A 71,411-nucleotide genomic window follows, 5' to 3' on the forward strand; every position below is an offset into this window, starting at 1 on the left:
GTCCATGGGGAGTGAATAGGTATAGAAAAACCAAGAGAGATAGGATGGCACCAAAGAAGAAGACTGTCAGGTGACAGCCGAGGCGGCCGATTCCCGAGCCACGATCGTGCAGAGGTCCACGCGACCACCGCACCCAAACTCACGCTTCACCGACACCAGCCTCTCCACGAACCAAAACAAGAACCCTGAGGCCAGTGGTGGCCTGAATGCGACCTTGGCCATGATTGACACACGGGACCCCGCCAGTCTAGAGGCCCTATGATGGCAACAAGGTGCGGACCTTGGGGCATTCCGAGGGGCTGCGGCTGAGGCAACGGCCACACAGGCCGCCGCACCCGACCAGCAGGCACACATAGAAGCTCCCATGGCCTAACTGGAGGAGCTACAAGTGGCCCTATGGGTGGCCAAACCACCTATCCGCACGGCCGTTGTGGCACCCATAGTAGTCAACGCTGCGCAAGCCCAGGCTCCAGGGGCCAACGAAGGCCTTGTTGTCATGACGCATCATCATCACACGTCGTCCATGGTCGACCAGCATGCAGTGGGGCTTCCGGCCTGTCGATGCGAGGCCCCACTCGTCTACTCCGACTCTCCCTTTCAAGGAGACCTACAGGCCATACCCTTCTCAGACGAGTTCTGGACCCCAAGCTGCCTAAATCCAAGCGTGATTTGGACCCAGAGGAGTTCACTGACGCATACGCCCTCGCCATGGAGGCCAACGGAGGCGGGCACACCACCACAGCCAAGTGTTTTCCTCTCTCTTTGGAGGGGGTAGCCCTTCAGTGGTTCTAGGCGCTTCAACCCAGGTCCATCTATACATGGGCCCAACTCAGAGACTCCTATTGCAACAACTTCTAGGGTACCTTCGTCGAGCCAGTGACCTCGGGGAGCCTATATGCGATCAAGCAACAACACGGCGAGACCCTCTGGCAATACTTCCAGAGGTTCGCCCAAACCAAGGCCCAGGTAAAGGGCATTTCAGAATCGTGAGTCATCGATACAGCAATCCAAGGTCTAGCCTTCAGACCTCTCTTCGATCGGCTACATCGACGCCCGGTGCCCTCGATGAGCACCCTAATGTGCAAATTTGAGGAATACACAAGAGTGGCTCTGTCGGGAGGTCGTGCTTCTCGCCATGGCCCCTAGCGTCGAGCACTAAAAGCCGGCCTCACAAGCAGGCTCTCGCATGTCCCGCCACCTTCATCGGCAAAAAGGGTCTCCGAGGAAGCCGAAGGCTTTGGGGTGCAAGGGCCCCGGCAATGGCAATGACGTGGCGTTCACAACGTAGCTCAAACCAAGGGGCTCTGAACCCATCCCGTTCTAGGGAGCAAGGTCGGGGACGCTCTAGAGCCTTCCCAAAGAAACAGCGTGCACCAGGTCGATAGTCAAACGAGGAATACTAGTGCACTCTACACAAGGTAGGACATTCCCACAATACTGAAGACTGTCGGACCCTTATCACCTTCCGAGAAGAATACCTCGAGAGATAGGCAACACGAGAGGTGGGAGACAAGGCTAGTGACGAGCAACACAGAGGTCATAGGCTGGAAGCAGGTCGCCAGATTGACCACCTGGCCTTGCCATACCATCCCCCACTGGATCTACCTCTGCCACCGCTGCTGCCCATAATGCCCACAATGCAGCACGTTAACGAGGAGGGTCATGCTAGACAAGTAGTTCTCGCCATAACGGGAGGAGGACCTTCCGTTGGATCCTCAAAGCGGTTGTGGTGAGATTATGCGCGAGGGGTCAACCACGTCAGGGCTACCGGCATCCACCGCCAAATCCCCGGATGGGCCGAGGCCCCGGTGACTTTCACCCATAATGATGTTATGGTGGTAAACTTCCCCCATACCGACGCGTTGGTCATCACCACTAACATCACCGAGGTCAAAGTCTGGAGGGTGCTGGTTAATGGGGAAAGCTTCGTGGATATCCTCTTCGCACATGCCTTTGACCAGCTCGGTATTCCATGAAGCTGACTCTCCCCGGCCCGAAGGCCTCTCTAAGGATTCAAAGGGGCTCCCCTCGATGACCTGGGTCAAATAGAACTACCAGTCCCAATCGGCGAAGGCTCCACCATACGGACCGAGATGATCACCTTCGACGTCGTAGACATGCTTTACACCTACAATGTCATCCTAATTTGGGGCACCCTTAACAAATTTGGAGAAATCCCCCATCGCAACTACCTCTACGTCAAGATGTCGGGGCCTCAGGGATTGATCACCATCCATGGTGATCAACACCTAGCTAGGCACATCGAATACAGGCACCCGGCCCCACTCGATAGCCACCATGCTAACAACATGGCCGAAGGCCCCCTCGAAGACCCCCCTCCAGCGTGCCCCGAGCACCAGGCCCATTTGAAACCCCGACCGGAGGGGATGTGAAGCACGTCCCATTGGGTATGAGGAACCCTAATCGAATGTTCCAAATCGGGCAAACCTCACTCTGGAGCCAGAAGCCCAGCCTCTAGCCCTTCTAAAGGACAAATCTGATGTATTCGCATGGTCCCCATAGGACCTCCCCGGGGTAGATCACCGCATCATTGATCATACCCTCCGGGTCGACCCGCAGGCCAGGCGGGTACAACAGGGGCTTTGCAACCTGTCAACCAAGTGAGTAGAAGTCATAAAGGAGGAGGTCTAGAAGCTGCTGAAGGTCGACATCATCTGTGAGGTCATCCACTCAGAGTGGCTCTCAAATCTCATCCTGGTCAAGAAGCCTAATGGGAAATGGCGCATGTCCATCGACTTCACAGCACTGAACAAAGCATGCCCTCGAGACCCATACCCGCTTCCTCGCATAAACCAGCTAGTGGACTCCACCACTAGCAGCGAGTTACTAAGTTTCCTGGATGCATACTCCGGGTACCGCCAGGTGTGGATGGTCGCTGAAGATGAGGGCAAGACCAGCTTCATCACCCCCTTTGGGGTGTATTGTTATGTTCGGATGCCTTTCGATCTCCAGAATACCGGAGCCACCTTCTCCCGCCTAGTACGGAAAATCCTAGAGCCACAATCGGGCCACAACGTGGAGGCCTACGTCGACGATATAGTCATGAGGAGCAAACTTAAAGCAGGCCACAATGCGGACCTTCAATAAACCTTCAATAGGCTCCGAGCCACTGGCGTACTGCTCAACCCGGAGAAATGCGTCTTCGGCGCCAAAGCCGGAAGGTTATTGGGGTACCTCGTTTCTAGGTGCAACATCGAGGCTAACCCCAGCAAAATTCATACCATTACTAAAATGGCACCCCCCCCCCCACCAATCTGAAGGACATCCAGTGCCTAGCTGGTCGCTGGCGGCCCTCAGCTGTTTCCTCTCCAAATCCGCCAAGCACAACCTTCTGTTCTTTAAAACATTGAGGGGCTCTGGGCCATTCACATGGATGGTGGAGTTCCAGGAGGCCTTCAAGGCCTCAAAGCTCACCTCTCTAACCTCCAAACGCTCACCATACCCCTTGTGGGCAAGGGGCTCCTCTTGTATGGATCTGCCTCTATCTCCGCTATGAGCGGCGTACTCATACGAGAGGAGGAGATGGAAGGCTGCTCTATTCAGAGGGTGGTTTACTATATTTCAGAGGCCCTAGCCGATGCTAAAACATGCTACACACAGCTCGATAAAGTGGCACATGCCCTCCTAATGACCTCACTCAAGCTCCGGCACTACTTCCTCGCCCACGACATCACCGTACCAACTTCATACCCCCTGGGCGACATGTTCTGGAATCCAGAGGCAACGGGACGCATAGAAAAATGGGTTGTAGAATTGGCACCCATCGCGATGAGGTTCGTGGCCCGCACAGCTATTAAGTCACGAATCCTAGCATACTTCGTCGTCGAGTGGACTCCTCTAGCCACAGGACCACCGGAGGCCCCTCCTGACGACATATGGACAATATATGCTGACAGAGCCTATGAATCTGATGGCGCAGGGGCCGGAGCCATCCTCATCTCCCCGACAGGTCATCATGTGGCATTCGCAGCCCGCTTGGAGTTCAAGGCCACCAACAACATCGCTGAGTACAAGGTCATCCTCAACGGACTCCGCAAGGCTCACGCCTTAGGGGCCGCCTGGGTCATTGGCCGGGCATGTTGATAAAATCTTCTAGGTCCGACATCTAGAGCTGGTAAGGTATCTTGATGCCATCCGTAAGACCGAAAGATTCTTCCAGGGCATCTTAGTGCGAAGCATACCCCGTGCTGACAACCATCAAGTAGACGCCTTGGCAAAGGCCACATCCAGAGGCAGCGTCCTCCCTTCGGAGGCGTTCTTTGAAGTGCTCAATAAGACAATAGCATGTGGCTCCTACGAATCCACCGTCGCCGTCCTACCCATTGGGCCTTTGGACTAGAGAGCCTCACTCTTGTCTTTCCTAAAAGGAACCAAAGAACTTGACAACCCAGTTGAACTTCGGTGTATCCAATAGTGCTAGGGGCTACCTCTTGGTAGAAGGAGCCCTTTACAAAGCTAGAGTTTGCAACCCCCTCCTCCGATGTGTCACTAGGAGAAAGGGGCCAACCTCCTAAGGGAAATCCGTGAAGGGCTCTACGGCAGCCACCTCACATACCGTGCCCTCACAGGCAAAGCACTCTACTAGGGGCTATATTGGCCCACTATCATGGCTGACGTAGAGGAACTCATCCACATTTGCCAAGGGTGCCAGTGGATGGGATGCCGGAGCCACCATCCTCCAACCATACTATAGCCAATCACTCCTGTCTGGCCCCTGGCGTGTTAGGGGTGGACTTAATTGGGACATTCCCTTGAGCCAAGGGAAACCTCTAGTACGCGGTCGTGGCCTTGGAGTACTTCTCCAAATGGATCGAGGTTGAGCCCCTTATAGCAATCACATCCAAGAATGTCCATAATTTCTTCTAAAAATGTCATATGCCGCTTCGGTGTCCCATGACACATGACTATCGACAATAGGACGCAGTTTGACTCTAGCCCATTCTAGGAATTCTGCACTGACCTTGGCATTGAGATGTGCTTCGTAGTGGTTCATCACCCGTAGTCCAATGGGGCGGTCGAGCGTGCCAACGGAAACATCCTCGCCGAACTAAACCGACATCTTGTCGACCTCACTAAAGGCCTATGGGTCAAAGAGCTCCCAAAGGTGTTGTGGTCCCTCCACACTATGGTCGCCTATCCACCAGGTTTACCACTTTCGTCTCCTATTCGATGACGAAGCCATGACACCAGTAGAAATCAAGAGATGCTCCCTTCGGGTCCACTTACCGGAAACCACCGAAGAAAGGGAGGTATCTCTGGACCTTATAGAGGGCACGAGGCTTCATGCCGTTCGAAACCTCGAGCGCTATATTATCAAAACCAAGGCTTGGTAAAGTCCTAAGGTCGCGTCACGAGCCTTCAAGCCCAGAGATCTAGTCCTACGGTGGGCACTAGCTCCAGGGAAGCTACGTAACAAATGGGAAGGGCCCTACCTCATCCTCACATCTAACAGACTAGGCTCCTATCACTTAGCGGATACGAAGCCCCCCCCCCCTCAAGCACACCTGGAACGCGGAGGCACTCCGGAGGTACTACGTGTTAAAATAGGGAGCTAGCGGAGCACCTCCAAGAGCACATGTATATGCTAATAAAAAATTAAAGATGTTTCAGACATCTCCAAGAGCACATCTTCAAGCTAGTCAAATCAACAAGTCATACATCCAATGGAGGATGCCAACGAAGATCATCCCTCCAGGCTCAAAAAAAAAGAGTACCACAATCTGAGGCCCTAAGGTCGGCGCAGGTGTTTTAGACATGGAGCCTCGCCTTGAAGACTGATGCAGAAGTGCCCACCGTCAGAAGACGATGATGAGCTAGAGGACGCCTCCTCGGCCTTCTCTCTATCTTCCTCCTCGTCCTTCTCCTCCTCGTTGATCTCCTTCTCCAGGAGATCCCAATCAACCTCCTCTTCATCATCAGAGATGTTGATAACCTCGGTCGGGGCAACCGTACGGGATGGAGGTTGGCCCTGGGAAACCGAGTGTGACCCCCTCAGCAGGGAAGGTAGGACAATGGTGGCTGGTGACAATCAAGTGAGTAGGGCCTGGAGATCACCCGCCCTCAGCTATAGTATAGCCGGGGGGATCAGCGCCGATGTCGACGATAGGTCACCCCAGCCATTTGCACCCGCACTAAGAGGCGATGCCATAAGAGTTGCAAAGAAGAAATCTCGTCTTACTCATGTCCAGGAGGGTCCCAAGGACGTACCTGACTTATAAGGCCTCTCCCGATGAGTCCAGTTCAAGATCTTAAAAACCGATCACATAAATTCCCTGGTTTTTCGCGCACGTGTCCCATCACAGTTATTACCCAATCTACTTTTGGCGCGTGCAACTGGTAGCCGGCATAAAACCCCAGTAGTCAAACGAAGCAATTTCCCTACGACAGCCTTACCCTATGCTAGGGTTTCTGAGATACAGAACCCACAGTGATTTAACTGACAACTCAGACCAATTCTGCTGAAGTCAGGCAAGCTACCTTCATCATGCCCATCAATTACTTACTACAAGTCGAGACATATCGCTACCTCAGCACCTCAAAGGCATCAACCTCAGTCGCATCGAGGTCCAAACCCTCCGCCACTCGCGTCAAGGTCCAAACCCTACGCCACCAAGAAGGCATCAGCCTTAGTCGTGTCGAGGTCCAAACCCTATGCCACCTCAAAGGCATCACTCTCGGTCGCATCGAGGTCCAAACCCTCCGCCACTCGCGTCGAGGTCCAAACCCTCCACCACCTTGAAGGGGTCAACCTCAGTAGCATCGAGGTCCACTCTCTCCATCACTCGCGTCGAGGTCCAACCCTCCTGCCACTTCGAAGGCATCAGTCTTGGTTGCATCGAGGTCCAAAACCTCTGTCACTCGCACCAAGGTCCAAACCCTCCTGCCACTTCGAAGGCATCAGTCTTGGTTGCATCGAGGTCCAAACCCTCCGCCACTCGTACCAAGGTCCAAATCCTCCACCACCTTGAAGGCATCAACCTCAGTCGCATCGAGGTCCCAACCCTCTACACCTCAAAGACATCAGCCTCGATCATGTCGAGGTTCAAACCCTCTGCCACTCTTGTCGAGGTCCAAACCCTCCACATCTCGAAGGCATCAGCCTCGGTCGCATCGAGGTCCAAACCCTCCACACCTTGAAGGCATCAGTATTGGTCGCATCGAGGTCTAAACCATCCGCCACTCGCGTCGAGGTACAAACCCTCCACCACCTCGAAGTCATCAGCCTCAGTCGCATCGAGGTCCTAACCCTCCGCACCTCAAAGACATCAGCCTTGGTCGCGTCGAGTTTCAAACCCTCCTCCACTCGTGTCAAGATCAAACTCAGGTTTACACCCTCCGCACCGCGAATGCCTACTCTATCCTTGTGCACCCAACACACCCATAAGTACTCCTACTATCGCACCCTCTGGTAGCCAGCGACCGTAGAGTGCGAGGGGGCCAAGGGAAGGGAGAACTCCCCGAGTACATGTGTGAGCAAAATGTGATGAGCAAAAAAAAACAAAACACATTACTTTATTATTCAGGTATCATGTATACAAAAGTTGAATTTGGCAATATGCCACAATCAATCTAGGCCTAACAAGCATGCCAAACCATCGTGCCTCCCCAAAGTACGACGGGACGAAGATGGCCGGCCTTGGCCTTCGGAACCACTGGCTCTGTTGGAAGACCTGTAATAGTGCATGATGTGATGATGCAGGTACCCTAGACGCGAAGAGCTGTCAAAAATAGAATCTCCCTGAACCCTAGGAGCCGAGGGTTCCGCCTGAAGGGGTATGAGTCAAAGGCTATGAAATCCAGCTCCTCTGATGCCTCCGCAGCTTCCTTAGCATCCTCCTCCTTAACTCGGGCTATTACATTCGTGAGGATGTCCAGTGGCACCAGTTCATCAGAACCACAAGGTAGAACAAAATGTCAGGAGTCCCGCGGGCTAGCAGCCTCTAAGGCCATCCACCACTCGTCCACCCCTACAAAGCACAAGCCGGCCTCCGAAGACGAAGCGGAGGGATCCCCCAGCGCCGCATTCACCGAAACATCAGCATCCACCCCTGGGTCAACCCGTCCTCTGGAATCGTGAGGAAGGACGAAGCGCTCCCGTCACAAGACCGGGGTATATACCCGAAGGGTTCGGTGCTCGATACCCCTCCTCAGAGGCAACAATCCAAGTACCTGGGATGCTTCCATCTGTCTCAGATCGCCCATCCTGCACGCATAAGCCCTACTCAAAGATTAGCATTATGACATACACACCTTGGCATATCAGCAGAATAAATAGATAAGATGAAAGGGAGGCGTAGCCCCACAAAGAGATTAGTTGACAAAGAGTTAGAGTACATCAAAGCAAAAGTGCCGAGCCAACATGATACGCCCATGAACCCCCCAGGAATATACGAAAAGAAAAACATAACACACGCAAACCCTGCTCGGAGTTACACCTCTGGCGGTAGGTCCCGTGGGGTGTCACCCGTGTGCGGGGACGGCTGTTACGAAGTGGCGTCCAGCTATGGAGGTAACCCTAAGATGTCTTGCAGAGGCGTCGGTTCGCTTGAAGAGACGTCGGGACACGAAGCCTGAGCCCCTGCTAGAAAATCTGGGCGAGGGACTCCGCGGGCGCTTGACCGTAGGGGATCTTCTATGAACTGTCGTGGGCCAGCCATGCTTCGTCCATACCCCACGGCAAAAGCCGACCATCGCTGCACGGATCTATGCTAGGGGCACCTCGAACAAGATGGCCTCCACCGCGGAGTTAGAGGTTGGCTGCTCTAGCCCCCAAGATTGTTGCACCCCGTGCAGTGCAGCAGCACCAGGAACGCCATCGAGGCCACGTAGACGCTGGAGCTAGAAAAGGCCTCAGCGGCACTATTTGCCACCCCTACGGCAGACTGGAGTCAGCAAAGCATCGGGTGCAGGTTGTTCACCCCAAGGGAAAAGGCAGGGCCTGGGCCACAAGGCTCTCCACTGCCTTCCCGAGGACCTGGGCTACCTCCGTCGCACGCCTGGCCAGCCCTTGGCATTTAGAAAGCAGTGCGTCCTCCGCGGCCCGAGCAGCTCCCTCACGCTGAGCCTCGGCCACAGCAATCCAAAGATCCCGGGCCTCACCTTCTGCGGAAACACGAGCCGCGTTGGCTATGCCAACAGCTTCCTCCACAACATAGCGGACCTCAGCAGTCGCCCGGGCCACCTCCTCCGCTTGCTCCCAACGTGTCACCTCCTCCTGCAGGCGGCCCTCTGCAGTCACCACTTGCTTCTCGGCCTCCACCAATGCGTGAAGGAGTTTTTCTACGTCAGCACAGGCCGAGTCGCAAATCGCTGCCACGACCTAGCAATGCGAGTGTTCCAGCGCCTCCACCATGACCAATTGTTGCCAATTGCAGCGAAGGAGCATAAGGGCACTGGCCCATAAATTATGGCCATAAAAGGGTCCTTTACAAATGAAAATACCTACCAAGCCGACGATTGAAAGCACACCACCACCTCGTCTAGAGGTCTCTGAGCTAGATAACGCCTTACCTCCCTGCTTGTAAAGAGAGATGAGGTAGAGGCAAAGATGCTCATCGCCTCCGGACGAAGTACGAAGTCAGATGGGGTTAGGGCTTCCAGGGTCAAACTTTGCTGCAAAGGAGCGGGGGCGAACACCCCAGAAGGTCTAGAGCCCTCCGCCCCAATTGCGACCTCCACAACCTAGTCCGCAAACATGGCTTGTGGCGGTGATGCCCTGACTTCCAGGGCACCACCTCCGGCCCCCCTAGGGGAATCACCGGGACTCCAACTGAAGTCAATACCTCTGGAGTGGGACCCCAGAAGGGTTTGTACCAACGGCCCCTGCAAACAAGAAGGCAAAAGTCAAGACCGCTGCCGTGGGCGCATCCCACAAAGAAAAAGAGAGAAGGGAGAGAAAGAATTGTGGACTCACCCATGCCAACGGTTGTGGCGCCTTCAGACCCATCACATCCTCATCATCGATGGGGGGAGGATCCCCAGGGTCCAAGGTCATCAAGGGAGACCTCGCACCCTTTTACGCCCGGGCTGAGGGCGGTCAAGTTCAGACAGGCTAAGGCCCCCACCTATGGACCGAGCCTCGTCTTCGGACATGCTGTACCTGGCCCCGGAGTCAACGCCGAGCCTCCGGTGCTTTGCCCCTTCCAACTCCGTCTCGGATGACCCAGCTGCCAAACTAGTACACGAGCCCACCGGGGTGATGGGAGTTTGGGCCAGGAGCAGGCCCATCATGGCCGCGGAGCCCATACATCGACGGTAGAACGTCCATGCTTTTTAGCTCCCTGAGGCTCCGCCAGATTGTGCCAAGCCGGGCCGCCAAACCAAGGTGCGAGCTGATCCGGTTGTGGTGCTCCAAGATCCCTACCAGTTTCATGCGTTGCTCCCACTCAGCCAAGGAAGGCGAACCGAGGAATTTGTCCACGGCTTCAGTGGCTTCGTCCAGCGTCTGACATCGTTCTGAAAGAAAATGGTGTCTCACGTCTGCTAGTTTGAAGTTGAATAGTGAGGAGGACTCACGGAGTCAATGGCGGGTCCGGAGTATGTGTTCGGCTCACCATCGACATCCTCACCTGACTCGAAGACGCCGTCCTAACCTACTTGGAGGGGTTTGATGCGTAGCATTGTGAATTCCTCCACGAGGTCGTGTATGCTCATCCGCTGTGCCACCCGTTGGAGGAGCTCCACCCTTGAGGTCATCCGGACCTTAGGCATCTCCACTACCGAGGTCCGGATATACCTGATCTCCTAATTGGTAGAGCAAAGAGGGGACCTGGAACCCAAATCACATTAGAACCACCACTTCAACCACCCAGTGTACCACCGCTTGTTGATGGCCTTCGCCGAGAACACTCCATGGTACTCCGGCCTGAGCTAGAAGTTCACACTGGTGAAGCTGAGGGCTTTCTTCACTCCACCCTCCATCTGAAGCTTCGGCTAGTAGTGTCCCTCGTTGAGGGCGGCAAAGAACTCTGCGTGTCCCTCATAGCCCTCCGCTCGCATAGTCCGCTCAAAGATGGCCAAGCGGGCAATGGCATTCACCGAGAGCTAAGGGAGCTCCACAAAATAATGCCAAAGCACCCCCTCGAGGAGTGATGCCACTGGGAACCCGAGCCCAGCGTCGATGAAGGCTTCGAAGACCACGGTTTTGTGGCCTCGTGGTGCGGGGGTAATCTCCCCTTGCGGAACACATGCGACCGATCCAGAGGGGTCTTCCCCTCTGCGACTAGCCGATCGAGCTCGGCCTCAGTGACGGTCGACGCACCTAGCCTGCCGGTATGAAGAGGGTATTTCCTACTAGCGCAGCGTAGCTCTACCCTAGCGGCGGGCTGGGCATCGATGGAAGGTTTTCCACCGCCCGGGATTGTACTGACCTTCAGGCATCGGCAGTTCCACCTGTACCACCACCATCAGCGGCTGCAGTCGACGTGGTAGCTCGGTCTGTCGATGACGCGCGGCCCCTTGGCGGTGAGCCCGCTCCACTACAGGTGCCGAAGCGAGTCAAGGCCTCTTGAAGAAGCGGTGCGGAGAGCTTATCTACCAAGAGTCTGCAAAGGTTGGGGCTGGTGGATGCATGCGCAAGAACTCGAGCCACAAAAATTGAGGTGTCGGATGAAAATGACACTCATCCACAACCTCCACCTTATAGATTGGGGAATGGGTCGTTACCTCCTCGTGGCGAGTGCGCACATCCAGTCTCCTCTCCCCACAATCATGGGGAGGCAAAACAGCTCGCCACAACGCTCCAATACCAAGGCGTTACTCGCCTCTAATACCGACTGGACAGGCACAATTACATCATCCACCGCATGCAACATTTAATGATGTCCCTCATAGGTAACGTTGGGTATTCAGCCTGCACCCCTGACCGGCATTCCAGCGTTCAGCATCATTGGAGGACTGAGGGCCCGTAACCGCGGGGCCAAGGATCGCCAGAGACCCTGCTTTGAATACCGCGGGGATAGCCGCACCGCTAGTCATCCTCGCAAGGGGGTTCTGTTGGGAGAATCACTATTAAGGACCCCCGACATCCCTTGGCCTCGGAAGTTTGGGCCCAAAGACTGCTAGGCCCTGGCCCCCTCTGGGGCCTAGGGCTCCGAGGCGGTCCTGGAGGCCGTGCCTCCGGAGACCTGAAGCCTTCCAACCCTTTCAAAAGATCAACCAGGAGGGGGCCCGTAAGCTGCCCCCATGTGTAGTGAGGAGACCAACATTTAATACTAGTGTAGTGATGGTCGTCTGACATCATGGCACAAGTAGTGGCCGTCTGACACGCTGGTACAGTGCAGCACCGAAATAGACAACCCATCGCTAGAATAACCGACTTACCAACCGTATGGATAATTACTGGGCTAGCTCGCTCTCTGGTTATATAGTATAAGATATATATCTCTGCCTACCTCCTTGGGGCACGTTTGTATACACACTCTGAATATCAGTATAAATATAGATCCTTGGCCATCAAGTCAAAGGGGAAAAAAGATTATCCAGACAACTTTGTTGTCTCCTTATTCTTCGTCTCTCCTTCAAACTTGAGTTATTTGTATGACTTAGCTCTAGCCGTATTTTATTTGTAGAAGATAGTTTCTTTCATCGATGCACACCCATGCCCCATGCATGCTACCGCTGTAGCAAGTAGCATCATCTATTCTATACGTGTGTGGTACCACTACTATACAGCTATACTGCCGCTCTACCTTCGCACCACCATCGCCACCACCAGCAGTAGCAAGTCTGTGTGGAACAAGCAAAGCCTGATTGTCTCTTGGCACTAGCATATCAAAAATAACCCCTTGATCGACCGATCAATCTAGGTCCTAGCAGCAATTCTTTTTAGGGAGGTCTGAAGAGGTCACTCTCACTCCTAGCTAGGCTGTGTGGTGCACCGTACACATCCGGCTCATCAGTATACAATCTTGCCACTGTCCCTTTAGAAAATAATCAAGTGTCGATCGACGGCATCAGAATCGACGGCTAACCATCTAGGCAATTGAATTCCCCGAGACGGTTCAAATGAGTAGTTGTAAACGTGATAAGGTTTGTTGGGTTGGGTGTGCGTCTGGTCGTCCCTAACGACGGCCGCGGCGACAACTGTGATCAAGCTGCATCACTGCACACACAATTTTTTCTCTCCTTCTCTTTCCCTTGGAAGGATCGATCACATGTTCAACCGTTATAGCTAGCTAGTCCAATGACAATCACTCGAGATTGTATGTTTCAGAGAGGATATATAACACTGATCGACAATGTAACCAGGCAGCACAAAGGTCGAGCCAGTTTTGTCGGTTGTCATCACTTGCTCTGCGTAGATAGAACAACACACCTCTGTACAGCGACACCCTAGCTAAAATATATGCGTGCCTTTCATTGATCCCCTCTTGGATCCGATCCGATCGGTCCGTGTAGGAAGGATTTGCTTCTTTATTCTTTTTTAGAGGAATTGTTCTATCACATATAGTTTTGCATGAGAGGATCGGATCATTTGCTTGTACAATTAATCGATTCTGATTTGTTGAAATGTCATCGTTTTTTGTCACCTTTATTTCGCGTGCACCTATCGATGTTCCAGGTGATAATGATTGCGTACTTCGGGTAATGCGTGTCCAATTAAATCGTCATCGCGACACCGCACAGGCCTGATTATTTCGGCATCGAGAGGGTGCAGAGAAAGGGTCCAAAATGTAGCACTGATTAATTCAGGATTTCTTGCACACCTGTCAAGATTATTTTCCAATTTTTTGCCCCTTCAACCAACACTGGCTGGAAATTTTTTTTTAAAAAAAAATGTATGTGTTTCGATCCGTACAGTAGAGGGCTTCGTCTCCTATCAATTTCTTAACGCCTATGACTGTTATGTGTTGTTCATTTGGAAGGGATGTCTCCTCAACGACACCTATTAATCTTGTATATATTTGTAACATCACATTGCAATGAGAATAGCTAATTCATTCGATTCTCAAATTTAATTTCTCTCGATCCCTTTCTACTCTAACAGCGAGCATGCAGGCATAGAGGAAATAACAAAAAAGAAAAAAGGATCCATCGCAAGTTTCTTACGTCCAAACAAAGTAGATGGCAGCACATTGGTAGCACCTGAACGCATCACGCAACAATTCTGATGGCAAGCGCACAGAGCAGATCGTGTAATATCTCCCAGCTAATCAACTGAGCTGATTGCGATCGCATATTATTATAACACTGATGATGGTCTTCCTGTCTTTGCAGGACCGGCCGCGGCCGGGACAGACAAAATCTCGCCGATCCGGCGGCGCCGGCGCGGATGGATGGACGGATCCCACCCGGTTCGCAGGCCCAAATCACGTGGTGGCAGCATGCGCGCGCGCGCAGCGGAAGGCGGAGCCCGTGCGGTCCAGTACGGTCGAGCTGGCCCATGTGCACCGTTCACCTCACCTGATCTCATGGGGCCAGACGTGTGCTGGCTACGGTGTGGAATTTTTAGAATTTGATCCTTTCAAAAAAACTCAACACATGGACCCCTAGCGAAAGAATGTCGAAAAATGGACCCTTTTCAAATAGCACGGCGGCGCTGTCACGTATGATTGCGAGTCTAATGCAGAAGATGGTAAGTGGTAGCTAGCACGGTGTGAAATGTCACGGGCGCCGTGCAAAACACAAATTATTTGCTTAGGGGTTTATTTATGAAAAATATTTTCAGAAGGGTCAAAATATAAAAATTTCTCTGCCGGCCAGAGCCACCGTGCATCAGCTTTGACCGCCCTCTGGTCGGATGCATGCATGATGCAGTGCGCGCACACACGTTTGTTCGTGCGATGAAAAATGAGGGCAGCCGTGGGTTCCGTACGCGCCGGTGCCTAAACTATGGCAGCTTTGAACTCTGGGCGGGGTAAGTAGAGGCTCGAGTGTTCCCGTTGCGGCTCTAGTGTCTAGATCGGTCCATTTCTAATTAGTGAGTCGGGCGAGGAAACCGTACTAAAATATACTCAAATAAATTATATTTAAATTAAAATAAGAACTGACTTATGTTTGGAGGGAACTGTCAGCTAACATTTGTAACAGTGGAGTTACCCGATAGGGATGAAAATGGAAACGATATATATCGATATTTCGGGGCTCGTTTTCAAAAAGTTTTGATCATAGCAGCCGGAAATGATATACCGAAGAAATGGAAATGGAAATGGTATTATCTCCCGGAAATGGAAGTGGAAATGATTTTGGGCTCTTCCGATCGTTTCCGGGTTTTTCGGTATTCAGCCGATAATTATCGTATTTTAAGCCTGGTAATTACCGTTTTCCACCCTCATATTTGAAAACCCACGTCCACAAGCATCCCAACCCATATAAATCTATGTTAAATCTAAACTATTAGGTATCTATGTTAAGTTTGAACTAAAAACTATATGTAATATGTCTATCTCGTTGGATGTTAGTATGTTGCGATGTTCTGGTGTCTGGTTGTATACTTCAGTACTTATGTGTTTGTTTGGCTTATCATAAGTCGAACATGTATGGTATTATTATTTAAGTTAAACATATGATATTATCCTCATAGTGTGTCTATGTGTAATCATCGATCAATTGACTTGATCCTATACATAATACATGGGTGTGATTACGAGTAGCGTTACGCCGGTGTTTATCGTTCTATAATTTCGATTCCCGATCGATACCGGCTTGTTTCCGTTCCGACAATATCGTTATCGATGTTCCTGTAATATCGACGCTGTATTCGTTTCCGGCACTATCATTTTCGATTTCGCTTTCGAGAAAAAATATGAAAGTGAAAATAGTGAAAGCTTCTTCCGATCGTTTTCGATTGTTTTCATCTCTATTGCCCGATCTGAAGGGGCTCATAATAGTCAGCACGACTGACAAGTCACGAACCCTTCTAGAATCGTTTTTACATAGCTTGGAAGCAGAAACAAAACAAAAGGACCTTTCATAATAAAAAAAAAGCAGAAACAAAATAAAAGGACCTTTGGCAATAAAAAGGAAAATATCCATATTTGGTCCCTCAACTCTTCTCCTTTTAGTTTTCACCTTAACTATTGTTCAGATCCATTTACGTCTCTCATCTCCTAATACCATCCGAATGTCATCTCTTGAGCAGTTTTCTACCCCATGTGGTACGGACATGGCATTGACTTAATCGGTTTTCTCTCCTCTCAACAGCAATTAACACCAAGTAGGCAATGGGACATATCCAGTCATCCTTACACTGTTTGTCCACACCTCTCTGACCTCTCTAGGTCCAGCGTCGTCGCTCCCATTGGTTTAGCACCATCGTGCCACCGAGGGGACTCACGGTCGCAAGAGTCGCTAATAGCTGCCTCATTGTGGGAGGGACGACGACGGCTGAGGAGACATCGCAACGCACTCCAAATCGGGTAACTTGCCAACAAAATCGGTTCTGCTACTGCACGCAACAAGGTTTCAAACCTCATGGTTGCCCATGGAGCCAAGCAATGAGCTCTTTCATTATTATTATTATTCACTCTTGCAAATAAGCTCTTTGGGGTGAGCTTGTAGATGGAATGGCTCTTGAAAGTACATGTTCGGTTTGGAGGTGCCGTAGCTGACCTCCTAGAAGCAACAGCCAGCCTAAAGGAGGAAGTGGAAGCCACGAAGAAGAATATGCTATGTTGTTTTGTGCTTTTGGTGTCAGTAGTTTTTGTAGTAGGATGAAATTATTTTTGTTGTAAGCTGAGAACTTTGAGTTTCTCAGCGCACACTGGAATGTAATGTGCCAATTAATAAAAGCTTTTACCACTCAAGTTGCCAAGTTATGCATCAAACCGGAGTGCTCTATATTTTACTTGTTGAACTATATACTTACATATATCCGTACACATTCAATATAGCAAATCTGCACACATCCATGGTGGCGCCACTGATGTTACCTTTGTTTTGCTACAATAGCTTCGTTGAGGAACTCTGACACTAAGGTGGTGTACCTTGAACCGACCAGCATCGATGGAAGGGGATAGAGAACGGGAAGTGGCGGCATGGGACAGGCATAGGGTGGAGCGGGTTGGAGCTAGCTGCTTGCAAGGGTGGCATAAATTGGAGATTAGGGCAAGCCAGAAAGAAACCACGTAGAAAACAACTCTACTTCTTGCCCTGCCATCACCTGTTATTCACGTCAGCACCATGTCGGATAGAAAATCAGGTAGGGGGTATATTTGGATAGTTTAGAAGATAAAGGACGTAAATGGATTCGATCAAAAGTTAAGGGTGAAAATTAAATCGTGGTAAGAGTTGAATAACTTTTTCCTCTAAAAAAAACTGATCGGAGCTTCGCGCAAGCAGCCCCAGCACATGCTCGAGTGCAGAGTGGGTGAGCGCGCGTGTTTTGGAAACCAGAAAGAGAGCGCAAAAAGCGCACACGTGGCCACTGAAGCAGTCAAGTGAGCCAACTACATGTACGCGGCTTCGTGGTGTTCCAGTAATGATGAACGGTGGCTACTGACGTGCTGTAGATTAAGTCTCCAATAATGGGCTGCGCTGGGTGCTTTTCGGTCAAAATCCACTGGAGGCTTCGGAGGGCTAAGAACTTTCTGGATTCTGGTCCTTGGGCTCATGATTTGAGGAGCAGTGGTACAGCAATGATTTTTTGAATCGAAGTCGCGGCATGAGCGCTGCAAAACAAACGCGAAGATGAAATGGAGGCGTTGTTTGGGCTCCGGCTGCCGAAATCGATGCGAGATTGGGCCGACAGACGCGTGGATTTCGGTGAACCGCCCCACTCTCTAATCGCTGATTCGCAGGGAAGGGACTCAGGCTAGAGATGGCAATGGCCCGTTTTCTGTTTCCCCTATTAGGGGCTGGGTACGGGGGCATTCTTCCACTCATGGGCCTGTAACGGTTAATTTCTCCACCTATCGGGTACAACAGAGTCAATAGGCATATCGTGGCGTTGAACATGGGCTCACTTGGGGTGCTGAGGGTTAACAACAACGGCTGCGCGGTGCGGTCCACGGGCCTGGCTGGCATATATTTTAGCTGGCTCGGCCACGAAGGCTCATTGGACCCTACTGCCCTGGCCTCCCCCTGCCCGAACTGTGCGCGTCTCTTCTGCAATTGCGCCGGCTGTCTCGGCCCTTGGGCTCGTGGCGCGGATGGCTTAGCAGCGGGCCGTGAGTGCCAATCCGATGAAGACCATGTGGGTCAGACGGATTGGCCGAACCAAAAACAAACTGAAGGGGGCGAAAAAAGAAACAGAAAAAACAGGAGAAGAAAAAAAGCGTCGACAGCAGGATTCGAACCTGCGCAGGCAAAGCCCAACAGATTTCGAGTCTGTCTCCTTAACCACTCGGACATATCGACAACTTGGTCGTTTGGACAACTTGTACGCTTATAAACTGTCTCATCTCTGGAAGAACAAGGTTTTCTGGCTCTTCAGAAATCAGGTACCGAGAGGCTGTCGCGATCGAAATTACGCACACAGCAGCCAGCACCGGCTTACACAGGAAAATTGTTCCGTGCATGCACGCACGCACGTTGCTGTCCAATACCCGACCCCCTCTTTTCTCTCCCATTTATGTTCTTTTTGTCCCATCCTTCTTTTCTCCAAGGTGGGTGCAGTGGCCTGGTGGGGACGGAAGGGGACATGCGAGGCCCGCCATGCATGTGCCGTCGTCGACTCCGGCTGCAATTCCGAGAAAAAGAGAACTAGCGAAGCCGCCGTTCAATTTATCGATGGTAATCGGCGGTTACTGATCTTATCACTTTGTTCGGTTTCAGAAACTAAATAATAACTAAATTTAAATTAAAAAATAAAAAAATTCAAAAAAATCTTAAAAAAACTAGACACAATTTTCCTGTGTAAGCCATCTTTTGTTAAAAAAAATTCAAAAATAATATCTTTTGCATCATATTCTGTAGGGAGAACGTTTGAAAAAAATGAAAAAAGTTAAAGCGTGCGGTTCAGTTATTAACTCATGTTAAGAAAAACTTAACATGTAATAACATATTTTTCTTGCGTAGGACGTATCATAAGATGATCTTTAAAATTAATTTTACTTCATTTAGAGTTTTATTAATTTCTCTATAATGTTTACAAAGTTCACAAGCATAAAGTGAATATGTTAAGAAACAGCACTACAATTAATTTTTTCATGTCTACTATTATTTTTCCTACATAAAGTATAGTATAAATAAACTAATAAAGTGGTTTCACTAATTTTAGAGGTGTGATGGGTCAGTTATGAATTAATTTAGTCACAACACATTTACATAATCATTCATGTTACAATAACTAATTCATGAGTTTATGTATTTTTAGAAGACATAGGATCTTGTAAGAAGACTAACAAAATTAGTTTTATGATTTTTGGATTAGCAAATAGTAAACTATACATTTAACTTAGAAACCAACAAAATTTGTTTCACTTGATTTGAAGCTCAAATGAATTAGTTATTAAATTTACAAGATTGAGCCAATTTTTAGGTTTTTTTTTTGTTGAACTTCACTGAAAATCAAGAAAACCGCTCGATAAATTGAGAAAACCGAGTGGTTACCAACAATATGGAAAATTTGAGAAAATCGCTTGATTCGACCAGTTACTGAGAGGTGATTCTGACAAATTTTTGACTAAATTTTAAATTTTAGCAAATGAATTTTGTCTGAATTTCAGCCAAATTTCGAGTGGTTATCGCGATAATCGTGAATTTTTGGTAACCGCCTGAGCTCGGTAACCGACGGATGGTCGATAAGTTAAACCCCGAGACCCCTCCTCCCTCCTTCCAACATTGGGAGCATATCAGCTAGAATTGGCTCAAAAACTAAAAGTTATACACATTTGATACTAGAAACCTTACATAGAAGTTTTAAAAAAGCACGCAAATTTCCACAGCTATAGGAAAGGTTACGATCTACATCGACTTTAACATCTTAGATCATTGTACTACTGTACTAGTGGATGAGTATAATTGTTGGGGTCATCATTAAGGACCCCGACGCCTCTTGGCTCTACCACACTATGTCTGAAGATCACGGATCTCTGAAGGCCATTCAGGTCTCCAAGCTTCTAGCCGTCTCGGAGGCCCTCCAGCAGTAGCACAGCGAGGCCTCCACTGCGTCCCCAAGGGCTGCAGCTGACATAATCACTGCAAGAGCAACCGGACCCAGGCTGAGGCTGGCGCCAAGGGGCCAGCCGGCCTGATGGCCCTTTGACAACGGCGTAGCGAGACCCCACTATGTCCCTAGGGGCCGCAACCGTAGCCATCACCACAAACGTCGCCATGGCCAACCAGCAGTCGCATGTGGTGGCCCTTCAAGCTCAGCTGGAGGAGTTGCATGTAGCCCTATAGGCCGCACAGCGACCCACGGGCTTGACCATGGCTGCTCCCGTAACGACCAGCGTTATGCTGGCTGGGGCTCTAGGGGCCGGTGGGAGCTTCGACATCCCAGCCCCTCGTCACCACCAGCAGCTAGTACGCAGGATCCAGAGCCTCGGGCCCATCGACGCGAGGCTCCGTTACTAGACCACAATTCTCCTCTACAAGCAGACCTGCATGTCGTACCATTCTCGGAGGGATTCCGAACCCCTAAGTTAGCCAAGTCTAGGGGAGATTCGGATCTAGAGGAGTTTGTTCGCTCATACGCCCTCACCATAGAGGCCAGCAGAGGCGGGCAGGCCACCATGGCCAAATGCTTCCACCAGCAACAAAAAGAGGCCCCGAGGAGGCTGAGGGCTCTGGGGTGCGCAAGGTTCGTGGCAACACGCCACATCCACAACATCAATTAAGGCTGATGGACTAAATACCCGCCCTATCTCAGGGGTCACGATCGAGGGTGCTCTAGAGCCTTTCTTGAGAGGCATCGCGTCCCAGGACGACACCATGTGGAGGGACACTAGTGCAGCCTGCATGGGGCCAAACGTGGCCATGGCATCAAGGACTGTCGGACTCTCATAACCTTTCGAGAGGAGTACCTCAGGAGGCAGGCAGCCTACCCAACAGTAGAAGGGGCCGACGGCGAACGACTCGAGGGTCGTAGGTCGACAGCAGGCCGCCTGGTTGATCACATGGCCTTGCAGAACCCTACCCAGCTAGCCCTGCCTTCTCCGCCTCCGCCTCTCGTGGAGCATTACGATAATGAGGGAGACAGGGCCAGGTGGGTAGTCCTTGCCATAACAGGGGGAGGAAGCTCCAGCTGCTTCTCAAAACGGCAGCGGCGAGATTACGCACGTGGGGTGAACCACGTTGGGGCAACCCGCATCCATCATCAGAACCCCTAGATGGAGTGAAGCCCCCATAACATTCACTTTCGATGACTTCGAAGGGGTAAAACTCCCCAACTCTAACGCCTTAGTCATCTCAACCAACATCGCCGAAGTAGAAGTCCGGAGGGTGCTGGTAGATGGGGGCAGTTCGGTGGAACTCCTCTTCATACATGTCTTCGAACAACTCCACATTCCGCGAAGCCATCTTTCCCCAACCCACAGGCCCCTGCAGGGGTTCAATAGGGCCCCTCTTGATGCCCTAGGCCAAATAGAACTTCCGGTCGTCTTCAGCGAAAGCTCCACTGTGTGAACCGAGGTAATCACTTTTGATGTCGTGGACGTACCCTACTCCTACAATGTTATCTTGGGTTGGGGACTCTAAATAGGTTTGGAGTCATTCCCCATCACAACTATCTCTGCTTAAAGATGCTCGGTCCCATGGGGTTGATCTCCATCCACGATGACCAAGACTTAGCAAGGCGCATCGAGTATAGGCACCCCCACACATCTCAATGGCGGCTGCGTCCATGACATGACCTAAGAAAACTTCAAAGACCCCCCTTCGGCGCGCCCTAGACAACATGGCCCTCCAAAGCCACGACCGGAGGGGGATATCAAAGATATTGTAGCATGTACGGACCACCCCGACCGAACTTTCCAAACTGGGGCAGACCTCACTCTGGAACAAGAAGCCAGGCTCCTAGCCATCCTGCGAGGCAACCTCGATGTCTTCGCATGGTCCCCATAGAATCTCCCTAGAGTCGATTGTTGCATCATCGAACATGCCCTTCGGGTTGATCCGAGGGCCAGACCAGTATGCTAGGGGCTCCGCAAGCTCTCCTCTGAGCGAGCGGAGACCGCTAAGTAGGAAGTCCAGAAGCTGATGAAGACTGGAGTCATTTGAGAGGTTATACACTCCGAGTGGCTATCAAACCCCATCCTGGTCAAAAAGCACAGTGGAAAATGGCGCATGTGCATCGACTTTACATCACTCAATAAACCCTGCCCCCGAGATCCATACCCTCTCCCTCATATCGACCAGCTGGTAGACTCCACCGCTAGCTGTGAGTTGCTAAGCTTCCTGGATGTATACTAGGAATACCACCATGTGTGGATGGCTACGGAGGATGAGATCACTCCTTTCGGGGTATACTACTACATTCAGATGCTCTTTGGCCTCTGACATGCTGAAGCCACCTTCTCCCGCTTGGTGCACAAAATCCTGGCGCAACAAATAGGTCGCAACATCGAAGCCTATGTTGACGACATCGTTGTGAGGAGCAAGCTTGAGGCTGACCAGGTTGTTGGCCTTCAGGAAACATTTGACAGCCTCCGGGCAGCTCGCGCGCTGCTTAATCCTGAGAAGTGCATATTCGACACCAAAGCCGGCAAGCTGCTAGGATACCTTTTCTCCCGAAGGGTCATCGAGGCCAATCCTGACAAGATCTGCACCATCATAAAGATGTCACCAGATACTAATGCGAATGGGGTGCAGCACCTGGCCGGCCGCCTCACGGCCCTTAGCCATTTCCTCGCAAAATCCGTTGAGCATAACCTTCCATTTTTCAAAACGCTAAGGGGCTTCTAACCTTTCTGATGGACTCTAGAGTGCCAGGCCGCCTTTGAGGCCCTCAAGGCCCACCTTTCTGACCTCAAGATGCTCGCTACCCTATGTCGGCAAAGGGCTCCTCTTGTACTTATCTGCCTCTGCCTCCGCTGTAAGTGATGCATTGACACGTGAAGAGGAGAGCGAAGATCGTTCTACACAAAGGGTTGTATACTATGTGTCGGAGGCCCTAGCCAGGGACAAGACGCGTTACACCGAGCTTGAGAAAATGGTATATGCCCTTCTGGTAGCCTCACGTAAACTCCGATACTACTTCCTCACCCATGACATCACTGTACCAACCTCACACCCGCTTGGTGATATGTTTTGCAACCGGGAGGCGACAGGACGCATCGGCAAGTGGGCTATGGAGCTAGCCCCCTTTGTGGTGAAGTTTGTGGCATGTACAACCATCAAGTCACAGGTCTTGGTTGACTTCGTCACCGTATGGATTTCGGCACCTGCAGGACCCTCACAACCCCTCCTTAAGATATATGGATAATATACACCGATGGAGTCTACGATTTCACTAGCGTGGGGGCTGGTGTGGTCCTCATCTCCCCCACAGGCTAGCAAGCCGAGTTTGCTGCCTGTTTGGAGTTAAAGATAACCAACAACATCACCAAATATGAAGCCGTCCTCTTAGACCTTCGAAAGGTTTTGGCCTTAGGAGCCGCCAGAGTCATCATTAGGACCGACTCTCAGGTCGTTGCTGGGCACGTGGACAAGAGCTTTCAGGTTCGACATCTGGACCTGATGAGATACCTTGAGGCCATCCGTAGGGCCAAAGGGTGCTTTCGCGGCATATCAGTACAGAGCATACCGCAAGTGGACAACAGCCAGATGGACGCCTTGGCAAAAGCTGCTGCTGGGAGTAGAGACATGCTGTTGGGAGCATTCCTTGAGGTCCTCTACCACTCGGTGACTGGTACCCCAGATGAGACGGCTGCCACCGTCCTCCCTATTGAAGCACCGGACTGGAGCCCCCCCCCTCTTATCCTTCTTAAGCGAAGCGGAGGAGCCGGATGAACCGATCGTGCTCTGTCGCATTGAACATCGCGCCAAGGGCTACCTCTTGGTGGATGGGGCCCTTTATAAAGTAAGGGTATGAACCCCCCCTCCTCCGTTGTGTCACCAAGCAGGAGGGTCGCCCTCATCCAGGAAATTCACAAAGGACTCTACAACAATCATCTGGCGCCTCGCGCCCTGGCCTGTAAAGCACTCCACCAGGGGCTCTACTGGCCAATGGTCATGTTTGACGCAGAAGCCCTAGTCCGGACCTGCCAAGCATGCCAATGGATGGGGCGTCGGAGCCACCAACCCCTAGCTCCCCTACAACTGATCGCTCCTATCTGGCCCCTGGCATGTTGGGGAATGGACCTCATTGGACCATTCCCTCGTGGCCAAGAGAAACCTTTGGTATGCAGTAGTGGCATTAGAGTACTTCTCAAAATAGGTCGAAGCTGAGCCCTCACGGCTATCACATCAAAGAATGTCTAGAATTTTTTTTGGAAAAATGTAGTTTGACACTTCGGCCTTCTTCGACAAATCACAGTCGACAAAGGAACACAATTCGACTCCGAACCATTCAGAGAATTCTGCACTGAACTTGGCATCGAGCTGTGCTTCACCACTGTCCGTCACCCATAGTCCAACAGGGTCGTCGAGCGCGCCAACGACAACATCCTTTCAGGCCTAAATCGACGCCTCGTCGGCTTGACTAAAGGCCTATGGGTTGAAGAGCTTCTGAAGGTCCTGTGGGCTGTGTGACACCACGGTCACACGACCCACAGGGTTCACCCCCTTCCGCCTCCTATATGGTGACGAAGTTATGACTCCAACCGAGATCAAAGGATGCTCACTCCGAGCTCAACTGCCACAGACTACCGGAGAAAGAGATCTCTCCCTCGACCTCGCTGAAGGCACGCGGCTCCACACTGTCATGAATCTCGACCACTACATCACCAAAACCAAGGCCTGGTACAATGCCTGGGTTGTGACTCGAAGCTTCGAATCCGAAGACCTAGTGCTTTGGCGTTGGCTCTAGGGAAATCGTGCAACAAATGAGAATGCCCGTACCTAATCCTCAAGTCTAATAGGCCAGGCTCCTACCGATTAGTAGACACAGAAGAAAGCCCTCTGGAGCACAATTGGAACGCAGAGACCCTCTGCAAGTACAATCCGTAGGAGGCCCCCCCAGGCTAGGGCCTCCCGGAACAACCTAATCCACGTACGGTAAGCCCTATCAATTACTCCTCCAATTCAGCATTGCACTTCACTTTTGACCATTACATGGCTTACCAATAACCTTAAAGTTGATGCATACTGACAATAGCCAACCGAGCTAGGGATAGTATCTATTGCCATTAGCTATGCGGTCATAACAGTACATACAAAACCTAACTAGAGATGCATCATTCCTCAAAATAACCTCTGGCATCTTGAAGGCCTCGCCTCTGTGCCAGAGAGGCCTGTAACCTTCGTCATCTTGAAGGCCTTGTCTCCGTGTCAGAGAGGCCTGTAACCTTCAGCATCTTGAAGGTCTCACCTCCATGCTGGAGAGGCCTGTAACCTCCGGCATCTTGAAGGTCTCGCCTTCATGCAGGAGAGGCATGTACCTTCTAGCATCTTAAAGGCATCGCCTTCGTGATGGAGAGGCCTACAACCTTCAGCATCTTGAAGGCCTCACCTCTGTGCCAGAGAGGTGTACCCTTCAGCATCTTGAAGGCCTCGCCTCTATGCTGGAGAGGCATGTATCAAATCGAACCACTAGCCAACAATGAATTTAGATCCACTCCCACCCAACGTAACTAAGCACCCCTGAAATAGTTGTATTCTCCAGCCTCTAGCGGCCATAGAATGCAAGGGGGGCAGGAAGGGGAGGCAAACAAAGCGTTGGCACGATTAAAAATAAAAAGGCAATGAGTGAAACCAACACAGTGCAAGTTTATTCATGCACGACATATACAAACATTGTGCCTAGCTAACTACATACATTGAATCCAGACCTAACAAACACGCTAACCTACCATGCCTCCCTGGAGTATTACGGGATGTAGAAGGCGCTAGGCCGCCGCTCCTCGAAGCACCACAAGAGGTCGAGGATCGGCTCCTATAGCGGCACAAGGAGTGGCGATATGGATACCCCTAACGCGAAAACCTTCCACCTAGATGGAATCCCCCCGAGCCCACGGAGGTGATGGGTCCACCTGGAAGGGTATGTATCGAAGGCCGAAAAATTCAACTCTTCCTCTGGCGGTACCTCCATAGCCTCCGCATCCTCTTCCTCTAGAGACATCTCCGTAGCCTCAACTTCCTCTGCCTTGATCTCGGCCATGACGACCTCAAGGATATCTGATGACACCCTTCCATCAGTACCCCGTGGAAAAACAAGACACCGAGAAATGTGTGGGCTAGAGGCCTCCCAAGCTGTCTACCAATCATCCTTCTCAACAAAACACACCACTAAGGCAGGAACAGAAGCAGAGGCAATGGGGTCCTCCAGCTCCTTCTTAACCAAGATGTTAGTGGCCACCTCTAAATCCATGCGCCCTTGAGAATCGTGAGATAGGGTGAAGCGATCCCGCCACCGCCGCCTCCGAAAAGGTAGGGTGGCTCTGAACGATCGGGACACGCTAGACCCCTCTCAAGAGGCAGCATCCCGAGCGCAGGTGAGGCCCCATCTGGCCTCGGGTCGCCACACCTATAGACGTTAATCCTACTCAAGTTAGCCACATAGTACAAGCATTCTAGAACAACACCAACATAGATATTTTTGCAAAAAGCAGACATTGCCCCATTTTGGCGAACGAAGCCATTTATATCAAACGAGGGAGGGTGGTCAACATACTAGGACTTCAACCCCCCCCCCCCCCAAAGGAAGAAAAGAAAAAGAAAAATAGCAACCTACTTAGGTCTGCACCTCCTAAAGCGGGCCTTGCAAAGCGTCGACCCCGCACGGAGAAGGTTTCTGCAGAGCGACATCCAGATGCAAAGAATGTCCAGATGATGACGGTACGTCTGGGATCTTCGAACGAGGAGCCTGGTCCTCCACAGAAGAGCCCGAGCCCTCTGCTGCTCAGCTTCACATGAGCTGCCATGAAATGCAGTGTCATGGTCCGACCATGCTTTGCCCATACACCTCGACAGTTGTCCAAAGCCACGCGAGTCTCCGCAGGGGGCGCCTCTTGCTGGAAACCCTCGATCACGAAGTCCGGCATCAGCTGCTCCAACACTATTAATTGGCAGAGCCCTGCCCAGTGCAATAAGGCCAGCTGGAGCGACGAGGCCACGCTGGACTTCTCATAGGCCTCAACTGCATTAGCGGTCGCCCTTGTGGCAGACCAAAGCCAGCGGAGTGTCAGGACCAGCGCCTCTGAGCTAAAAGTTATTGGCGGGCCTTCAGCCCCAAGACCACTCAAGGCATCATAGGTGGCCCAGGCCGCCATCGATGCACACTCGGCTAGCCCGTGGTGCTCTGCGCATAGTGTTTCTTTTGCCTCCCGAGCCTGCCCCAGCTCCCGCTGGACTTTGGCAACCATAATTCGGAGGAGTCAGGCATCACCCTCTGCTGACACGCGGGCTGTAACGGCTGCCTCAATGAATGCCCCTGCTTCCTGAAGAGCTTCGGCAGCCTTCCGTGCCTCAGCCTCCACACACTCCTGTCATGCCACCTCCTCCTGCCAAAGGCCCTCCTCGCACTCCTACCATGCCACCTCTTGTAGATGACCCTCTGTGGACTCTACTCGCCTCTCGGCCTCCTCCAAGGCACTACAAACCTTGCCACTTCATATCGGGTCGCGTCACAGGCCGCAGCGAGAGCCTGGTGCCCCGCACATCCTAGCGCCCCTCATCAAAAGTAGTTGTTGTGGAACACAACACATGAAAAATAAGGTAAGTAGCACAAAAAACTATGGCCAAGGAAACCTTGGGCAAGAGCTTACCTGCTAGGCTGTCGCCTCCTGGAGTGCCTCCACTTCCTTTGGAGGGCTTCAAGCCATAGATAGCTCGATCTCTCCACTCCTAAGGCAAGTGTGAGGAACGGTGATGTCCTAAGAGGGAGGAGATGAATTAGGACACTTAGAAACTATTCATCTCTAAAAACTTCACAAGATAAACCTATCTTAATTTTTATCTAAATGTGCTCTAGGTTTATCGAGTGTGTCTACTCTACCGCTTAAGAGGAATGCAACCTACTCTAGCAAGGTAAATTGCAAGTATGTAAATGTGGAAACATAAATAGGATATCAGCCTCTTTGCACAATGCTCCGGTGAGTGCAAACTCTACTGCACCGGACTATCCAGCAAGGTCAATTCACCTAGGACTTCTCTAATTCAATCAAACTTTGTCCTATCTATGGTGGCTTCTTGATGTATTGCATCAATAAGATCTACTAATATATAATCTTAATAAATATGTTAGTCCCAATGACTATGTTATCATTAATCACCAAAATCACAATCATGACCTAATAGGGTCATTTTCGCTATAGCAAGATGAGGCGGAGGCGAAAGCGTTCAGCGCCTCCGAGCGAAGTGTGAAGTTTTTCGAAATTAAGGCCTCAAAGCCAAGGCCCCCTCTATTGGTGCGGTAGTAGCCACCACATAGGGACTGACTCCCCCGGTATTGGCCACAAGGGCTAGAGCACAAACTGGTGCGACGTCCCAAGGCGTCGAGGTCATCACCTCCGAAGTGGCCATCATAGACACCTCAGAAGGGGCCCTCGCCATCTGCTGGGGCTCCGGAACCTCTGGAGTGGCAGCCACAAACGGGTCTATTTCGGTGACCACTGAAATACCCCAAGAACGTAAGTTAGGATCCTAGCACATCACTACGGCATGATATAAACCAACGGAGTAATGTCTCACCAAGACCCGTGGTCCATTCATCAAAGAGGCCCATGACATCCTCGCCATCTGAATTAATGAACCCCCAATCCATATCAAAATCCAGGGAGGCCTCGCCCCCTCTTCGGCTCTAACCATGGGAGGACGGGTCCAGAGAGGCCGGACCCTTCCCACGATCGCTTCGCCTGAGCTGGGTCTCACCTCCGGACACACCACAAGCGACAATGGTGTCCGTGGCCTTCCTCTGGCACTTTGCCCTGCCCATCTCTGCCTCGGACGACTCGGTTGCCAAGCTGGCCTGCGAACCTTCGGTGGCAGGAGGAAGACGTGCCCGGAGAGGGCTCACAGGGATCACAGAGGCTGCAACACTAGAAACCCTGGGCCCTCACTTCCTGGTGACCTTAGGCTCCGCCGGATCTGACCACGCCAGAGCCACTACCTCGAGGTAGAAGCAGATACGATTATACCACTCCTAGCTCCCAAACTGATCCATTCACTGGTCCCACTCCATGGTAGTAGGCGGGCCCAAGAACTCCTCCATGACTTTGGTCGCTTGCTCCAGCAAAAGGCAATCCTCTTAATGAAAAAGATATCTCACCTCCGCAAAGCCAAATCTATACAACGAGGAAGACTCATCCGAATTGATGGTGGGCCCGGAGTACATGTTCGGCTCGTCGTCTCCACCTTGTGCAAAGATGTGCTCTCGGTCCACCCGCAGGGGCTGGATACACAGCATCGTGAACTCCTCCGTGAGATCACGCATGCTCATCCTTCGGGCCACCCTCTGGAGTAGCGCCAATCGCAAAGCGAGTTGGGCATCGGAGATCTCCGCCACCGGGGTCTGAACATACTCAATGCCCCAATTCATAGAATAGAGGGGGGACCCGATGCCTACATCGTAGTATAACGACCGCTCTGACCACCAAGAGTACCACCGGTTGTTGATGGCCTTTGCCGGAAACACATCCTGATATTCTAGCCAAAGCTGGAAGTTCACGCTACCAAAACTGTGGACCTTCGTCACTCCGTCTTCAGTCCGGATCTTCGGCTGGCAACTTGCCTCATGATAGATGGAGGAGAAAAGTTCTTCTCTCCCTTCACATCCTTCCGCCTGCATGGCCCACTCAAAGATAGCCACATGGGCAATTGCGTTGATTGCAAGCTGTGTTAGCTCTACGTAAAAAAGGAAGAGCACCCCTCGAGAAGTGGCATGGCTGGAAAGCTGAGGCCCGTGTCGAAAAAGACCTCAAACACTATGGTCTCGTGGCCTTGAGGCTCCGGAACCGCTTCATCCCACAGTGCCTGGGCGACGAACTTAGAGGGGATCTTCCCCTCCTCGACCATCCAGTCAAGCTCGACCTCGCTGATGAAGGATTCCCCTAGCGCGGTGGTCTACCGGAGATACTTCCTGTTGGTGCGATGGAGCTCCACACACGGTGGCGGCACGAGCAGCGATAGAGGAATCGTCATCGCTTGAGAATCCACCGCCCCACGCACATCGACGGCCCTGCCTTGAGCATCGGAGCTAACCATGATGATCCCTGGAAGGCAACGAGAAGCGATGGATGACAGTGGAAGGTGGGAGTGCAATGGCCGCGTGCGCGTCGACTAAAGCAGATTAAAATAGAAGCAGAGGCGTCAGATAAGGGCCTCCAGCCGACCGGGACCTCCACCTTATAAACTAAGGGGAGAGTTATTTCCCCTGGGAACGCGCACGCACGTCCTGTCATTTAACCCATGAGGCCACGATCATGGGGGAGCGAAACCACCCCCACGACCCTCCAACGACAAGGCGCCACGTGTCCCACTACTGCTCGATAAGGCGTGACCATGCCGCTAAACGCAGGACGCATTAAATGCCCCTCACAGGTATTGCTAGACGGTCAGTTCAAGTCGATTGGTCTAGACTTTCCAAAACAACTCGAGCGCGACGAAGGACCGTAGGTCGCCAGACGCAGAGCCTAGGACCACCGGAGGCTGCGCTCTGAAAATCGTGAGGCCGACCGCTCCGCTGGCCGCCCTCGCGAGGGGCTACTGTTAGGGGTCGTCATTAAGGACCCCCGATACCCCCTAGCTCTGCCAGGCTACGCCTGAGGATCACGGATCTCCAAAGGCCCTTCAGTTCTCCAGGCTCTCTGGAGCTCCTATTCCCCGAAGGATAGGGTTGCCTCCTCAGAGCCTGATGGGTGAGCCATCAGGCCTTGACAAAAGATCAACCAGAGAAGGCTCACCCGACATCATTCACCTACAAGGAAGTGACTAACATTTAATACCCACGACCATCCTAACATCCCAGCGTAAGTGGTGGCCGGTCTGACACCTTGGACAGTGCGGCACCGTAATAGGCAGTCGGTCCAGTACCTCTCCCTTAGGACCACTTGCACCATTGTATTTGCTATAGTGGACAAAATCTTCTAAGTATGGATAAAAGTATTCTGCCTAGACCCAGGCTGGGTGATCGAACCAGCCCTAGGTCCATGTGGTACAATGATAGCCAGTATCGCTATCTCTGTAAGGACAAACTTATATGCTTGCACCTTGATGACACTATAAATACAGACGCTTGGCCATCAGGTCAAATGAGAGATTTTTCTTATCAATATCCATAACACATTTGGTTTTTCTTACTCTCAACTTCTTCTTCAAGCTTGAGTCTCCTCTTTAAAACAGACTCTCACCGTACCTATTTGTGAAAGATATTTTATTACACCACCAATAATCATCCTCAGCTTGATATAATGGGCCCCTTTGGAACGCAGGATTGGAAAACAACATGAATAGAAAAAAACACAGGAATATAATATAAATACATGTGGAAAACAGAAGATTGAAAAACATAGGAATTTTGTAGGAATGAGTGTTTAGATGAGCCGTAGAAAAAACACATGAATTGTTTTGAAAAATTTGACATACCCATTGATTAAAAGAGGTATTAAAACCATCCCTTGTTCATTGCAGGTGGGCCCATCTCCCCTAACACATCAGTGAAGCTTCATTTTGCCTCGATTCTACGTGCAGGGAAGAGAAAAAAGAGGTCAGACCTGATGTTTCTTTCCCTGTAGCTTTCCTATGGAATCGGTTCCTTTAGAAATTTTCATTTGCTTTTCCTACGTTGCCTTCCTCCGTTCCAAATGATGCTACAGTAATCGAATCCTAAGGAATCTGATTCTTCCATTTTTCCTACGCTTTTCCTCCATTCCAAAGGGCCCCCTTTTTTTTTTAGGATTCAGAAATCAGAACCGGTCGATAAGTCGATTCAATTGCCAACTGGTCCGGCCGGTCTAATCCTCCTGTCACCAAAACTTCTGCTCATCTCACCTCCATTGTATCATTTCTCTGGCTCCATCTGGTCGAGGCTTTTCCCTAGCACGTGTCCTTCTGTCATGCCCCGCCCTGCGCTTCATGCCTAGCATGTTTTCTTTCTTTCTTTTTGCTTGCTTGCTTGCTTTGTTCGTGCTGTTTTTGTGGATTGACTGACTACCGAGGGCTGCTTGTGTCGGGGCATGCAGCATAAATCTATAGCAAGAAGTCCAAACCAAGATTTCCTAACAATTTTTAGCCCCTCTATTCCGTACCTTCGCCTCTTCGGTACTCGTGATGGAATTTACACTCCCAGGAACAGAAGTGGTCAGGGGATCGCAGTCGCAGATGCACTGACCGACTGACGACGTGTATGTTCTTGAGATTTGTAAATTAATCGTGCAACGACAAGGAGCTCTACGCAATGCATGGCACTAGCTCATTCATGCTGCGGTGTCCTCAGCCAGCGAGTGCTCTCGAGGCTGAAGCATGGCGTGCCAGGTTCTGAGTTAGTGGAAGCTGCACTTGAATTTTATCGCCGATTTTTTCTTTGGAGGCGAGATTAAGAAAACCTGATAGCTAGCTAGGCTTCCCTTTGATCTATTCTAATAAATGGTAGCCTAGATGATGTTTCTGTTGAGCCAGAGGGGACAGGACAAGCAGGGTTTGTCACCGAGATAAAGAAACTGGAAATTTCATGCATGGATGCCTAATCATCAGTTACCATTACCCAAGTAATTGAAAAAATCACAAGGTCCTCCACTCACTTACCAGTAGATAAAGCGCAGTCATTAGCAGATATACTGATGATTACCATTAATTGTTACAGACTACTACTGACAATGAAAGAAGATAGACTAGCCGGTCCACTGACAGTTGACATACCTTTTTTGCCGGGTCTGCTGTTTCCTAAGCGGATCCTAAGGGAGATTTTCACATGCATGGGATTCCTGCAGCGTGGACTCCAGGTATCCTACTGTTCATTCTCGGAACCAAAAAAAGAAGCAGAGTATCTTACTGTTCTGTTCAGTTCAGTTCAGTTCAGCTTCGCAATCGAAGAGCATGACCTGTGTGTACCACATAGTAGTAGTACGAAACTGAATAAGCCAATTATATATATAAAAAAATCATTTTAATGTTGGTTAGGAGTTGGGGACCTTGGGTACCATGCCCTTACTTCCTCAGACATAGTGATTGACATGTTGGAATGGGTTCTCCATGATTCCATCACCTGTGGCAGCAAGGCACATATCCTCCTGTGCACCAAAGACAGCCTCACACTGTCACACAAACTTAGGCATCATACTATAACAGATGAGCCAACGCTACTGAATCATTGAGATGTTCAATTGGGTCCTTTTCTTCTATTTGTTCTTCAACTGTGGCATTTGTACTGCTAATTACTAATTAAATCATGCATAGGTCGCAGATTGAGATGGAGAAAAATATACTCTTACAATGCAGCGTACCAGGGTCATGTGCATGGTCGCAGATGATCCACCGGGCTGTCCGGCAGTAGGACCCCGGCTGCCTTGAGCCTCAAAAGCCCATGCCTCCCTGTCGACCTCCTCCTTTACTCCCACCAAACCCTTGCACGCACGCTCGCTCGCTCGCTCGCTTGCAGTAATAGGAAGCATCTCTTGCTTCTCCATCGCAACAAATATACAGTGTCTCATTTTTTTTTCCCTTGGAAGCAAAGGGAGGTGCTTTCTGGTTTCTGCTTTGCTTGCCCATTCTGCTACCTCCTCGTCCGACCCACTCTGAACAATCACCTTGGCACTTGTAGACTAGCATCGCATCATATTGGATGTGAAGATGACGAGACGCGGCGATGTTTTCTGGGCGGTACACTCCCAATTCACAGTAGTACCCGAGTGACCTGAGGTGCAAATAATTTCTTTCTTTCAGACACTGACTCTCAGGATCTGATCGGATCCTGGACAAGGCCAGAGTTCGCTTCTTTTTATGCGCTGCGTTTCGCCCTTTTCCTTTGTTTGGCTCTTTGCCTTTTGCTTGGAGACCCTTCGGAATCATTTCATCCTATCCTACAGGCTACAGCTACGCACAATGGTCTTAGGCTACAGCGTGTGCATGGGGTGAGGAGCCACTTTCTTTAAGGTGCCCAACATGATTCTGAGATTAGTAGTATTTTGTTTTGCAGGCTTGCAGCCCTCCCTTCCCATCGACTGTTGAAAACTTGAAATATCTTAGGTATCTCAATCACATGTTTTCTGTAGAAGGTGGCAACTCATCCCTTGCACTCTTTTTGTTCTTCCACCTTTTGCTCCTCTCTCCTCTTAACCGCTACACAATGCCACTCATCCACCACTGCCCAAGTGAGATCTCACTTTTTTTAAAAAAAACCATGAGCAGGAGCACTACTCTTTCATTTAAGATGAATAAGAATTTCAAATATTACATAGGTTGTGATTACATAAAAAAAACTGATTGGCACCTCGATGTATGACATATGAAACTATGCTATCTCCGGCAGACCACAAGCTAGCTTTAGTAGAGCGATCTCTTCTTTGATCAGATTGAAGATCTGATGCGGCCGCAATGACTTATTTTTAAACATTCTTCGGTTCCTGTCCTTCCATAAATTCCAAGCAGTATACATGATGATCGCTGCGGGTGTTCATCGTTGGTTCGGTGATAGCGGGGACATGGAACCGTTCCACCAATCCTGAATGGACTGTCCTTGATCTGGTGGGATTATCGCATCATGTGGTCATTCTCTGACCTTCTACCAAAGTTCTCTTGCATATGGGCAATGCAGGCATAGATGGACCGTCATTTCTCGTTCTTACTCACACAACAGACACTCAAGGTTGCACAGCCAGTTTCGGAGAGCCAGCTTGTCAACTGTTAAAATCTTGCTCTGTACTTAGTAACCAGGTGAAAAATTTGTGCTTGCCTTCCGCATGGGCTCTCCACGAAGTCTTGCTATCAAAGGAGCAGAATGATCCTTGAATTGAATCAGATAAGTTGATTTGGTCGTGTACCCTCCGTGAGCTGTCCATCTCCAGGCGATTGTATCGGGTTGGTTCGTTAAATTAACATTCTCCGCAAGACCCCAAAGCGTGATGAATTCCATCATCTCATTTTCTATCGACATCCTAAGCAAGCCTGTTGTCCAACTTCCATTTTGCAACTGCCAGAAATTTGACTGTGCGGCCGTCACCTAGCGTCACCTCCGTGGACACCCTAAACAACTGCGTGTCCCCAGCGTCACATGGAGATCTCACTTTTGAGCCCTCCATTTAAGTAGAGAGCCAAGCCGTCGCTTGCTCATCCTGCAGGCTCTTGGCACTTCGGAAATACCACCTCTCTCACAAGTTAGATGAGGCACCGGGAAACAGGCAATTTGCTGCTTCTTTGGCCACTGCAAGGAAGTACTAGTGCGTGCTAAAGGTGAGTTTCTTTTACCTGCAATTTAGGTACTCCAGACTCCAGGGTTCAAGGATGAGTACTTGTTCAGATTTCAGACTTTCTCTGTTTATCTGCTATTCTCTGTCATTTCCTTTTCGGCGTGCTTTTCAGCTTTATCCTTGATGAGAGTCAGGGAATAGAAGAAGCTGAGAAAACGGTAGTAAAGTTTTTTATGAGAGTTAGGGAATAGAAGAAGCTTGCATTGTGGGTTTTCTCCAGTGTGATGTTTTTGATGATCTTTCTGAAACTTCCCTCACTGAACAATGTTGGAACTTGGAAGAGCCATTGCTCCAACAGAACCGTACAAGTCACAGACACAGAGACCATGCCTGCGTGGTGTGTTGGCATTGCCATTTCCCGTTCTGGTTCAGATTGCCACAGCTCCATGCTTATCCCAACCACCCCTGCTTACAAAAAAAAAAAAAAAAAACCATGAATGGAAGGAACAAGCACCATACTGCATTTTCCTTTTTCTTTTTCCCCTTCCTCTTCGCAAGTTCACATGTAGAACGTGATATGTCTTCACAAGCATCACACGCACACACGGTCAGGGGATAAGGCGGCCTCAACCGTCTCTGATGCCTGCATTTCCTCTGCCTAGGGGGTGCTCTGATCAGAGGCTCTGCACATTACGATAGCCAAGAGCTCAAGGACAGCGCGAGGTAGCCGCTAGCTAGCCATGAGCGGCTTCGCGGGGCAGAGGTCCAGGCCGTGGGTGGGGATGGCGGGTGCCGCCACCCCTTCGGAGCCTTCCGCCGCCGGCGACGCCAGGGACGACGCCGCGGCCGCCTCGTCCATGAATGGCCCCGGCCTCGGCACCGACGCCTCCTCGAACGCCAGCGCCATCTCCTTCGGCTTCGCGGCGACGGCCGTCCTCGTCTCCATGTTCCTCCTCATGGCCATCTTCGAGCACCTCATCAAGCCCGGCCTCGCCTCCTCCTCCCCAGGCTCCCACGACGACGAGGACGTCGAAGGCGGCAGCGGCCGCGGCTTGCCCCCCGCTCGCCTGCACCAGCACGACGCGTCGCCGGACAAGCACAGGCGCTCGCCCAAGGTACGATTTCTGACGTCGCATTGCCCCTGTTCTATTCTCGTGGCCGTGCCCGTTCGGTTCGCGTGCACCGTGTCCGAACAAACAGCATGTCCTCTCTTCACACTCGTGCCTGCAGCAAACACTGCAACAGTGCACGTCGCTATGTGGACACGTACACTGCAGAGCGCAGACTACGAGGCAGCATGGCGCGCAAACCTGAAAGGCTCGTCGGTTCTTTGCGTTGCAGGTGGAGCCCGTGGCGGCCGCGGCGGACCTGACGGTGCTGATGCCGGGGCACCGGTACCCGACGTTCCTCGCGCAGCCGGCGCCTCTTCCACTTTGCCACAGGGAGGGCGTGAGTTGGCCTCCCCACGAGCGTCGCCTTTCTTTTCTGCCCCCTTGATTCTCAATCCGTTGTTATTTTTTCCCTTTGGTCTGTACAGACTCTGTGCAAGGCGAATGTTGGCATGCTGGATGGACGGGCCTGGTTGCTTACATGTTCATAAGGCTTAGATGGGCCATGCATGTCTGTTCTTTGCACATTGCAAAACCATCGTTTCGAGCCTGAGAAATTTGATTCGTCAAGTCTTTTTTCCACGACGGGCTGGAAAATATCGCTGGTTGGCCCATGAAGACAACGCATTGGTACTTTGCAGGCCATTACCACAGAAGCACCGACGTCTTCAGTAAAAATAAAAGCACCGACGTCTTGCTTTTGCAAGCATGCCTGAAGAACGTGGAACGATTTTTCTTTTTTTCTTTTTTTAAAAAAGAACAAAATGGACTTGCAATACATGCACTGTTGGCTAGCTACTTCCTCAGCTCTGGGCCTCTGACCCGGTCACTTGATCGGCCGTTTCCTCGCAGCTGTGGTTTGGTTGGTCGCCGACCCTGCCACTGTTGGCACTATTCCTTTTCCCACGCAGCTCGCAACGTAACCTACGCACGCAATCATCCAACACACAACGCGACCACTTCTCCTCGACCTCGTCATTCATCGCTCTCTAGCAAGTACTAGTAACCGCGTGCGAAAGCGAAGGTGCGGAAGCCATCGCCAGCAGGCCCAGTATCAGAAAATTCTTTATTCCTCATTAAAAGATAATATAATTCTCTATTTACTATCTTACAAAATAAACTTTCTTATTTGCTACTGCTTATAATTTTTATTTCGTCCTCGCAAACCCCAAACCCTATTAATCCGTAAAAAAAAGATACATTGACTTTTAAGGAGGACGGCGGCCTCGGAGTAGCTGCCGACAGCTAATTGAAATTCAAAGCTTTTAGAGGCTAAATCTTAAAATGTGATTTATTGGAGAGTGTAAAAAAATTCTTGCTTTCATAGGGGTTTTTTGCGTTAAATTTGGATGAATAGATCAGGAGATATGAATTCCTGAAGTCGTATTGTTTGCTGACCATTAGAGGATCTGCATGATTTTTATTGTGACTATAATTAGGTATAGAAAAACTAGAATTAATTTTTATGGTGAATACTAAAATTTTAGAAAATTTTGTGTAGATAATTTTAATGTGTTTATTTGTTATGTTTCCTATTTAAAAAATAGATATATAAATAATAAGGTAACTGGACTGTAATCAATACTTTCTCCAAAAGAAAAATATATCTTTTTTATAGATTAAATGGATGACTGTAACGAGAAAAGAATAAAAATTAGTAGTAAATAAAGAAGTTCATTTCTAAGATGATATATAGAGAATCATCTTATTTTTTATAGTAAATAAAGAATTTTCTCATCTTTCTATGGACGTCAGGCGTGGGCCTTTTGCAGAGAACTTTCCTCTCAAAGAGAGAGGTACTGAATCAAATTGACATGCTCCGGCCGGCGGAACATGTCAGACGCGCACCCAGTACCATTTCCAGCCCAGCGAAAAGTCCGCGCGCCCATCGCTCCAGACTATAAAATCTGCCGCGCGCACCCATTCCCCTCGCATCCATCTCAACAAGCTCCTCCTGAAATCTGAAGCAAGCACCACCCGGCGTAGCTAGCTTCCTACACTGTCTGTAGCCAGTCGCTACCTGACTACCTCTTCACCGGTCACATAGCTCGTACACTCATACACGTACACGCGCATGGCCGCTTCGTCTTGCATGTCTTCCCTCGGTTTGTTGTTAGCCGCGCACTGCGCCCTCCTGCTCGCCTTGGCTGGAGCGGCTCATGGCCACCCTCATCTCGCCGGCTCGGCGCTGAGCTCCTCGTTCTACGACGAGTCGTGCCCCGGCGCCTACGACATCGTCCGGCGCGTCATCCAGGAGGCCCGGGTCTCCGACCCGCGCATCCCGGCCAGCCTCACCCGCCTCCACTTCCACGACTGCTTCGTCAACGTGAGCACCGATGCCTCGGCCCCATGACTGATCAATCGACAAACGTACCCGCATTGCGTCATCTCACATGCATGTCCATTTGTTTCAGGGTTGCGACGGCTCTCTTCTGCTGGACGACGACCTCCCGATGATCCAGAGCGAGAAGCACGTGCCCGCCAACAACAACTCGACGCGCGGCTTTCCCGTGGTCGACGACATCAAATGCGCGCTGGAGAACGCGTGCCCCGGCATCGTATCCTGCGCCGACATCCTCGCCCTGGCAGCCGAGATCTCTGTCGAACTCGTAAGCACCCGAATCTCCCGTTGCAGTTGCCTACCTGCTCAATATTGTTCAAGCTTTGTCTGCCTGAACTGACGGAACCATGGAACTGCGCTCAGGCCGGAGGCCCCGGCTGGAGGGTGCTGCTCGGCCGGCGAGACGGCACGACGACCAACATCGAGAGCGCCAATAACCTCCCCAGCTTCACCGACCCCCTGGACAAGCTCCAGGAGAAGTTTAGAAACGTCAACCTCGACGACACTGACCTCGTCGCCCTCCAAGGTAACGTACACCTACTGACTTAATACATTTTCAGCAATATAATTTGGAGTACAATTCAAACCTAGAGAATTTTTTATATGGCATATACACTGATTTCAACAACAAACTTCTGCTTCAGGAGCGCACACATTCGGTAAAGTGCAGTGTCAGTTCACGCAGCAGAACTGCACGGCCGGACAGGCCCAGGGTGCACTGGAGAACCTGGACCAGGTCACACCCAAGGTTTTCGACAACAAGTACTATGGCAACCTCTTGCAGGGCCGCGCCCAGCTCCCGTCGGACCAGGTTATGCTGTCTGACCCCGCTGCGCCGACGACCACCGCCCCCATTGTTCACTGGTTCGCAAGCAACCAACGTGATTTCTTCAGAAACTTCGCAGTATCCATGATTAAGATGGGGAACATCAGCCCACTGATGGGGAGAGATGGAGAGATCAGGACGAACTGCCGGAGGGTTAACAACAAAGGCTACTGAAGACTCCAATTCAATTCGATTGGTTTCTTTTTTAACCAATTGTGATGCCTGTGTACATCATCCGTTCAATTCCATTTCTCATTATTTGTAACTGTAAAGTGTTCCCTTTTTTCCTTTTCGGAAAAGCAAATGTGAAAATGTTCTTAGACCTCGTATGCCCAATAAAATATATTTTACATTCTTTAACAAATGTCGTATGTAACCTCTCTTAACTTTATTGATCCATGCCTACTTATATAAGGGTTTTGGGAAAGAAGTTCCAGTGGAATCCAACTATCTCTACATATTTTAAGCTGGTGATATATCCTTGTCTGATTTAGGCAAGTATCCATGTAAATAGGAATATCATAGCGTTCCCTTGGATACTTGATCAACGACAAGCTCACGCCTCGCAGAAACATCTTATGAAAACTCAACGGAAAAGACGAGAAGAAAAATAGTGCATATCTTGTTGCCTCACTGTAACATCCAATTTAGAAAAACCAATGAGGAAAAACTCAATCGAGGAATACAATCTTAAATTCATCCTGTGCACAATGACTAGGAATACAACATCTTAAATTCATCCCGTGCACGATGAGGAATGAATAATTATATATTTAATATAAATATGGTATATCTTGTGCACGATGACGATAAATAAGGCATGATTGATATTCCAGACAGTTCATCATGTTCTATACAGAAACCATATTCAGATTAAGAAGGAGTTTTTTAAGATATCCGAAAGTAATACATTCTGAGAAGTTACATTCAGAGTTTTCCGAGTATGCTACGACTCCTCTACCTCAACTATATAAGGAGGAGAAAGGAGTACATCAAGGGGGATCCAAGAAGTCCATCTGATCCTAGATTCCGAACCCGGGAGAGCCAAAAGAGCCGAAGCTAGAGACCTGCAAATAGATATCTCGAGCTAGATTGAATTCCCAGCAAGGAGCCAGATAACAAATACAGAGCAAGATTAGTCGGAAAGGAGAAGAGATAACATATTGACATCCACAATAGAGTCATGCCACGACGAGATTCATCCAACAAGGGTTTCAAGACTTAGAACACAAGAGAAATCATCGAGACTTTTAATATTATATCTAGATACATCCCAATTATAATTGTCTTTTTTTCTGAGATTAATCAAGGTGAAACATGACATATGTATATTATCCTAAGGGAGGCCTGAACTTGCATAAAATCTTGTGACTCTTCCTTTGATATGTATAGTTGAGGATCAAGTATCTCTACTTTATATAAGTATTTGCATAATAGATTTTACCAATCGTCGATAGCTGGTGCCATCCATGGGGATTACGACAAGACGTGTCTTCATCAACTAAGCGCATCAAGTCTCCGACAATGGGCTACTCCAACGATGGGTTCTACGATGACTTCGAACGCAACATCTACGTGAAGCCCGATGAGTTGGTGGAGGTTCCTCGATCTCCGATGGTGAATTTTAGTTGACAAGCCTTAGGGTTTGCTGGTCAAGATGATTACTCGTGTAATCATATGGCTCATGAGTCAGAAAACCTGATCACAATCGTGGCCTCAACTTCTGATAACTCTCATTACCAAGTAGTTGCCAATATAGAGAAGGAGATTCCAGAGGATGAATCTCGCTTCTCGGAATTTGATGCATCCACAAACGGAGAAGATGTGGAGGATTATGAGGTCAATGCACTCTCTACTGATCCTCCAGAAGATCAGGCGGATGCTAAGCCCCGGGCATGAGATTCCCATAATAAAAAGTGATGTTGATGTTCCATGAAGGGTTTAGAGTCCATCAAAACTCCCCACTTTGGATCACGATCACAACAGAGATCAACGTTACAGGAGTCAGTTGATGTCGCCTCACCGTTTGATTTTTGATTTGATAGGGTGGCAAGTCAATGGTGAACAATTTACCTCTAGTATGGCTTAGTACCTACAGAGTGCAAATACTATATTCTTCAATCCATCCCAAAGAGGATTAGATACTCTAGAAGGGGCACATTGGTTAGAAGACATCACTAGGATATTACCAAGGCACAACAACGAGAAGAAGCCTCAACCTCGGCAAGATCTACTACTCGAATGAGTAGCACATGTCAACACAGTTTCAATCCAGCTTCCCCTAGTTGGAGGAGAGGGCACACACTCGTGGTCAGTGGATATGTCATACAACACCTCCCAGAAGCCGCTTAGATATGGATCTACATCACGGGATTAATGAATGTCGTGATAGAGCAGGAGATTGAGATAGGTCTCATAGAATAACTAGGCCAAGTTCCGGGAATCATGCAAATTTGATTCCTAAGGGTTAAGGTTATGAATCAAACTATTGAATAAGCACTGTGGTAGTTACTAGGTGTTAAGGTTTTATGCCTGACCTCCGAGCAGTGCATTAGCCGGATAGATTCCAACCAGGCATGACAAACAAATATAATGGGAGTTTTAATCCATTGGAATTCCTCCAGATATATAGAATAGCTATCCAAGTGGCAAGGGGATGATAAGGTTATGTCCAATTACCTCCCCACAACACTTGAAGGGTTTGCCTGTCTGTGGTTGATCAATTTGCTCATAGAACCGGTCTACTCATGAGAACACTTGTGCGACCTTTTCTTGACCAACTTCTAGCGGGCTTACGCGCGTCCCAGAAAGGAAGATGACCAACATCGTATTCATTAAGAGAATGATGAAACTCTGTGATAATTCATCAAAAGGGTTCAATAACATCAGGAATACAATTCCTAAAATCACCGATTCTTCAGCAGTTCAAAACAAAAGACTAACCGAAGATGTGGCTATGTGACTGCCTCAAAGTGTTAAGGAGCTATTCGAGATGGTCGTCCGCTATGTTGCAGTAGCAGAAGCAGTTGAGTGGAGCTATTCCCTCGATAAAGGTGAAAAGATGGCTCAACTTGGCCTAGAGAGCGATACCTTCAAGTCGACCAACAAGCATAAGCTTAAGAAGAAAGCTGATAAGGCTAAAATGAAGAATAAAGTTGAGCCACCGATATCATGGTCGTGACTCACAACAAGGGCTTCAAGCAAAAAAAACCTCATTGGAGAAAGATGCGAAAGGAAGGTGGTGTCCTATTCATAAATCAGATATGTATGACTTAGCTACCAGTTGTGCCGTGCTTAAACAAATGGAGAATAATCTAAAGACGAAACCCTCAAATAGGTCTTCTGCTTCTAGATTCTGATAACATGATGCAGATGAGGAAGACGAAGATATACCATTCTAGAATAGTGAGTATACCATCAACTATATGTTTGGGATCTGCCATCTAAAAGTCAAAGCGACGGTACAAGGGTATTGAACGTGAGGTCTGTGCCATGACACCTTACATACTGAAGGCCCTCGAGTGGTCGGACGTCCCAATCCAATTCAATCAAAATGACTGTCCTGATCCGATCATGGTTGAACCTACCATCAAGTTTTTATGTCTATTCTAAAATAAGCAAAAAAAAAAAAAAATTCAAATTATAAACCCGAACAAATCAAATGGCTTTGCGATGTTCAAGAAGCATTTGCCGCACCAAACAAGCATCTTGCCCCTAGCCCCTAGGCGCAATTGAAGCTTTGGCTACCTGCCTGACTCGGCATCTCTCAGACCTTTTGACCCAGCCCCTCGCGTTCGCATCGATCGGCCCTTTCCTGGTAGCTGCAAGCCAGGTTAGTCACCGATCGGTTGACCGTCATCAGACCTTCACTACAACTACAGATATATATAGCTCTTATTTCGTTGCTATTTTTGGACGAAATGTCACAGATTTGGGCACCTTTAAATTTCGATCCCACCGCCGGCAAGGTACACAATCACCCGTTGCGACCTCTCCTTCTCGCGCCGCCATTATCCATCTCCCTGTAACGACGAACTAATATATTAGCAGCAACCGCGTGTGCAAAGGAAGGTGCGGCAGCCATCGCTAGAACCGATACTCCAAATTTTGACGTGCTCCGGCTGCGGAACATGTTAAACGCGCACCCAATGGCCCGTCCCAAACAAAAGTCCGCGCGCTTATCATATCAATCAAGAAAGGCTATAAATATGGCGCACCCAACCATTCCCTTCGCATCCATCTCTGCAATCTCAATCTGCACCAAGCCAGCGAGCAGCTAAGCACCATGGCGTTGCTAGCTAATACTCTCTCCATTTAAGAATATAGACGTATTTTATTTAAAAAAAATTATAACTAAGTAAATTTTGACTGTTAATTTTTTGTAATATATTATTAATCACTATAACATTAACATCATATTAAAAATACTATGACATAAAAAAATCTATTGTAACAAAATTTATATACTAAACATGCATATAATTTAACTAATTATTGATCAAAACTTATGTAAGTTGACTTTTTTTAAAACAAAATATGCTTTATATTTTTAAACGAAGGGAGTAGTACCTACTCAGCCAAGCAGCCTCTTCAGCAGGGGCAGATTCAGGTTGGTTCCATGTTGTGAGATGACATCAATCGAATTTGGTAATCTTCATAGAAAACACATGTTTATTGGTGTTCATTAGATAAGATAACATCATATGCAGTGGTAGTGACAATAACTATTCTTTTGTCTGGATCCGCCACTGCTCTTCAGCGATCAGCACTCAAGAATCACACACGTAGAAGCGTATGGCCGATTCGTCTTGCTTCTCATTGTTAGGTTGCTGTTAGCCGCGCACTGCGCCGTCTTGCTCTCCTTGGCTGGAGCTGCTCATGGCCATCCTCCAAGCGCCGGCCCGGAGCTGAGTTCCACGTTCTACGACGACTCGTGCCCCAGCGCCTACGACATTGTCCGGCCTCCGGCGCGTCATCCAGGACGCAAGCATCTCCGACCCGCGTATCCCGGCCAGCCTCATCCGCCTCCACTTCCACGACTGCTTCGTCAACCTGACTACCAGTGCCTCTGCCCTGTCTGATTAATCGATACACATAGGATGTACGTATAGCTTGCAAATACATGCATTGCATCATCTGACATGCATGCTATCTGTTTCAGGGTTGCGAGGGCTCGCTTCTGCTGGACGACGACCTCCGGGCGATCCAGAGCGAGAAGCACGTGCTCGCCAACAACAACTCGGCGCGCGGCTTCCCAGTGGTCGACGACATCCAGCGCGCGCTGGAGAATGCGTGCCCCAGCATCGTCTCCTGCGCCGACCGCCGACATCCTTGCCCTCGCGGCCGAGATCTCCGTCGAACTCGTAAGCACCCTAACTCTTTCGTTGATAAACCAACGGCCGGCGTTATACCTAGCTAGCTTCTCTATATTGCTCGAGCTTAGTTTGCCTCACGACGGAGACACCTGACCTGAACTGACGGAATCATGGGACGGCGCGCAGGCTGGAGGACACCAATGGAGGGTGCTGCTCGGTCGGCGAGACGGCACGATGACCAACATCGAGAGCGCCAACAACCTCCCGGACTTCTTCGACCCCCCTGGACAGCCTCCAGGAGAAGTTCAGAAACGTCAACCTCGACGACACTGACCTCGTCGCCCTCCAAGGTAACGTACACTTACTGACTTAATACATTTCAGCCAATATAACTCTCAGTTTGCATACAATTCAAACCTAAAAGATTCTTTATATGACATGGAGTCATGGACACTGATTTCAACAACAAATTTCGACTTCAGGAGCGCACACGTTCGGCAAAGTGCAGTGTCAGTGCACGCCGCAGAACTGCAAGGCCAGGGTCACGCCCAACGTTTTCAACAACAGGTACTACGGCAAGTCAGCAACCTCTTGCAAGGTCGCGCCCAGCTCCCGTTCGATCAGGTCATGCTGTCCGACACTGCCGTAGCGGCGACCACCGCTTCCATTGTTCACCGGTTCGCAATTAACCAGAAGGATTTCTTCATAATTTTTACGGCGTCCATGATTAAGATAGGGAGTATTAGCTCACTGACGGGGATGGATGGAGAGATCACGAAGAACTGCCGGAGGGTTAACAGCAAAGGCTACTGAAGACCGTCTTTCAATTGATTTTGATCTTCATTATGATTTGATTGGTTCATTTTTAACCAACTCTGGTGTTTATGTAAATCATTTTTTGATTTTATTTCTTATTGTTTCTAACTATAAGATGATCCCCTTTTCCTTTTCCGAAAGCAAATGTGAAAATGTTCTTACACCACTTGCAGGCCATCTATTACATTGTTATTTGAATGTTAAAAGAAGCCACTATATTCACTCTCAAAATCATACCATTACCACAGAAACAGCTATCACAAACGGGGAACGAAGTCGTCTGTGTGAAAGTGTTTGCCTCTTTGAGATTGTCACAGACGGGTAACTATCCACCTGTAATATGATATAGCATAGACAGTTTCAATAAGACTTATCTGTGATATTATTTTTAGAAAAAAAATATTTTTAACATAGGAAAAATAAAAAAATTGCACTAGGGCCACCCTGTGGGGTCGCAAGTCACAAGTCACACAATTTTTCACACGAAATACGTGCCCATACATTTATAGTCATCGAACCCATGATCCCATACCTAGCGCGTAGCTTTCTTACCATCTTACATGTACATCATTGCTGATAGCAATAGGATATTTTATCCTTTTTTATCCTTATTGTCCAAAACTTTGGATAATTATTTAGGCATCTAAATAATTTCAAATAAAAAAGTTATCAACTATAAAGTCGTAGATCTTATTAAAAACTATAATTTTCATATAAAAAGTTTATTCATCTGACTTTGTATGATATTTTATGAATTTTTGAATATATACTACAAACATATATTTATAAAACCCTCCCGTGTTGATCGTCTAGACACATATGGATATTTATAAAAAACCGTTTGTATCTAGGAGAGCGAGAACATACAAACGGTTTTACTAAAAAGTCGTCTCTGTGTAGACGGCTCCTAGACACAGACAATTTTTCATTAAGAGCTGTCTATGTCGTTCAATAACATATAGATAGTTTTTCAGGAAAACCGTCTGTGTCTAGGAGCCGTCAATATACAGATAACCTTTTAGTAAAACTGTATATGTGTTCTTGCTCTCTTAGACGGTTGAGAATATCACAAATACTTTTTTTTGTCAATCGTCTATATGTAATTTATCAGTGATGACTTTTAAATAACCATATGTGACACTGTGTCTGATATTGCTGTTTCTGTTGTAGTGACGAAATTACCATGTTAATCAAAATGAAAAGAAAAGGATCTAGACCATTTATTGTTATGAATATCTAATGGTCTAGATTAAATCAAAGAGTCATGTAGTGATCATGATTGCAATACAGTGGACAATGCCATAATTGTTGATTAATAATTGTTCATCCCCCTTTACACTATGTGAGTGGGGTTATTTATAGACATTCCTCAACTACTCCCGTTGTCATTACATATTTACCCCTTTATCCATAAGAATATTCCTGCTAACACTAGGGAATATTCTAGAATATATCACATGTATTATGATCATTGTCTACCTACATTACCAAAAGCAATGGAATTCTAACACGTGTCCTAAGGGACCCGCATTGGACCCTTCATTAGAGTTACTAGCAACCTCCCTTCAGCCATTTCATTATCGGGTTCCAGCTAACTTGTGAGTTCCTTCTTAGGTTAGCCTTCGCTCTGTCACCGAAGGTCCTCACGCTGCCTTCCTTCGGCCTTAAGGCTTTGCTAGAACCTTCGTTCTTCGGGCTTCGTCGCACCCCTTCTGCATGCCTTAGGGCCTCGCTGTACTCTATGAGCTTCAGGTTTCATCGCACCCCTTCGGCCTTTGGGCTTTGCCTTCGAGCTTCGTTCCTTGGGTTTTACTATGCTTTCTTGAGTCTAACTCTAGTAGACCATAAAGGGAATTATCCCTATCTTGACGTTAGCCTCTCTGTTTTGATTTTTGGGATCTGACCATTGTGGTTGTCGGTGTATCAGGAACCAAGGGTCCCTAAATCCCGAGGCCAGGCCAGCCATCCGCCACATGGCGCTACCCCGCGAGGTCTCTCCTATAGGATGAGAAAAGCTCAAGTCCCGGGAGTAGGTGCTCAGGGCCACAGTCAGTGATCCCCGAGCACCCCAGTTCCCCGATGATCCACAGAATCCGAGTACTGGGAAGAAAGTGCTCGGGGAGGTGCCCGGTCACCCCTGAGCACCCTAGTCCCTCGACGATCAGAAGAGCTAAGTTCCGGGAGAGAGTGCTCGGGGCTGCGTGCGGCAGCTCCTGAGCGCTCGGTTCCCCGAAGATCCGTACAAGAGTGCTTGGGAGAGAGTGCTCGGGACTGCGCGTGGCAGCCCCCGAGCACTCAGTTCCCCGAGGGTTCGTGCAAGAGTGCTCAGGAGAAAGTGCTCGGGGCTGCACGTGGTAGCCCCCGAGCACTCGGTTCCTCGAAGGTTCGTGCAAGAGTGCTCGGGAGAGAGTGCTCGGGGATGTGAACAGTACCCCCGAGCACTCGGTACCCCGACAACCCAGAAAGGCCCCCGAGGGGCCTGCCGATGAGGTGTCAACTAGCCAGAGGTCAGCGTTAGTTCCTGCCACGTTTTGGCAGAGAGGCGTGGGGTCATTAATTGCACAGGTCCCGTCCCGTGCCATCCGGCTTGTCTCGGGATAACGTCATGAGGATCAAGGCGTTCCGTCTGCCGCACTGCTGTGGCAGAGGAACAAGACAGGGCGAGCACACCGGGTTGCTCTGCGGCTGCCCGGTGGGCCCTCTCCACGGCGCCCGTTGCCAGGGCATTTATGGTGACGGGCGATCGGGCGTGCGACGCATTTTTCACCCTCGGTCACTTCACCCAGAAGAAATGATGACGCACTTTCCATTTATGGCATCTCGGAACTCGAGCCCCCTCCTTTCCGTTCGGGGCATGTCGTGACCGGTGAGTACTTAAAATAGCTGGCAACACAGAAGCAAGAGGACCAAGATAGGAACAACAGACCGACCAAAGCGAGGAGTCATCCTGAAGAACAAGACGAAGAACACAGCGCAAGAATAGACACTGTGAGCAAGGTTGAGCACAGTTCCAGCCAAAGAACAAGGAGCCTCAAGCTCTTAGTTAGGCCAACATCCTTGTAACCAGCAACATCCTTGAGGGACTTCCTCAGGACAGTTATAGCATCCATACAGGAGTAGGGTATTACGCCCCCGTGCGGCCCGAACCTGTCTAAATTCCGATGCATTTACTTCTTCTTGCACTAGGTCGACACCCCCACCACCGGCCGTTGCATTCATTGCCATTTATTTCTCCGACGAACTTATTCAGGATCATCCCTCCGGCCGAATCTCTAAAAAGGGGTCTCTCGGGATCCCTGTGACAGGAGTTAATCCTCCGACAGTGGCCGAAGTCAACAAACAGGGGCCCACGTGATATCATTCCCCCAACAGTGGCCCCTTCATGGTTTTGGTCTTGACTTTGGGGAGCTTCAGCCAGCCGAAGTCAATCCCCAAAAATAGAAAAATTAACATGTTATAGACCACATGTCATGAAATGAATAAATAAATAAATAAATAAATAATAATGCATAGCTCTCTATTATCATGTGGTGAAAAACAAACAAAATACATTCTACGCATGATGGTATCATCCCTTTGATTTGTTTGCTAACAGTGTTCAAAATATAGTCCCTGCACAGACAGGGGCCCATGTGGTATCATTCCCCCAACAATGGCCCCTTCGTGGTTTTGGTCTTGACTTTGGGGGGCTGAAGCCGAGAATATTTAGACGGTGGGGTGGTACCCTTGTCTCGTACCCCCTTCAGCCAGCCGAAGTCAATCCCCAAAAATAGCAAAATTAACATGTTATAGATCACAAGACATGAAATGAATATATAAATAAATAAATAAATAAATAATGCATAGCTCTCTGTTATCATGTGGTGAAAAACAAACAAAATACATTCTACGCATGATGGCATCATCCCTTCGATTTGTTTGCTAATAGTGTTCAAAATATAGTCCCTGCACGATCAATACAACATATCTATGCGTTGCACGAAGGGTAAATTCTTCTCCTCCCTTCTCGAAGTAGCCTACTCTAGACTTGGAATGAACCAAGTGCTCAGAACCCACTGATGTGGTGCAGGGATTGCCAGGCTGATGGCTGGGGCATTCACTGTGATGTCCCACTACCAGATGTAATATTAGAATCTGATGTGGCCATCGTGCCATATGAGGAAGTGAATGAAGCCTTTGCGAAGGCCTGCGAGGTCCCTCTCCCTTGCGAGGATGTACAATGTGTCATCGCAACTCCGCAATATGATTTTATCATGGAGCTCTGGGGTCACGATCCAGTTTGTGTGACCAGCGAGATTCCAGCGCCCGTCGTTGCCTTCGAAGCTATGAGACACCTTCGGGGGTGAATTCCACTGGATGCAATCTGGTGGTGGAGCCCAGAGCATGTCGCTTCGGAGGAGAATTACGTGGCCTCTCACTAGAATGATCCGTGCAGGTTCTCCCCCTTTGGGCCATATTTGTGCTCATAGCTCCTCCGTTGGCTCCAATATCCAGCCATCCATGCTACTAACTCGCCACCATGAGGCTTCCTTGAAGTTCTTTCTAGAGGTGAGATAATGATTGTGGTACGCATAGATGACAATTATTTTTTTCTACTTTGGCCCCCAACTTCGGGTGTATGAAGAAGCCCTTTGGGTTTTGATAGGAGCCCATTTTGAGAGCTGAGGTAGCATAAACACTTGTCTGGTAAGTGGGTTTGTGACTCTCATAGAGTCATCATCGCAGTCGAACCCTATCAAGCAGCTCCCATCGAAGGTCTTGATTCTTGTTCTACGCCCTACAAACAAAGGGACTTACACGATGAAAGTTCGCTCCTTAATCAGCAAATAGAATAATATCTCGCCTGACCCGGGTGATGAATTGCGGGTGCTCTTTTCAAAGGACGTTGTTGTGCCACCTGGAGAAAATTGCCCTAAAAGACACAAAGTCCCTCAGCTCATTGATGCAGTCGGTGATGGCACAAAGGGCTATCCACGAAAGGTGTCTTCACTGCATGACTATCGTTTTGGGGCTTCACTGGGTCTTTGAAATTGCTATCTAGAGGGTGAGTGGGAATGCTAGTTGGGCATGGAGTTGTGTGTGGTTCACAGTGGTAAGTTCCGTATTTATATGTTGTGGATTGGGCCAGTTTTAGCATGTGAATAGTCGCAAGTCGCTTGGGATTAAGTGGTGACTGTTGCAATTTCCCTTGGTAGCCCAGGTGTCTCACCGCATGCGCCGTATGCCATTATGGCGCTGTATGGTGGCGGGTGCTCATGAATCCGTTATGGCGACCAATTTGGTTGTTTCACATCCGGTCACCATTGTGTCGCCCCATGTGTCGTAGTTCTCTCGTCATGCAGATATGACATGGGATTTGTAGGCCCCGTGTGTCAGGATGCTTGTCACGTTCTGATATGATGTATGTGTAGTGACATGCTATGAGGTCCGTGGATTCTTCAGGATCGTGGCTTGGGTGCCGGGTGTATATATATGGCTTATCCCTCCCCTCTTGTGGTAATTCATTTTGTTCACCCCATGTGTTCTTGTTCCTTTGTTAGCCCTCTCCTTACTGCTATCTGTACCCTTCGGGTGAGGTGTTCCTGACCTCTTCTTGGTATTTCATTTCTTGTCCCCTTCAAGATATGATGAAGGCCAAGCATCAATGCACTAGTGCCACAGCTCCATCAATGCCATACTTCGATGTTAGCTGGTGCACTGAAGGACTTATTAAGTCTCTGACGGAGAAGCATTAGATCCGTGATGTGGGCGATGTCGGTTTCTTTCACCTGAGGAGATACACTGCAACTGTGCGAAGGCGAGGTTGTCCTGTTCCTCAAGTTTTTCTCTATCGGCCTCCGCTTCTCCTGGATCTCCATTTTGGTTGGTGTTCAAAATCGGTACAAACTGTAGATCCAACAGCTGATACCATGTCATTGTTCGGCTCTCGGTGTTCCCATGGATTTGGCGTTCACATGGCCAAAAGCCTAGCTCTGTGGCTTTTGCGTTCCTGCATTACGTGTACTACCAGCCGAAGAAGCTGGTGCTGAATGGGGAGGAGTATGCGGTGTCATATGGTAGCATCATCATCTGCCCTTTTGCAGGGTTGCTGGTTCCTGCAAAGCCTCAACAAAACCGATGGAGTAACTACTAGACCAATTTCTAGTTCTATCATAAGGTGCCCCACGATTTGAAGTTGGTTTTGGATAAGAAGGAAATCGGATTCTAATGGAGGCCACCCATGAACATAATGGATGTCGTCAATGTGAAGCTCAAGACCATCACACTGGTCGTGAAGCATCTTGTCTTTCATGACCTTGTTGAGGAGTATTGCACAACCATAGTTAATCTTCTCTCCTTTGAGGAGTATTGCACAACCATAATTAATCTGCTCTCCTTCGGCTGGAAGTTCGAATTGGTGCCTAAGGAATCTTCGAGCGAACTTTAAGCCTTTAAAATACGTCTCGAGGTGACGCAGGGTAAGTGTCCTCATGAATTCGATATCGCCCCCCTTTTTCCAAGATGGTATGATTACTTACCTTATATTGCAATGAATGTTGAGGATGTCGAGGCAGAGGGTCTGCTCGGGCCACATACACGGGCTGAGCATGAAGAGCTGATCACTAGGGTAGAAGGTGGATGGATGAACTACATAATGGACAACATACCCTTGCCCTATAGACCTCGCACTCCTCCTCTCGAGACCATGTGAAGGTGGAAATTGGTGGACGCCACCGCTGATCATGCATCTGCTTTTGTTGCTACCGCAAAGGCTCCCCGACAAGGTTCTGGATCACGCAATGATCTAGGACCGAAGAAACGGCGGGTTGTACCCATTGTTGAAGGACACAGTGATAGCCATGGTGGCTTGCCCTCAAAGCTAGCTGGTGATGGGGACGCGATGACAACTTTGTCCGCTCCTAGAGCTTGCAACAAGTCTCCTATCACCACGATTTCTCTTACCTATGTGGCCCCCTTTGTGCAAGGGTGCTCGCGCAATCGACGACGTGTACAATAAAATCTTTGATTATGATTCTGGGAGTGATGATGAGGAAGATATTGGGGGAGGGGTGTTGTGAACTCGTCCCCTACTGTGGCCCCCAAAGTCTCTATTCTGGCCCCCGACGGCTCTGCCTCAGATCTCGAAGGCTCTACCGTGTGTCCCAAAGGATCTTCTAACTGTGGCAACGATATCCATTCGAACGCAAGTGAGGAGAATACTTCGGGTACCTTTCTTGCATATTTATTTGACATGCATATCATTCCTTTTGTTATATTATGCGTGTTTATCCGAGAAGGCCTCTCCATATCATGCCTTTTCGCCGAAAATCTCATTACCTTATTTTCCCCCTTCTACTTGGGCTTGGGGAAGGGTAAGTCATTGATGGGGACTCTTTGGGTCCTTCAGCTGAGCAGCAGTGCCTCCGCTTTTGAAGGTTTTGACTTTAGTAAACTCTTTGAGAGGCCCTCTACTCGGTAAGATCTTATCGTGCTTGTTGAGTCACTGGACAAAACTACGACCGAGACAATGGAAACACACTATGACCTGATGACCTGATCGACCACCTTTTTATGGCTCAACGAAGGTTTGACTTCGCATGTCTTTGCATTAGTGTTGTTTTTTCTGATGTTAACATGCATGTGGATTTATGACAGGGTTTGGTTCTTGTGCGAAGTGCTCGGACAGTCATTAACCACATGGTGGTACAACTTGATAAAGCCAGGTTTAGGTGGTATCATGCTGAAGAGGAGGTTAAGGACCTCTGAGCTACACTAGAGGAGGAGCGTCAAGCGCGGCTTGCCTCAGAGGGTTCCCTTGAGGAAGAAAAGAAAAGATGACATGCCTCTAATGATGCCCTCGAAGGGGAGAAGAAATGGTGGTGCGCTTTGGATTTTGCTCAGGAAGAGGAGAACGAAAATGCTCGACCTTGAGGCCACCCTTGAAAGGGAGTGAGGGCATGTGGTTGAATCTATTGTAGCCCATGAGCGTGAGAAGTCAAAGCGAGAAGAGCTAACCGCCTCCTTCGAGTGGGAGAAGGCGGTACAAGAAGAGTTCACCACCACCTTCGAGCAGGGGAAGGCGACACTCTAGCATAAGAAGGAAGCTCTAGAGGATGAGTTGGCAGAGCACACAAAGAATGCTTGCATTATTTCTATGCCCTTTGCAGTCGGGTCTAAACTCTGCAGTTCTCTCAAGTGGATTCGTTAGGTCACATCTTTCTTACTAACTGGTGTGTACTGCTTTGGTGATTTCTGCATCGGGGTGTCTATTAAGGAAACCCTAGCTTCTCTAGCATAAGAAGGCAGCGCCGGGATGCCTATTCTCATGTTGAGACCCTTGGCACACTAGACTATGAGCTCCCAACTAGAGCCACCTTGAAGTCTGCGGGTCGCGGAGTGAAAACAGACACCGACGCTTTCTTCAACAAGTACTAGCGTCCTCGCAGGTAAGTTGAAGCTGTTGCTAGCGCTTGGGATGTTGGTTCTGGCGCTGCGGTCTCAACAGCGACCGAAACCGATGGAGTGCGCGACGGGGATGTATCAGAGTGTGTGTGTGTGTGGGGGGGGGGGGGGGGGGTCAAGGCGAAGGAGTTAATATTGGTAGAGCCTAGTTGTGACTTTCTAACCCTAGCTCGAGCAATATGTTTTATTAGGTCATAGGATAGGTCGTAGATTAGGGCCTCTGCTCAAATTTTGTAAGGATTGGGGTCTTTATTAGTCTTCTGTAAGGCAAACTTTTGGTAATGGAAGAACCGTTTGTTAGCTTTGTTTCTTATTCATTCTTTTCATGTCTTTCAACATTTCAAATGCACTGCTGAACGTGGTCCTCATCCCATTTACAAGCAAGAGATGACACTGTCATCGGGCCCTAGCCCGAAGAAGCTTGTTCTAGATGAAATTCTTGTGGCGATGGAGTACGAAGGTCTCTATATGCGTTGCAATACATGGCAAGCATTTATGCACCAGTATCTGCAAGGGGAATTTGAAGACTATTATTGTTGGCGAAAGGCCACCCAGGATGCCTATGATGCTCAGGCCCGTGCATTTTGAAGAAACTTTAATAGGTCAGTTTTAGAGGCTCGACAAAAACGCAAGGGAGCACAACCTTTCTCTTCGGTCGAGGTCCTTGAACCAAAAGAGGAGCCTATCGAAGAAGAATAGGTTGCGATGACTAAAGCCTTTATTGTAACTTCATCGTCGAAGTCCTCTTATTATGGGAGCCCATCTGATCGGGAAATAGACTCGGAAGGTCCTTTTGACAGAAGGCAGGGCCTCACCTTTCAGTTGGCACGTAGCTACACGTATAAGGAGATTTTCTACTGAGATCCTTCAGGATCTTCGGCTAACCCTTGACCTCTTCATGATGTTGTAATATTTTTTGTTAAATAATGTGTTGGTAATCGGTTGGCAACCATGGCGCAATTCTGTGTTTTTTTGTGCGTTCTGAGTTATTAAGCATTTGTAACACTTGGGTCTGATCTGTGTTTGGAAAAATCAAACACATGTGCGAGCATCAATGCTCTGTTTATTATGGGAGAGTCTTTAGACTTTAGCCTCTCAGGACCCTTGGGTCTAGCTAGCTTATTGGGAGGATCGACCCCATTTGAGTAGGTATCTGTCGGTGTATCAGGAACCGGGGGTCCCTGAGTCCCAAGGCCAGGCCAGCCGTCTGCCACGTGTCACCACCCCGCGAGGTCCCTCCTGCGAGGTGAGGAAAGTCTAAGTTCCGGGAGAAGGTGCTCGGGCCACAGTCCCTGGTCCCCGAGCACCCCAGTTCCCCGACGACCCGCAGAGTCTAAGTACCGGGAAGAAAGTGCTCGGAGGGTGCCTGGTCACCCCCGAGCACCCTAGTCCCCCGATGATCAGAAGGACTAAGTTCCGGGAGAGAGTGCTCGGGGACTGCGCGCAGCAGTCCCCGAGCGCACGGTTCCCTGAGGGCCAGTGTGAGAATGCTCGGGAGAGAGTGCTCGGGGCTGCGCGTGGCAGCCCCCGGGTTTTTGGTTCCCCGAAAGGTCTGTGCAAAAGTGTTCGGGAGAGAGTGCTCGGGGTTGCTTGTGGCAGCCCCCGAGCACTCGGTTCCCCGAAGGTTCGTGCGCGAGTACTCGGGAGAGAGTCCTCGGGGAGGTAACCAGTGCCCCCGAGCACCCGGTGCCCCGAGGGCAAGGATAAGCATTCTCGGGAGAGAGTGCTCGGGGATGTGAACAGTACCCCCCGAGTGCTCGGTGCCCCGACGACCCGAAAAGGCCCCCGAGGGGCCCGCCAATGAGGTGTCAATCAGTCAGAGGCCCGAGGCCGCATTTAATGAGCGTGTGCGGCCTGACATTCCCAACTGCTCCTGCCGTAGCGTCCGTTCCTGCCATACTTTGGCAGAGGGGCGTGGGGCTATTAATTGCACGGGTCCCGTCCCGTATCATCCGGTGTGTTTCGGGATAACATTGCCAAGATCAAGGCATTCCGCCTGCCGCCCTGCCGTGGCAGAGGAACAAGACAGGGCGGGCACGCCGGGTGGCTCTGTGGCTGCCCGGTGGGTCCTCTCGCCGGCGCTCGTTGCCAGGGCGTTTATGGTGACAAGTGACCGGGCGTGCGCCGCGTTTTCCACCTCCCCGGTCACTTTGCCCAGAGGAAATGATGACGCCTTTCTCAGTCATGGCATCTTGTAACTTGTGCCTCCTCCTTCCCGTTTGGGGCATGTCGCAGCCGGCGAGTGCATAAAAGGGTCAGCACACAGAAGAGAACAGGGGATCAAGAAAAATCAGAGAAAAATGCCCAAGCAGTCAACCGTGCCGCGACCAACGAAGAAGAGACCGTAAGCATCGAGCACAAAAACACCAAGAACAAAACCGTAGTCCTGGCCCAAGAACAAGGGGCCTCAAGCTCTTAGTTAGACACAATATTCTTGTAACTAGCTGCATCCCTGAGGGATCTCCCTCAGGACAGTTATTGCATCCATACAGGAGTAGGGTATTACGCCCCCGTGCGGCCTGAACCTGTCTAAACTCCGGTGCATTTACTTCCCTTTGCACTAGGTCGATCATCCCCCACCACCGGCCGTTGCATTTACTTCCACTTCCATTTATTTCTCCGACGAACTTATTCAGGATCATCCCCCCGGCCGAATCTCTAAAAAGGGGTCTCTCGGGATCCCTGCGACAGGAGTTAATCCTCCGACAGCTGGCGCGCTAGGTAGGGGGCGAACCTACGGCCTTCTGCTTAGGGAGCTGACGCTCCAGGTAGGGGGGAACATCCCTGAATCTGTTTGTTTGTTTTCTTCCACAGGAAAAAATGGCCGGTGGACACCGCCTCCAGTGTTCCGGCTCCACTTCCAGTGAGGAAATGCTGCTCGTCGTCCAGGAGGTCCTAGCCGCTGCTGCGTCCCAGTAGCAGCCATCTGCACGTGTGGTTTTCCCCTCCCAAGGGGACCAAGGCGCTGGGCCCAGCAGGGCCGCCGCCGCCGCCGTCGGTGCACCTTCCGACCCCCATCAGGCGATCGAAACTCCGGCCGCCAGGTCCGCCTCTGGACAGCGCCGAGTGCCACTTCGGCGTAGACTCGCTTTAAGCGAGGCCGGCCCGGGAAGCGCGCTGCTCGCGGCGCACGCACTCCTCAGGCATCCGCCTGTCCAGGCGACTCCAGAAACTCCGGAGGGTTGTTGGATCCAAGAAGTCGCCGCCCTGGTCGGCACTGCTCACCGTCAGGTACTGGCCGGCAATTCTCGCGCCACCACCCAGCGTGGCGCCACCCGGACCGGCCCATCAACAGGCAACGTTCACACGGGCCGAGGGGCCTCCAGGCAGAGCGCCACCCCCCTGGCCGCGTCCGAAGCCCAGGACCTCCGCTTGCGTCTCAACGAGCGGAGGGGCCACAAAGATGCGCGTGTCACCCTCGAGCGCCAGCGGGAAACCCGGCAGGAGGCCGAGGCTGAGGACCAGGCTTCCTCTTTTTCGGCCCACGATCGCCAGGAATCCCCGGCTCGCCGGCATTCACCGTCAAGGAATGCCACCCACGCCACGGGGTATAGCACCGGTTGCCGTGCCTTCACCACTGAGCTCCGTCGGGTCAAATGGCCCTCCAAGTTCCGCCCTGAGCTGCCGGAGAAGTACGACGGGTCCATCGACCCCGTCGAGTTCCTCCAGATCTACACTACGGCCGTCCAAGCGGCAGGGGGCAATGAAAAGGTGATGGCAAATTATTTCCATGTTGCCTTGAGGGGCTCTGCCCGTTCTTGGCTCATGAACTTACCCCCAGGATCTATTAGCTCCTGGGATGACCTCTGCCACCAGTTTGTGGCTAATTTTCAGGGCACATTCACGCGCCCTGGTTTGGAGTGCGACCTCCACGCCGTCAAGCAACAAGAGGGAGAGACGCTGCGGCGCTTTATTCAGCGCTTCAGCTCGTCACCTACTGGTCAAAGGGGATTCCCAGTTGGTGATCAACCAGGTGTCCAAAGAGTACCAGTGCACGGATCCTCAAATGGTGGCGTACGTGGCAGCAGTCAGGAAGCTGGAGTTGCGGTACATCCCTCGCCGCGACAACGCTTTGGCCGATGAGCTCTCCCGCCTGGCCTCCTCCCGTGCGCGCGTCCCTGCCGGAGTCTTTGAAGAAAGACTCACACGGCCTTCCGTCCTGCCTGCCGAACAGGACGAAGGGGAAACCTCGAACTCAATTCAGGGGACCCCGGCGGTGCCCTCAGTGGGAAGCCCTGTCAGGATGCCGCCGTCCGACGAGTGCGCTGCACTTGCTGAATGTTCTCAAGATGCCTCGTGGATGGACGACATCCGAGGGTACTTGAAGAAAAAGTTTCTTCCCGGGGATGAGGCGTCTACCGAAAGAGTTGCTTGGCAGTCCAAGCGCTATGCCATAGTAGATGGGGATCTCTACCGGCGTAGTGCAGGAGGTGTACTCCTGAAATGCATCTCTCGGGCAGAAGGCGGCGAGCTCCTCGCTGAGATCCACGAGGGCGAGTGCGGTGGCCATTCATCGTTCCGCACGCTGGTCGGGAAGGCCTTTCGGCAAGGTTTCTACTGGCCTACAGCCCTCCAGGATGCTTCCGAGCTGGTTCGGCGCTGCAGGGCATGCCAGTTCCACGCAAAGCAGATTCACCAGCCAGCTCAGGCTCTTCACACCATCCCCCTGTCATGGCCTTTCGCGGTCTGGGGGTTGGACATTCTGGGTCCATTCCCCTGAGCAATCGGGGGCTATGAGTACCTCTACATCGCCATCGACAAGTTCACCAAGTGGCCGGAGGCGGTCCCAGTCATCAAGGTTACCAAGAACACGATGCTCAAGTTTATCCGCGGCATCACCAGTCGCTTCGGTGTCCCGAGCCGGATCATCATCGACAACGGGACCCAGTTCACGAGTGCCCTGTTCGGGGACTACTGCGAAGACCTCGGCATCAAGCTCTGCTTCGCCTCCGTCGCTCATCCTCTGAGTAACTGGCAAGTTGAGCGCGCCAACGCGGAGATACTGAAGGGCCTCAAAACCTGGACCTATGACGTGCTCGCAAAGCACGGGAAGGGATGGGTGGACGAGTTGCCCACCGTGCTATGGGCTAATTGGACCACGCCAAGCCGCGCCACCGGGGAGACTCCATTCTTCCTAGTGTACGGCGCTGAGGCGGTTCTCCCCTCCGAACTCACTCTAGGCTCCCCTCGGGTGCATGCATATTCTAAGGGTGAGCAAGAGCAGCAGAGGCGCAACAACGTCGACTACTTGGAAGAGCGCCGGCGGCGTGCCGCCGTCCGGGCGGCTCGGTACCAGCAAAGTTTGCGGCGCTATCACCAGCGCCACGTCTGGGCACGGTCCTTTGAGGTGGGGGATCTAGTTCTCCGACGCGTCCAGTCGCGCGAAGGAAAGAATAAGCTATCCCCTATGTGGGAGGGTCCCTTCACCGTGATCGGGGTCCCGCGAGAAGGTTCTTTCAGGTTGGCGGCAGAGGATGGGCAACCGCTTCCCAACCCGTGGAACATCGAGCACCTGCGCAGGTTCTACCCATAGATGGCCATGCTCGCGGCTCAGGTCAACCAGGCAGGGGGCTTCACCCCTGCCCCAGGTTGACCGGGAGCTACCACTAGCTGGGTAAGCCACCCAACCTTGTAAAATTTGTCAATTCAGTGTAAATGTTAATATGCAATCGTATGTCAATTTTGCTTTTCTGGGTTTCGTATGTTTAATCTGTCTGGTGAGGTGCTCGGTTGTGCGAGAAAAGTTCGCTCTCTCTTTTTCCCCGCTGATAAAAGAATCCCGATCGGTATGCGCATGGGCAGCTGCCGCTGACTTACATCCGATGTGGTAGGCTGTGGTGTTCGGTGTCGTGGCTGATCTCTGGGCACTACCGAGTCCCTGGGTCCTCTGGGTAATCCTATCGCTCGTGCCGTTCGAGTAGTCCGGAGCTCAGGCCCCAGGGGCGGGCTGTCGGTGCTCGGTCTGGTCTGTCATACCCGAGCGCCACCGAACCATAGGACCTCTGGGTTATGCCTCTGCCTGCTCTTGTCCGCCGGTCTGGGTATTCGAGAGGTCTCGTGTCGAAAACGAGAGCAGTCTATAACAAGTACCGCACTAACAGAGCGCGCCAAGCAAAGAAATTCCATATTTTCTCTTAAGTCACAGGTCGACAACCAAAGCAAAAGCAGCTCGACCGCGAGGGCTTCAAAGCCTAGGTCGCTGCTCGGCCCCAAGGGTCCGCGGGTGGTCCTACCGCTTAAGCATGAGTGGTCGAGATCACCCGACCCTAGGCTCCTCGCGTGCCCTTGATGCTCAGGCGCCTCGGCTGCGAGAACCAAGTCCCCGGCCACCCCGAGCTTGGAGCGCATGCCCCTCTTGGAGCGCATGCCCCTCCTGGAAAGGTGCACCGTGTGTGCGGTAATGTCTGATCGAAGTCTTTCATGGTGGTCGTGGTGTTCGGTCCGTTTTTAAGGGCCCCGAGCACTACCGAGTCCCTGGGCGCCCTGGGTAATCCTATCGCTCGAGCCACTCGAGTAGTCCGGAGCCTAGGCCTCAGGGGCGGGCTGTCGGTGCTCGGTTCGGTCCGTCTTAAGCCTGGGCACCACCGAACCATGGGGACTCTTGGTCGCATTCCCGCCCGCACGTGTCTCCGGTCTGCTGACTGAGTGGTCGCAAGGTGAAAAAGTGTTCACTGGTCTTGGCGTGTTCCGTGCTGGATCGATCCACCTCCCGAGCAAGAAAGTTCGTGTCTTTGTCTTTTGACTTAGCCAGTGCGGATTCGCGAGGGCTCGGGGGCTGAACACGCCGAGAAAGATGATTGGGACGACTTCGTTCTCGGGGACGGAAAGGTCGGGTCGGTCCGACTGAGTACTCCCAGGGGCTTCAAGGCAAAACATCAGAAGAAACGCTAAGTACTCAAGAACACCGGAGTTGCGAGCCCAAAGAAAAGCTTCCATTTTATTCACAAGGGGAATACAAGCATTTCTAAGGGATCACTCCCGTATTTACATCAAAACAAAAATAAAAGAAGAGGAAACTACTACAAAAGCCTAATCGGAGGCAGAGTTGGCGTCGGAGTCGTCTTGGCCATCCCCGGGGGCTGGTGGCGGCGGCACTTCCCGCCTGAAGCCGGCCGCCACCTCGGCAGCGGTGCTCCGAACCGCTTCCCAGGCGGCCTCTCCCTCGGCTTCGACCACTCCTCCCCGCGCTGGCTCCAGCAGGAAGTTCGAGTCTCTGCTCCAGTAGCAGGCCAGGACGTGCTCGGCCACCGCTTGGGCAAGGCCACATCCTTCCCGGGTGGCAAGTTCCTGGACGGCCCAGGGCAGCGCCTCGAGGCGCTCGCAGATTTGCTGAAGTCCCAGGACGTGGCGTCCGGGGGCATCGCTCTTCTCGTTCGCGACGAGTCAGCCAACGCCGGCCCTCTCCACAGCCCGCCGCATCCGCCGGAGTACGTCCTCCAACATCTGCTGCAAGTTGACCCGTGAGACAAAGATAGCCTTGAGCTTCTCCTTCGCGGCCCGAAGCTACTCCTCGAGACCCTGGCCCCTGGCCGCACCTGAAGCGCCGGTGCCAGGTGCGAGGCCGGCGGCTTGCTTCACCTGCGCCACCAGTTCGGACAAAGCCCGCTCGCGGGCGGTCAGCTCTGCCTCGTGTTTAGCATTCTCCTCCTCCCTGGTGGCAACGGCCGCCGCCGCCGCTGCAGCCTCCCCTTCCTGGCGGGTCAGCGAGTCTTCCCGGGCGCCCAGCTCCGCCGCCGTGATCTCGTTGTCGACCTCCCGGATGGAGACGTCCTCCTCCCACCGTCGGATATCTCCTTCAATTTTCTGGAGCTCATCTTTCCAACGTTGGAGGCTGGCGCGCGTCTGGTCAGCCTCGCCCTCTCGACGGGTCAGCTCAGCCCGGAGGTCCTCCACCGCCTTCTCGTGGCCCGCGACCGCCTCCTCCCGTTCCTGCGCCTGCCCCTCCCTGGCAAGGGCCTCGGCAGCCTGCTGCCGCGACGCCTCAACCAAGCGGGCGACGTCTTCTCGCTCCCGCGCGGCTTCGGGGCGGGCGGCCTTAAAAATCTCCCGCTCCTGCGCGACCTCCGCGCGGGTATCCTCCAAAAGCTTTCGCTCTCGCGCAGCCGCCGCACGAGCCTCTTCCCTGGCGCTCGCAAGCTGCGCCCTCTCCGAGTCCAGCCTGGCGCGCTCCGCTTCAAGATGCCCCTCCTTAGCGTCCACCGCCGCGCCCAGCCGCCCGACCGCCACCTGAACGCCCTCGATCACGGCCAGGAAGGGGTCGGCAGGCCGGCCGGGCGCCGGTGGAGCACTGGCTTCCCCGCGATCCGCCTCCGGGGGGTTTGGGGTTTCCGAGGGTTGAATCACCATCATCCGCCCTGGGCTCGGCACGCCCGGGGTAGGTTCGGCCGGCGCCGGGCACTCGGTCGACGGCTGCGTCCCCGCCTTGGCCGCCGCGTTCGCTGGCCCCATCAAGGCCACTGCTTCCGCCATCATCCGCCCCGGGCTCTGCACGCCCGGGGTAGGTTCCACCGGCGCCGAAGGTTCGAGCGATGGTTGCATCCCCGCCTCGGCCGCCACTTCCACCGTCCTCGCCCTGGCCACCGCATTCGCTGGCCCCGCCGCCATCGCCGCGTCTGCTTGCCTCAACTCCGCCGGTCGGCTTGGCTCGGGTGCTGGTGCTGGCGCCAGCGCCAGCGCTCCTTCAGCCTCGGCGGCGCCCGTGGGTGGCCTGTAGGAGACAGACGAGGATCAAAACCGAAGCTTAGTTCGGGCGGAGAGCGCCCAAGAAAGAGCGAAGAATGAAACTTACACGGTCGTAGTCCCCCGGTACTGCCATTTGGCCGCCGGGAGCCTGAACTCCGGGCCCGGAAGCGCCGGCCCGGAATCCTCCCGTCTCCTCTTCCGCCAGGGGCTCGGCGGTACCACCGCGCGGTCTCCGGGCGCCGGGTCAGGCCCCATCCTCACGAGGCGCGGCTCCAAGATCGGGAACACCGCCGCTGCCGATGGCGATGGCGGGGACTCCGGCGTGGGAATGTAGACTCGGGGGTGCTTCCGCCGGTCTCTTGGCGCCACCGCCACTACGCTGTCGGCGGTGCCTTCTTCTCCGGTGCGGCGGCTGCTGCCCGTAGCGGCTCCACCACTGGCCTGCGGCTCGCTGCACGCGGCGCACGGGCCACCGGCCCGCACCGGGCTGCTCGCGGCCCCCTCGCTTGCCACCTCATCCAACCCAGGGAGCTCGGGGGCCTCGGGGTTCCAGCTCCTCGGCCGGTCGATGAGCCCCTGGGCGTCGAACTCCGGCAGCTTCGCCAGGATCCTCGCGTGCTCGGGGTTAGCACAGAGCGCCATTTCCGGCCACGGGAGCTCCGCCCAACTCGTGTCCTCCACGCCGGTCACCACTCGGGTCATGCCCCTCAGCTCCACTTGGTCCAGGTCCCAGCTTGCGCTGATTTGGGTCCGGGTGATGTCTTTGGGCCCGGTGTAGAGCCAGCACGGCCGGGCCCGCTCCCGCAGGGGCGCCAGGCGGCGGCGCAAGAAGTCCGCCACCACCATTACCGAGGTCAGCTCGGAATCATGAAGGAGTCTGATGCGCTCGAACACCGGCTTCAACCTCGCGTCCTCCAGCGGCGGCACCTCCCACGTCGACTTCTGGGGCTCCGCCGCCACTTCCGGTAGGGCTAGACAATCATGGGGGTCGACATCGACGAAGAACCAGTCCCGCCACCACTCCTCCCATTTGCTGCGCAGCACCTGGGGGATGTACTGCTCCCCCAGGCCGTCTCGCAGCCGAAGGTTGCAGCACCCCACGACGTCCGCCGTGGAGTACCCCCTCTTCTTCCCGGCCGACCGCAGGACGAAGAAATGTCGGAGAAGCGTCACCGAAGGTGCCACTCCCACGAACATCTCGCACAGATGCGCGAACACCGCCAGCACTACGACGGAGTTGGGGCTCAGGTGCACCAACTGGATGCCATAGGTGTCGAGGACTTGGAGGAAGAACGTTGAGAACGGCGGCACCAGTCCCGCCGCCACGAAAGACGTGAACAAGACGATGCGCCCGGGAATGGTCGTCGTCGGCGGGAAGTTCGCCGGCGTCACCACCGAGGCTCCCTGCTGGCCCTCAGGGACCAGCAGCTTCCTGACTTTATCCGCCACCTCTTCATTCTTCAAGCGAGACTCCGGTAGCACGCTGTCCGGAGTCCTGTCACGACGGCTTCCTCCGGCTCCCGGCATCTCGACGAGAGGAGAGGTTGTCTAGTGGTGGAGAGGAAGGAGGAGAAGCGCTCTGGTCGCCTAAAGGAGTTCTAAGGGCTCCGGAGCACGAAGGAAACGAGAGCAAGATCGCAAGATAGCGTAAAGAGGGGGGGCGGATCGATCCCCTCCCCCTTTTATATCTCAGAGAATTCAAATGTCTCCTACCAACGGTGCGCTCGGCGGGGCAGTTTCCTCGGTCGACGCAACTGCCAGGCGGATCTCCCGCTAGTCGTGCAGCGTCAGCGGCTACCAGGGGTATTTTCCTCGATCTGTGCGGCAGCCGCGCGTGCTGCCTATACCGTTGTCATGCCCTTCGGGAGTTGTGTAGACACGCGTCCACTTGTCTCCTCGTTGGGCCGTACCAGAGGCCCGAATCTAAAGGGACACCTCTTGAAAGCTTGCCATGTGGCGTCCACGCCAGCCTCGGCCTCGTTCGCGACGAAGGGCCCATCCGCAGTCTCCGTGCCATCACCTGCCAATGGGCCCGGGGGCTACTGTCGGTGTATCAGGAACCGGGGGTCCCTGAGTCCCGAGGCCAGGCCAGCCATCCGCCACATGTCACCACCCCGCGAGGTCCCTCCTGCGAGGTGAGGAAAGTCTAAGTTCCGGGAGAAGGTGCTCAGGGCCACAGTCCCTGGTCCCCGAGCACCCCAGTTCCCCGACGACCCGCAGAGTCTAAGTACCGGGAAGAAAGTGCTCGGGGGGGTGCCCGGTCACCCCCGAGCACCCTAGTCCCCCGACGATCAAAAGGGCTAAGTTCCGGGAGAGAGTGCTCGGGGACTGCGCGCAGCAGTCCCCGAGCGCACGGTTCCCCGAGGGCCAGTGTGAGAATGCTCGGGAGAGAGTGCTCGGGGCTGCGCGTGGCAGCCCCTGGGTTTTCGGTTCCCCGAAAGGTCTGTGCAAAAGTGTTCGAGAGAGAGTGCTCGGGGTTGCTTGTGGCAGCCCCCGAGCACTCGGTTCCCCGAAGGTTCGTGCGCGAGTGCTCGGGAGAGAGTCCTCGGGGAGGTAACCAGTGCCCCCGAGCACCCGGTGCCCCGAGGGCAAGGATAAGCATTCTCGAGAGAGAGTGCTCGGGGAGGTGAACAGTACCCCCGAGTGCTCGGTGCCCCGACGACCCGGAAAGGCCCCCGAGGGGCCCGCCAATGAGGTGTCAATCAGTCAGAGGCCTGAGACCGCATTTAATGAGCGTGCGCGGCATGACATTCCCAACTGCTCCCGCCGCAGCGTCCGTTCCTGCCATGCTTTGGCAGAGGGGCGTGGGGCTATTAATTGCACGGGTCCCGTCCCGTATCATCCGGTGTGTTTCGGGATAACATTGCCAGGATCAAGGCATTCCGCCTGCCGCCCTGCCGTGGCAGAGGAACAAGACAGGGCAGTTACGCCGGGTGGCTCTGTGGCTGCCCGGTGGGCCCTCTCAACGGCGCCCGTTGCCAGGGCGTTTATGGTGACAAGTGACCGGGCGTGCGCCGCATTTTCCACCTCCCCGGTCACTTTGCCCAGAGGAAATGATGATGCCTTTCTCAGTCATGGCGTCTTGGAACTTGTGCCCCCTCCTTCCCGTTTGGGGCATGTCGCAGCCGGCGAGTGCATAAAAGGGTCAGCACACAGAAGAGAACAGGGGATCAAGAAAAATCAAAGAAAAAGGCCCAAGCAGTCAACCGTGCCGTGACCAATGAAGAAGAGACCGTAAGCATCGAGCACAAAAACACCAAGAACAAAACCGTAGTCCTGGCCCAAGAACAAGGGGCCTCAAGCTCTTAGTTAGACACAATATTCTTGTAACCAGCTGCATCCCTGAGGGATCTCCCTCAGGACAGTTATTGCATCCATACAGGAGTAGGGTATTATGCCCCCGTGCGGCCCGAACCTGTCTAAACTCCGGTGCATTTACTTCCCTTTGCACTAGGTCGATCATCCCCCACCACCGGCCATTGCATTTACTTCCACTTCCATTTATTTCTCCGATGAACTTATTCAGGATCATCCCCCCAGCCGAATCTCTAAAAAGAGGTCTCTCGGGATCCCTGCGATAGGAGTTAATCCTCCGACAGTATCAATCCTTCGATTGTTATGGGCGAGTTCTCAGATTCAGCCCTGCAGAACCCTTAGATCCAACTGGCTTATTAGAAGGATTGTCCCCATTCCAATGGGTATTTCCCCTCCGATTGTTATGGGCGAGTCCTTAGACTTTAGCCCTTCAAAACCCTTAGGCCCAGCTGGCTTATCAGAAGGATCGACCCCATTCGAGTAGGTATCGACCATTCGATTATGATGGGTGAGTCCTTAGACTTTAGCCCTTAGAAACCATTAGGTCCGACTAGCTTATTGGAAGGATCGAGTCCATTCGAGTTAGTATCGACCCTCTGATTATTATGAGTGAGTCCTTAGACTTTAGCCTTTCGGAACCATTATATGGGGGAAACATCCAAATAATATTCTAATTAATCACCAGGAGGATCATTATTCATATTCACAAACTTGATGATTAATCAGAATATCATGTTAGTAGTCCCAGCATGTGTTTTGAGCCCAAGATCAGAAACATGCCTTTACAACATATAGCATCACAAAACAACTTAAGCAAGATCAAGTAATTAATATTATATTGTAAGTTCTTAAGCACTACCAAGTTATTACAATTTATAGCAAAAGAGAGTCAGGATGAGACTAAAACCTGCTCAACTCCTAACCAACAAAAGAAACTATGCAGCAGAAGCTAAAGCTATAAACGACAAAAGGGGGATGGAGTCATATGCTATTAGGCTCCATCACAAAAGCACGCCAACTGAGTAGTATGCACTACTCATGCCCGCCACTACCCTCGGCAGGCGTGAAGTAGCCAAACACCGCTTCCTCCTCACCTGCAAAACCTGTAGAGCAGCTGAGTACGAAGATACTCGCAAGACTTAATCCATATAGAGCACATATAACTAGCTTGACTCCAAGTATTATGCATTGAGGTGTTAGCAAGAAAAAGACCTCCAGGTTAAGTACATTAATATGCTTAAGAAACCTAGACATATGTGTGAGCATCTAAACTTAACTAACAACAATACCATTATACCTTGCAATGACCAACTGCACATAAATGTAACTGGAACCATCATGGACATGTATGTAACACGAACCATCTTCCCCATGACCTACATATCCAACCACAAACCACAACTCATGACTCTACGATGGTGCACATGGACAAAAGACATGCTCATGACCGAGAGCATGGCAGTTTGAACTTTTTTTACACCCTGTAGGGGATACTCCTTTACCCACACGACACGAGGACCATTTGGCTTGTATGACCACATAGGTCCATACAAGGGGTTACTCATGACAACCTTTCCCAATAAGCCCCAACCATTTGATACATGCATCGTTCGGCCTGGAGGTATCTAGAACTACTCCCGGAGTAAACTAGATACCTCTACAAGCCCGCCCGCTCACACAATCGATGTTCAAGCCCAAATAATCACAGCTACAGAGGTATTCGGCTTATCTTACTATTAGATCAACATGTGGTGAGTACGGTAAGTGCTAAGGCCAAGGGCGGCCAACGGTCGATGCTTAACCAATGCAGGGCGGTCTACGGTATCTAGGCTTCCTCCTTGAACTACCCCGGGAACCTCCTCCAGGGAAGATGTTACCCCTAACACCACTCATATCTCATCTCATTCTCACATCTCAACTATCTCAACAACATAATCAATAGTGTGAAACATTAAGTAAACCCTAAGCTCATGAACAACAGCATCACCGTCGCTTGACTTCTACCGAGGACCTATGCATTGCTAAGCATGCCGAACAACTCTTAGGCTAGACATCAACAATATTATTGAGGTGACACGGATGAGGATAATCAACAATTCAAGGTAGAGGATATGCAATACAATGTAGGTTCTACCCATTGTAGCCCAACATCGACTCGCTACTCATGCAAACATACATAAGCATAATTTATCAAATTTTGACTTCATTCAATTCAACATAAGGGTTTAAAGTGCTTAGATGCTTGCCTGGCTGCCTGATGCTACCTGCACAGAATTCACAGAAGTGGGGTGCCTCGGTGTCGCCCTCACTCGCCTAAACTGTTGGATCGATGCTCTCTAAAAGAAACACGGGTGCAATGCATAAATAAATGAACAGTGCAAAAAGGATGCATAAAATGTATGCTCAAGTAATAGTGGAGTGCCGAGACTCGAAAACATTTGCAAAAGACCGCTAAGGGACTAGGACTTCAAAGCGTGAAACCCCGTATAAGCCAACTTAAAGTGCACCAAGCCTTCAGTGGTTGACGGTCAGATTGGCCCTCAGGTGGCAGTCAGACCGGTGGCCAGCGGAGAGTTTTGGGGGCTGGCACTCGAACCTACATTGATCTGGTGGTCAGACCACCCACCAACGGTCAGGCCAGAACTAGCGGTGGTCTGACCCCTGTATAGAGCCCTCAGTTTGGACCTTCCGGTGACAATTGGTGGTCAGACTGATCCTAGTGGCGATTAGACCGCTAGGCCTTGCCAGCAGCACTCTTGTGGGGTTGCCAGCGAGAGCTCCGACGAGACTCTCAACCACAGAGGGTACCTAAATGCTCTATGGGACTAGTGCAGTATTTCTAAAGTGACTTGGACTACCTTCATTGAGCGCTCAAAATGCCCCAAGGATTGTACCTAGTCTAAGTTGAGTTTTGGCCAAAACTACATGGGGAGGGGGGGGCTCGAATCAAGCTCAGAAACAATAGAAAAACGGTAGGAGAAGCCCCACCTTAGTGCATTGAAGCTTTCTAGTTGATGGGTTTGCTTCTGGAAGGCTTCGTTTTGAGGATCGGCTCCTGGGGTGGTGGTGGAGCTCTAGGTGAATAGTGGGTCTCCAGCAAGGGAGAAGAGGGGGAGATGCTTGGGGAAGTCCTTCGGGAGCTCGTGAGAGTCCCCTCGTCCGATCTCCGGCCCTCGAATATGATGACAAAGGAATCCCTCTCCTTTCTAGTGTTGGGTGGAGAGAGTGAGTGAGTGAGAGAGAGAGAGAGAGAGAGAGAGCAAATGAGAGAGTGAGAGAGGCAATCGACCACCTTAAGTCGAGCCTCTGTGTGCTAGTGGTAGGACCGTGTAGGGCGCTGGTCAGACCGTAGCAAGCACACGTGGTAAGCCCACGTGGCTGCCACCTAGCGGTTAGACTGCGGGTGATCCTGGTCAGACCGCGAGAGGGGTTTTGTGATGAATCTTTCTAAGTATTCCCTTTTCCCTTCCCTTTCTTCTCCAAAGGATCTAGGGCTTTTCTAAGGAGCTCTAAACCATCTCTAGGGTGTTTGAAACACCTTCGAACTAAACTTGTCGGACAATTACGTAACGACACAGGTGATAACACATGTGATAATGGTTAAGCGATGCTTAATTACGTCTTATCATTTTTGGACGTGACAACCCCCCCCCCCCCCTTAAGAAGAATCTCATCCCGAGATTTGAAAATACTTGGGAGAAGGTAACAACGATGGACTGGGAAAGAATTCTCCACAAATGGGAAAGAATCACATCAATCTTCATCGATGAAAACGAAAAGATCACCATTAGGCCCTCACATGAACTGGCGGTCATACTGGAGCTAGGCTTGGTCAGACCGCAACTCAGTTGGACCGCGAAAACGGCAGTTAGACCGAAATCTATACAGAGAGTTTTGGGCTATGGCGGTGGGACCGCAAGGATCATGGCAGTCATACCGCCCACCAACGGTCAGACCTGCCAAGGCACCGGTCAGACCATGAATCAACAGAGAGCTTTGTAAGTCTTGGCGCCTCTAGCGATCATACCTGTAGATCCACAGTGGTCAGACTGCCAGGAGCAGACTCTCCCGGCTGAAAGGTTTCTAATTGCAACACCTTGGAACCACAATTTCCATTCAACATAGTGATGAACATAGACATCCGAGAGGTTCCAATGTGCAGATATTACAATGATATTTACAAATTCTCAAAGAGTTTGGGACATTTAGAGCGGATTTTATCCTAACGCTCCCAAGTCACCTCATCTTCGGTGTGGTTGCTCCATTGGATTTTGTTGAAGATATGGAATGACACCGAGTTTTGCATTCCGCTACATCCAATATCCGGATCGATCGCTAACAATATGAAAGATCTAGCTGTAACTCTTGGTTTGCAACTTCGATCACTTCGGTTGGGACTCGCATGCATTTATTTAGCTGAGACACGTGGAACACGTTGTGCACCGTGGAGAGGGACGGGGGCAAGTCCAATTGATAAGCCACCTCTCCACACTGAGCAACAATCTGAAAAGGTCCCCCATATCAAGGTGTTAGCTTGCCTCTAACTTGAAAGCGTCAAATACCTTTGAGAGGAGACACTTTGAGATACACATAATCTCCAATTGCGAACTTGAGGTCTCAGTGGTGGCGATCTGCATAGCTCTTTTGCCATGATTGTGCCCGTGAGAAGACACTTCCAAATAACTAGAATATGCTCTCCAGCCTCTTTGACCAAATTTGGGCCTAGAAAAGCCCGTTCGCCGAATTTGAACCAATTCAACGGCGTTCGGCATGTTCGGCCATAAAGAGCCTCAAACGGCAACATTTGAATGCTTGCTTGGTAGCTGTTGTTGTAGGAGAACTCGGAAAATGGCAAGAAAATGTCCCACCTCTTTCCATAGGTGAGAACACAAGCTCGCAACATATCCTCTAGAATTTGATTTACCCACTCTGTTTGACTATCGGTCTGAGGGTGGTAAGCAGTGCTATGGAAGAGCTCGGTTTCCAAGGCTTCATGAAGGCTTCTCCAGAAATGGGAAGTGAACTGAGTGCCTCAATCAGAAATAATCTTCTTTGGAATCCCATGAAGGCAAACAATTCTGGTGGGATACAACTCGGCATAGTCCTTGGCACCGTACCGAGTCTTCACTGGAAGGAAATGTGTTGACTTGGTAAGCTGGTGAACGATGACCCAAATTGAGTCATACCCTTGAGAAGTCTTTGGCAAACCGGTAATAAAATCCA

General features: G+C 51.1%; 2 protein-coding genes, 1 non-coding gene and 1 pseudogene across 3 annotated transcripts; 3 read left to right on the forward strand and 1 right to left on the reverse strand.

Annotated features, from left to right (window-relative positions):
• Positions 1–18,236: 18,236 nt before the first annotated feature.
• TRNAS-CGA (transfer RNA serine (anticodon CGA)) lies at positions 18,237–18,318 on the reverse strand. The gene has a single exon. It is a non-coding gene; the product is annotated as a tRNA-Ser (tRNA).
• Positions 18,319–35,248: 16,930 nt separating this feature from the next.
• LOC133929800 (uncharacterized) lies at positions 35,249–37,031 on the forward strand. Its single transcript, XM_062376569.1, has 3 exons — positions 35,249–35,385; positions 36,005–36,457; positions 36,684–37,031. Exons 2-3 carry the CDS (start codon positions 36,083–36,085, stop codon positions 36,837–36,839), a joined length of 531 nt encoding a protein of 176 aa, XP_062232553.1. The 5' UTR covers positions 35,249–35,385; positions 36,005–36,082; the 3' UTR covers positions 36,840–37,031.
• Positions 37,032–38,206: 1,175 nt separating this feature from the next.
• Positions 38,207–39,936, forward strand: LOC133929801 (peroxidase 2-like). Its single transcript, XM_062376570.1, has 4 exons — positions 38,207–38,777; positions 38,866–39,060; positions 39,156–39,318; positions 39,437–39,936. Exons 1-4 carry the CDS (start codon positions 38,526–38,528, stop codon positions 39,790–39,792), a joined length of 966 nt encoding a protein of 321 aa, XP_062232554.1. The 5' UTR covers positions 38,207–38,525; the 3' UTR covers positions 39,793–39,936.
• A 2,674-nt stretch (positions 39,937–42,610) lies between these two features.
• Positions 42,611–45,746, forward strand: LOC133928101 (peroxidase A2-like; annotated as a pseudogene).
• The last annotated feature ends 25,665 nt before the right edge of the window (positions 45,747–71,411 follow it).

The sequence above is a fragment of the Phragmites australis genome, chromosome 9 (assembly GCF_958298935.1).
Source record: "Phragmites australis chromosome 9, lpPhrAust1.1, whole genome shotgun sequence".
NCBI classification, from domain to species: domain Eukaryota; kingdom Viridiplantae; phylum Streptophyta; class Magnoliopsida; order Poales; family Poaceae; genus Phragmites; species Phragmites australis.

What these genes read in the sequence shown, in the direction of transcription:
- LOC133929800 (XM_062376569.1), top strand. Translation starts at nt 36,083, where the DNA reads ATGAGCGGCTTCGCGGGGCAGAGGTCCAGGCCGTGGGTGGGGATGGCG. An exon ending in AGCACAGGCGCTCGCCCAAG is followed by an intron (nt 36,458 to 36,683) that starts GTACGATTTCTG and finishes TTTGCGTTGCAG; the next exon opens with GTGGAGCCCGTGGCGGCCGC.
- LOC133929801 (XM_062376570.1), top strand. Translation starts at nt 38,526, where the DNA reads ATGGCCGCTTCGTCTTGCATGTCTTCCCTCGGTTTGTTGTTAGCCGCG. An exon ending in CCGAGATCTCTGTCGAACTC is followed by an intron (nt 39,061 to 39,155) that starts GTAAGCACCCGA and finishes AACTGCGCTCAG; the next exon opens with GCCGGAGGCCCCGGCTGGAG. An exon ending in TGACCTCGTCGCCCTCCAAG is followed by an intron (nt 39,319 to 39,436) that starts GTAACGTACACC and finishes CTTCTGCTTCAG; the next exon opens with GAGCGCACACATTCGGTAAA.